This window comes from Dipodomys spectabilis, unplaced genomic scaffold (genome assembly GCF_019054845.1).
Source record: "Dipodomys spectabilis isolate Male_0828 unplaced genomic scaffold, ASM1905484v1 ptg000783l, whole genome shotgun sequence".
NCBI lineage: Eukaryota > Metazoa > Chordata > Mammalia > Rodentia > Heteromyidae > Dipodomys > Dipodomys spectabilis.
In genome coordinates, this window is record NW_024871460.1 from 23,717,364 (window position 1) to 23,789,452 (window position 72,089).

At 42.1% G+C, this 72,089-nt stretch overlaps 1 protein-coding gene across 4 annotated transcripts; it reads right to left on the minus strand.

The window, feature by feature from the left end:
• Positions 1-11,131: 11,131 nt before the first annotated feature.
• On the minus strand, positions 11,132-43,407 carry Plekhf2 (pleckstrin homology and FYVE domain containing 2). 4 transcript variants are annotated; one of them, XM_042672969.1, is made up of 3 exons: positions 42,301-42,592; positions 41,248-41,374; positions 11,132-14,053 (listed from the first exon to the last, which is right to left on the minus strand). In XM_042672969.1, the coding sequence occupies exon 3, from the start codon at positions 14,037-14,039 to the stop codon at positions 13,290-13,292; it is 750 nt and encodes a 249-aa protein (XP_042528903.1). In that variant the 5' UTR covers positions 14,040-14,053; positions 41,248-41,374; positions 42,301-42,592; the 3' UTR covers positions 11,132-13,289. The 4 variants fall into 4 exon arrangements, with proteins under 4 accessions (XP_042528903.1, XP_042528905.1, XP_042528904.1 ...); XM_042672970.1 differs by lacking the exon at positions 42,301-42,592 and adding an exon at positions 43,390-43,407 and having other exon boundaries at positions 11,282-14,053; positions 41,274-41,374; XM_042672968.1 differs by having other exon boundaries at positions 11,282-14,053; positions 41,274-41,374; positions 42,301-42,591.
• Between the last annotated feature and the right edge of the window lie 28,682 nt (positions 43,408-72,089).

Below are 72,089 nucleotides of genomic sequence, written 5' to 3' on the forward strand. Positions count from 1 at the left end.
TGTTCTTGTTCTTCAATCATTATTTTACATCCCAAGTTCAAATTCCACTTCTGTTAATTTTTAAAACGTCTAGTTGGGGGAAGGGAAGCAGAATGTCATTTCTGAAACTTACCTGGCAAAGAAGAAAACAGTATGGTATATGCCAGGCAGCCAGGCCCTGCCTGCGTCCTTTCTGCCTTGTTGGGCTGAGCTGGATTGGAAAGTTAATGCTAGGCCAAATCTTCCTACCAAGCTCTCCACGCTTGTACCTGTGGGCAGAGTGTGGGCGTCAGGCTGTGGGTTTGAGGAAAGAGCAAGTGAAGGCTGGAATGCCCACCATCCCAGGCAGGTTCCTTTGGGATGTTCAGACTGAACACAGAAGGCTGTGGGGACACTGGTAATGGCTTCCCACTTGTCCTGAGACTTGGGGCTGAGTGGATGCTGGCTGGATTATGGCTGGCTGGAATTACCGCCAGTGCATTCTGCCCACATCCCTCCATCACAAACACTGGCCTCTCTGAAGCTGGCTTTGTTTCCCACCATATTGTGTGGTTCTGGCGGCCTTTCTATTTTTCAGGCCCTTAAAGAAGTTCACGAAGTAGAAGGGACAAGAAAAGGCACAGTCAGTCGGACACACTGGTCATACTCTTCTTACCAGTTCAGTGGATCCCAAGGGCTCCTGCATCTTGAATGGATGAGAGAAGAACACGCAGCTGCACCCACCACCTCCGCCTGCTCCTAGCATGCGTGCTTATGGATACATGAAGCTACAGCAGGCTCACTGGTGACCACAGAACAGATGATTAGGATGGCAATGCACTGCCAGCTGCTTGATTTTGAAGCTACTCTAAAATAATAATAATAATAATAATGTCCCTTTAACACAGAGCAAATAAATAAAACGCTATAAGGAAAACTTCCTATTCAAATGTTTTTTTTTTAATTGTGAAAATAATGTACAGAGGGGTTACAATTACATGGGCAAGATAATGAGTTCATTTTGGGGGGGGAGGAGTCTGCTGGTCATGGGGCTTGAACTCTGGGCACTGTCTCTCAACCTTTCAGCTCAAGGCTAGCGCTCTACCACTTGAGCCACAGCACCACTACCAGCTTTTTTCTTATGTGGTGCTGAGGAATCGAACCTAGGGCCTCATGCATGCAAGGCAAGCACTCTACCACTGAGCCACCTTCCCAGCCCTCAAATGTTTTTCTTTCTTGCTATTGCTTCTAACACATTTATATTTCTTTGTTGCTTTGTATGCCACATTCTCGGCCCTCTTTTTGTTTGTTTGTTTGATATGGTCTCCCTAAACAACCCAAGCTTCTGGTCTCAGACTCTTTTTTGTTTTTTTTTGGGTCCGGTGGGGCCTGAACTCTGGGCCTGGGCGCTGTCCCTCAGCTCTTCAGCTCAAGGCTAGCGCTCTACCACTTGAGCCACAGTGCCACTTTGGCTTTTTTCTTTTTGCTTATGTGGTGCTGAGGAATCGAACCCAGGGCCTCATGCATGCAAGGCAAGTGCTCTACCACTGAACCACCTTCCCAGCCCCTGGTCTCAGACTCTTGATCCTCCTGCCTCAGTCTCTTGAGTAGTTGACACTAAAAGTACACACCACTTAGAATTGACTTCAAAGATGACAATCTTACATTGTATTGTTTAATATCACAGTGAGGGGCTGGGAAGGTGGCTCAGTGGTAGAGCGCTTGCCTCGCATGCATGAGGCCCTGGGTTCAATTCCTCAGCACCACATAAACGAAAAAGCCAGAAGTGGCGCTGTGGCTCAAGTGGTAGAGTGCTAGTCTTGAGCTCAAGAGCTGAGGGACAGTGCCCAAGCCCAGAGTTCAAGCCCCATGACCAACAACAACAACAACAAATCACAGTGAAATCCCCCCTTGTATAGCTAATGTATAATAACTACAAATAACCTCCATTAAAGAATTGCAAATGTTCATAACATTCTGTGTGTGTGTGGCAGTACTGGACTCAAACTTAGGGCCTTGTGCTTTCACTTGGCTTTTTCACTCAAGGCTAGCACTCTATTACTTGAGTCACACCTCCACTTCTTTCTGGCTTTTTGCTGGTTAATCAAAGATAAGAGTCTCACAAACTTTCCTGCCTGGGCTGGCTCAGATCTCAGTTAGCCTCCTGAGTAGCTAGGGTTACAGATGTGAGCCACTAGCACCTGGCTCAGTATAACATTCTTTAAAGAGATTGTCCTATTTCTGTGCCCAAGCTAATGAAGTTGTCACTTAATAAGTGGGCAGTGATGACCCAGCTGAGAGCATCCGTGAAGAGACAGCCTTTGGTTTCTTATCCCGCGGGAAGAGCAGTGGTGGGTGGGCTAGATTCACTATGGCTTCTGAAGAGAAGTGGACAGAAAGGAGTGGAAATTCAAAGGCATCTGCAACAATTTGTCCCTGAGGTCTGCTTGAGGGAAAAATATGTACAATAAAGTGGTGGGAGGGGAAGGGAAGGGATTTTTCCTTTACCTTTGTTGTAGACCAATGTACCTCTCGTTTCCAAAGCTCACTTGGAAAAAGGAAAAACCTGCTGGATTTTCTTTCACAGATAGATGTAAATGAAGGAAAAGCCCTTGCCAATGAGAGGTTTGGCCAACTCTGCTAAAGCAAAGTACAGACCCATAAAGTGGCACAGATGTCTTTCCAAAAGGAAATCTCTGCTGGGCTTTTCCTTCTGGCACTTGGAACACAAGTCCGGAACACAAGGCCAGGCAAGTCTCTGCTCCCCTCACCCACCACAGGGATGCTGCCAAGCAGAAACAGGCAAATAAGGACTGGCGTCCTCAGCACTGCATGCTAGGAACTGAGTTATCAACTTACAGCCAAGCTTCCTTCAAGCTTCCTTCAAGCCTGCAGACTCTCAACACTTCTATTTTCCCCCTAAGAGAGTAACTCAAATGGATGCTTTGATCATTTGCAGCAGTAAGCAATTATTGAGCAACTGCAGTCGCTAGGTGAGGGGCAGTGCAGGCATCCGGTGGACCAGGAAGCTCTCTTTAAGGAGTCCCAGTTAGCTTAAGAAACAAGCACGGAGAAAGCAACCCACTTCTGTTGCCAAATAGAAGTATTGTTCCATCAGGGAGGGGTGGGGAAGGGGGCTCTTGGAGCACTCACATCTGAGCTGGATGATCTCCAACTCCAGCCCCAGATAGCAAATGTCAGTTTTCCTTTCAAAGTTCCTTGTCCTAAGAACTGGCAGCAGCTTGGGAAGAGCTATATTCTTGAGATACATAACATCCTAATTAGTGGTTGTTCTCTGAAGCAGCCAAGTAGCAGGCTTCAAAGCCATTTTTCTGATGGCAGACTAGGACACAGGATGACTTTAAATGAGAATAAGTCCTGGCTGAGCTACGTTTTGGCTAGGATCCAAGTATTACCGCTGGTGGTGGTGAGCCTAATTTACTTAGAAAAGTCTTTCTCCTGGTCTCCCCATAGCAAGATCAAACTTTCTTCTGTGGTCCCCAGAGGAAAATTAACAAAGTCATTAACTAAAAGATGTGTGTAAACTTGACCTGGAACTCTATTACTATTTGAATGCAGTAATAGCAAGTTCTTGAATACAAGTCAAAAGTCTTTAGCAGGGTCTATTTTCATCTATTCTAGAGCTGCTTTTTTTTTTAAGTAAACGCTTGCTTTACAGATTGGGATTATAATAGCAGATGATTCTCATTTAGGACAGTAAACTCAATTTCTATCTTAAGGTTTTTGGGCTTTTGTTTCTCTTGGTGCCTCTACTGGGGCTTGAACTCAAGAGCTCTGCACTGTTGCTTGGCCTTTTCACTCAAGGCTGTCTATCACTCTACCACTTGAGCCACAGTTCCACTTCTGTTTGCTGGTTAACCGGAGATAGAAGTCACATAGATTTTTCTGCCTGGGCTGGCTTTGAACAGATCTCAGCCTTGGCCTAAGATCTCAGCCTCCTGATTAGTTAGGGAGCCACCAGCCAAAACCACCCAGTTGGTTTTGAGACAGGAGCTCACTATATAGCCCAAGTTTGCAATTCTCTTGCTCAATCTTCTATAATGATGTGATCATAGCATGCATGACCACTCGGCTATTTTAACCTTTAATTTCCATTCATTCTAGCAGATTTATGAGGCACCAGATGCAAAACTGACTTCCCTTCATCTCTCTCAATCCCTAGCACTCTTCACCACAGCACCATATCACTCAGTGACATCGTATTTGTATGACATGTGGGCTCGCTCACAAGCTTCATAGAGGCAAGAACCATTTTGTCTTGCTACGCTGTTTTGATGGCTGCTATAACTCCAGAAGCTGCTTGACAAGACAGTCCCAGCTTTCCACCTCTCAGGTAAAACACTGAGCTGTGCTTTGCAGTTGATATGAGGTTGCTGACTAGTGACACCACCATTTCCGCATGGGAGAAGCCCATGGTCTTAGTCTAGGATGGGAAATAAGAAACTCACCTCAAAATTGCTTTGAAGCCGGGTGCCAGTGGCCCACGCCTATAATCCTAGCTACTTAGGAGGCTGAGATCTGAGGACCACGGTTCAAAACCAACCCAGGCAGGAAAGTCCCTGAGACTCTTATCTCTAATAAACCACTAGAAAACCAGAAGTGGTGCTGTGGCTCAAGCGGCAAAGTCCTTGCTTTGAGCTGAAGCTTGCCCAAGCCCAGAGTTCAAGCCCCATGACTGAAGGAAAAAAAAAAGTTGCTTTGAATAACACAGTTTCTGGTAAGAATAAAAGAAGACTCTGGTTCCCCTCTGGTATATCCCCTGTTGTCACTGTACTTGATTTTGGTACCCTGCATCTTGTATATACATTTGTCTAATTTGGGGAGGGAAAAGGGAATAACAAAATGCTGAAACAAGAACACAGGATGAGGGGCTGGGATGGTAGCTCAGTGGTAGAGCGCTTGCCTTGCATGCCTGAGGCCCTGGGTTCGATTCCTCAGCACCACATAAGCAAAATGAAAAAAGCCGGAAGTGGTGCTGTGGCTCAAGTGGTAGAGCGCTAGCCTTGAGCTGAAGAGCTGAGGGACAGCGCCCAGGCCCAGAGTTCAGGCCCCACAACCGGACCCAAAAACAAAACAACAACAAGAACACAGGATGACCCATTGCAACAATGATACCCACAAGACAGTATATTGGAAATGAAATTTACAGCTTGGGGGGGTTGGTGAGGGAGGTGGCGAAGACAAGGGATGGTGGGAGAACAACAAGGAAGGGGTAACAATGCTCGACAAGAAATGTTCTCATCACCTCACCCATGTGACTGTGACCCCTCTGTACATCATCTTTGCAATAAAATAAAATTAAAAAAAAAAGATTGGGAGGGCAGTTCAACTTGTGCCACTAATAATATGGAATCTTTTTTGCCCCAGGGAAAGACCTATGAGCTATTTGAGCCTGGGCTTGTTGCCTGAGTTGAAATCAGCCAGTGCTGTCCATTACCTCAGAGACCATCAGTAGTTTCCTCAAATGACTTTGAAGAGCCTCTACCTTAGACTCAACATGAGCTCTGGAACACACATCTGGCTCCAGGGCCTGCCACTTATTAGATGTGTGACCTACCACCCCGCCCTGCCCTGAGGAAAATAGCATTGCACCTACCTCACAGGGCTGACTTAAGAACCCAACTGACTTAATAACTGCACTTAGGACAGAAGCTGACATACAGAGTAACAGACATGGTAGCTATTATTATTGGTGGTGGCAGTACTATTAAATGCAAGCACACCTGTGGATAAAAAAAGAAATTACCAACTATAATTTAAAGGCAGTTCTACTTTCTACCACAGACAGTGAGGCCCAATGGGCCTCCACATGAGCAGATAGCAAAGGAAGGGGCAATTTTAGCAATGCACATAAATCTTGCCATGGAGCACCAGCCTTTCAAGGGAAGGGAAAATCAAATCAAGTCATTCTTAGGTCCACCCATAGCTTCACAGACACCATGAAGAAGAGGAATAACTAGACATTTGGCCTGGTGCAAGGAACTCTATTACAAAGAGTAAAAAAAAATATTTTATTGTCATTCATTTGTTTACAAAGTATTTTGTGCATATCTTAGCCCCTTGAGTAGTTAAGATCCCACAGGGTACATGTAGGGTATTCTTAATTAAATGAATATAGCAGTAGGAATTTGAAAGAAAAACAGTTGCTGGGCATGGTTGTGCATGACTGGACTAAGATCTAAATCAGGGTTTGAAGCCAGTCTGGGCAGAAAAGTCCATGAGAGTACATCTCCAAATAACCAGCAAAAAGCTGGAAGCGTGGCTCAAGTGGAAGTGTTACTGAGCAAGCATTAGACCTGGAGTTCAAACCCCAGAACCAGCAGGATAAAAACAAAACAAAAACAAAAATAAAAACAAAACAAAACCAACCCCAAATCCTACATGCCTATCATATCCAATCATTTAAAAATTTCATTTTAGGGAGAAAAATGACTTTTTTTTGTCTCAAGCACATAGATTTGTATATAATAGTGGCCATTAATTATTCTATCAAAAATATTTTCAGGTATCTAGAAAATTATATTTCAAAGTCATTGCTGCTTCATTATTGTCCATTCCTTTTACTAAAATTTTCTTAAGTCTCAGTAGATTCCATTCATGAGTTCATCCAAACAGATCCTGAATCTCCTCATTAATCCTATTTTATGTCAGTTACATCATTGTCCACTTACCAACTAAAGCTCTAAAAGTAACTTCAACTTGGCTTTTCAGTCATTAGTACCCAGGAACATCTGGAAACCACTGGGGTTATTTTGGGTAGCCTGGCACTTGGCTGCTATAACAAATGGCAAGGGACTTGGTATAAAGCAGTGGTTTTCAAGTCCTCTGAGGAATTAGGACTAGCTGATAAAGGCAGGATCTTGGCTCTCAAGCACTTTCTTTAGACAAAGCAGCTTGAGTTCTACTTTTATCTGTACATGCTTCCAGGTAAATTCATCTTAAAAAAGTAATTTTGATTCCACATCTAAGAGGCACAGGATCCCCTTCCCTCTTCTCATGTTTCCCATCTCCATCTCCCTTCCTTTTTCCTCCCTTCTTCCCTCTACTTCTCTCCCTCCTTCCACCTCTACCCCCACCCTGCCCTTTTCGGTGCTGATCCTGGGGCTTAAACTCAGGGCCTGAGCATTGTCCCTGAGCTTTTTTGCTCAAATAGTGCTCTACCATTTGAGCCACAGCTCCACTAATGGCTTTTTGCTGCTTGACTGAAGTCTCATGGACATCCCTGCCTGAGCTGGCTTCAAAACAGGATCCTCAGATCTCAGCCTCCTGAGTAGCTAGGCTTACAGGCATGAGTCATGGGCTCCTGGCTCACTCCCATCTGACCCACTACATGCACATTTCATTCTCCTGAATAATTTAGTCCTAAAACATTGTGTGGGCCAGAGAATGGGAAGCATCTGTGTAACTGCCGTGAGGGGCCTGGTAGAGGTACAGCCCAAGCAGGCTGAGGGGCAGCGGCAGAGGAGTGGGGGGGGGGAGGGGGGAGGGACATCCAGGTGCAAGAAGTCAGAGCCCAAGGATGAAGTACCTGCACCATAGACTGGGGTGGGGGTGGGGGCAGCCTAGCATGGGTGGAGAGCCTGAGCAGGGAGGAGGACGGGGATCCTCCCACTTGAGCCCCAGAAGAGGAGAGCCCAAACAGAGTAAAGTGTCAGAGGCTGGGAGCCCTGTCCGACTGGGTAATTCTGAGGCAAGGGATGACAAGAAGCCCACACAGTGATATCTCAGAATCTTGTTTATTAAACAACTAATAATCTGATCACAGCGCAAGAAATGCGTTTAACCACCAAGACAAGGTCCTGTTCTTTCCTCTGCTATTATAGGTTAAATGAGCCCAGGGCAAACTCAAAGAGGCTTTAGGAAAATAGACAAAAGGGCACATTCCAAGGGGGAGAAAGAAGACAAAGTCAGGAAGCACTTCCACATGGGTGAGGATCCAGGAGTTGCCCCCTGAAGTATATACAGGGGCCCTGTCTTTTGACAGAAATTAATACAAAAGGTTCAACACTCATAATCGTGTGTCTTTCAGACATAGGGTAAAAAACCAAACCAAACCAAACCAAACCAAAAGAACCCATTCAGCCAATGGTTTTCCATTCATCCTTCATACTTCCAGCACATGGTCAAATCTCCTACAGCCAGCCAGTCCCCCAGGGCTCCAGGTTTCCCAAGGAATTTAAAGTAGAAGTGGTAAGGGCAAGGTGGGGTGAACAGCAGCCCCACAGATAGTGGTCTACTCTACTGAGTGCTGAGCCCATGAGAGTTGTAGAGGACATTCATGTGAGGAAAATGTGGAATGAGGCATCACAGATTGATACCAGTATGGGAGCCCATGTGACAGAATGGGGAGGGGGCACAAGCATGACAGGAGCAACCTAGCATCAAGAGTCAGAAACCAGGTAGCAAGAAAAGGGTATCCATAGGAGAGTGGCAATAGCGGTGATGAGACTGGCTACATGCAGAAGACTGACCAAATCATTTCATAAAGGGAGAAATCCTATAGTGTCCGAATTGGAGACATCAGTATGAAGTCATGGATTTCAACAGAGCTTTAGATATGTGTATACAAGCCGGGCATTGTAATCCTAGTTATTTGGGGAAGGCTGAAAACCGAAAGATTGCAGTTTGGAGTTGATTAGCCCAAATAGAAGTTTTCAATACCACTTCTCAACAAACAGCTAGGCACAGTGGCATGTACCTGCCATCTTACATGGAGGGCTGAGATGTGGAGGGTAGTGATTCCAGACCAACTCCAGCAGAAAACTCTGCAAGTTTCCATCTCAAAGGAGGAAACTGGACATGACACCTGCCTATCATCCAGCTGCCACGGAAACCTAAAATAAGTGCATCACAGTCTAGGTACATACCTTGGCAAAAAAACAGGGTTGGAGGCATGGTTTGGCAGTAGAGCAACAGCCTAGGAATTCATAGCCCTGAGTTCAAACCTCAATTCTACCAAAAATAAATGTGCATGTGTGACACATACTCACACTCCCTAGATTTGTTCAGAAAAGGTAAAAAGAACAGAAAGTTTTTGCCTGAGGCCAGATTGACTGAGGGGTGGGAGTAATAAAAATGTTCTGGCAACAGTGGTGATGGTTTTAGTTGAGTCCTTAAGGGTCAGTGAAATGAACATCTCAAATGGGAGACTTGTGGAGAATATGGAGTTCTGCTCAATAAAGCTGTTAAAGCTGGTCGATAAAGCTGTTAAAATGTCCCACAAGGCTTTACCTAGTGATGGCATAGCTGTCTCTGTGCAAATACTGCCATGTTCACACAAAATCACTCACCTAACAATGCATTTTTCAGAATGTATTTGTCATTAATCAATGTACAAGTGAATATTGAATAAAAACATTCAACTAATGTAGATGACAAATAAAAAAATTTAAGCACTCAGTAGTAGAGTGCTTGCCTTGCATGCATGAGGCCCTGAGTTCCATTCCTAAGCACCACATAAGCAGAAAAAGCCAGAACTGGTGCTATGGCTCAAGTGGTAGAGCGCTAGCCTTTAGCTGAAGAGCTGAGGGACAGCGCTCAGGCCCAGAGTTCAAGTCCCACAACCAACAACAACAAAATTTAAGTATTGACTTTTAAGAGAGAGTCTTTAAGAATAACCCATATAAGGGTACTGATGGCTCACACCTGTAATCCTAATCAGGAGGCTGAGATCTGAAGATCACAGTTCAGAGCCAGCATGGGCAGGAAATCTCTGAGTCTTATCTCCAATAAGCCACTAGAAAACTGGAAGTGGTGCTGTGGCTCAAGCGGTAGAGAACTCACCTTGAGCTGAAGAGCACAGGGACAGCGTGCAAACCCAGAGTTCAAGCCCTAAGATTGACAAAAAAAAAAAAAAAAGAATAACCCATGTAGAGATCTAAATTAAAAACTTTTGAAGACAGGCATTGGTAGCTCACACCTAAAGCCAGCCTGAACAGGAAAATTGATGAAGACTCTTATCTCCAGTTAACCACCAAAAAGCCAAAAGTGGGTCTGTGGCTCAAGTGGTAGAGCACTAGCCTTGCACAAAGTAACTCAGGGACAGCACCCAGGCCCTGAATTCAAACCCCCCCCCCCCACATATGTGGGCACACACATTTTCAAGCTGAGTGCCAAACTCCTTGAAACTACCTTCAATTAACCAAGAAAAACATGGAACTGGAGGCATGGCCTAAGTGTTTCAGCGTGTACAAGTCATGAGTGAAAAGGCCAAGTAAGAACTTGAGGTACTGAGTTTAAGTCTCAGTAAAAAAGCTTTTTTTGTTTGTTTTTTTGGTCGGTTGTGGGGCTTGAACTCTGGGCCTGAGTGCTGTCCCTCAGTTCTTCACTTCAGCTCAAGGTTGGCACTCAAGCCACTTGAGCTACAGCGCCACTTCTGGTTTTCTGGTGGTTTATTGGAGATAAGAGTTTCACGGATTTTCCTGCCAGGGCTGGCTTTGAACCTGGATCCTCAGATTTCAGCCTCTTGAGTAGCTAGGATTACAGGCATGAGCCACTGGTGCCTGGCTTAAAAGTTTTTTGAAACACTCAACACCAATACCATCTTAAGGCTATTTTTTAATGCTATAATAAAATCCCTGAGACTGAGTAGTTTTAAACAAAAAGGTTGTTTTATTGTTTTAGCTCATAATTTTGGAGGCTGACAGCACCCTGTGCAGCTTAACACATGGCAAAAAGCAGGAAGGTAGAAGGCTAGTACATGAGAAACAAAACACAGGGGTAGCCTTGCTTTCTAACAACTTGTCTTACAGGAACGAACATGAGGAAGCATTCCAGGAGGGTTCCACCCTGACCCAAATACCTCCTTTTAGGTTCCCTTTCCTAACACTGTCATACTGGGTGTGAGTTCTGGTGGGGACAAACCTGAAAATACTGTAATATCTAACAAAAGCTTCGTAGCACTAAATGAGCCTAAAATAACATAGCTTTAAAGGAAAGGCGTTTTTCCAGGTGTCATGGCTCATGCCTGTAACCTTAGCACTTAGGAGGCTGAGATCTGAGGACCAAGGTAAAAAGCCAGCCCAGGCAGGAAAGTCTTATCTCCAATAAAATGCCATAAAGCAGAAAGTGGAGCTGTGGTTCAAAATGGTGGAGCACTAGCCTTGGGCATAAAAGCTCAAGGACCTGAGGACCAGCTCATTAAAAAAAAAAAAAAGGCAGTTTAAAATGACCAATAAGCAACATACTTTCCCATTTTCAGAGCAGGCATTCCTAACTGCTGAATAGTAAGGCAAAAATATGGATATTATCTTTATCTTAGCAAATAAGGAACATCCCCAAGTCACAAGACAGAGAAAACAGGAAATTGTAAAATATTTTTATTGTAAAAACAGAATCAATAGAGGCCAACAATGCAAATTTTATCTCAGAACATTTCTCCTCGGTTCCTGATCTAGCTAGGCTCCCTATGTACCAACAAGTTTCCATTAGTATTTCTCCAGATTTATGGTCCTTACAGGGATGGGAAACCTTTTTCTGCCAAAGACCATTTGGATATTATAACATCATTCAAGAGTCATACAAAATTGTCCATATAAGGAGAATGCTACAGGAGCCTACAACAAGAATACAAGAAGTATCTATGGGTCCATCCTGTCATGTACCCAGTGATTTCTTGAGCCTTGCACAGCTAAGCTCTAGACAGTCTCCATCTCTGTGTTGATTAAAGATATATATTTTGCTTGAAACAAAAAAATCCATCTGATATTAAAACCAGTAATGAATTAAAAAGCCCCAAACCTTATTTCTGTTGTGCTTTACTTTCATATTTCCTACAAAGAGATCTATACATCTCAGATGCCTTCAAAATTTAGTCAGTAAAACTGGTGCCTGACTTAAATGGTACAGTAACAAAGAACACTACATCACAAGTTAGTAAGCCAAGCCTCTTATGACATCTGCAGTACATCCAAATTTAAAGATTAAAAAAAAAATTAGAACTTAAACTTTCCAACTGTTGATTTTCCACCTTTAAAAGGCCGTAGTTATTTGCAGCATACAAATGGAAAGAGTAGTGCAAAATGCATCAAGTTTTTATGATAAATACACTTTCAGCCTAAAGGCTGCCTGAAAAGCAGAGTGAGAAATTACCACTTCTCAAAAGCAATCTAGACTGATTTGAAGTTCACAATTTAGAAATATCAATTGCTACTCTATTTCCATATATTGCAAAATGATTTCAGAAAGAGATTAAATATACAATTACTTTACAAAAATATAAATTGGGGCTTTACAAAACTTTATAAAATATAACACCATTTGTAAATGCAAGATAGTTTCACACTGAAATAGACAATACTTCCACAGATATGAAATCTAGTCAAATCTGGTCAATGCCTTGACCATTCTTACACATCATTGCTTCCAAATCTTCAAGCCTAAGCAGATCTGTGCTCTAACACGGTTTTTTTTAAAGACCTTGTTGATTTTCAATGTTTTTTTCCTTTAAACAGACTTCTCATTCTAGAAATATTAAAGCAGATGAATTTCAAATAATGAATTAAGTAAAGGCTAATGTATTTCTATACTATTGACAAATTTATAATGTTTTTCATTTAAAATATCTGACAATTATAATTTGCTGCCTATAAAATAGTTGTGATGTAAAAATACAAATACAACTATTTTATGAAAAAAAATTATTTTATTCATATGAGGATACTTCTAAATTTGGTTATTTGTAGCTGTCAGGTAAGATGTTTTCCTAATTACATCTATTCATAAACACTCATTTTATCACCCTGAAGAGCACCAGTGTATTTTGTAAATAAACCAGAAGGTAGGGGGGCTTCATGTAACAGTGCTAGCAGAATAAGGCACCACTTGGTAACTGAAGAAAAGAAGTTATTTCCAAATCATACTCTGCTATTGGTGTCTTAACCATTACATAAGGATGGTTAGAAAAAAAAAAGCACTAATATTATTCATCACATTATACTCTTGTTCCCATCATTCTGTGCTTTCAGTTTTCCATATAACAGAAAAAAAACCTAATATAGTAGGTGACCAGTTAAATAAATTTCCCCAACATTCCAGAAAGAAAAAAATCTAGATATAAACAAGAAACAAAATTTATCTGCTGTATCCCAGTAAGAGAGTGCAGAGAGGGCAGATGGCAAGGAGAACTACTTTCTATAATATATATGAGAGGGCAGATGGCAGGGAGAGCTACTTTCTATAGTGTATATGAGGCACATAGGTTAGAAATTTCTCAGGCAAATTCACAGCTAGAGCAAAACTGGCAGTTTTACATATCGCCTAAAGCTGATTTCTCAGATAGTCACACCCGATTAAATATTTCAAAATGTGTCTTAGTCACTGCTATCATCATCATCATCATCATCAGATCCGTCATTTAAAGGGGACTTCAATGACTGACTGTAAGAGTCTGATCTAGTAGGCTGGCACGTGGCCAGGTCCCCAGTGGAAAGCAGATCATAGCAGAAGTCACAAATCCGAACAGGCTTAGAGGACTGGCTAGGAAGAAGAAACCTCTTTTCGGAGCAGGGCCCACAAACAACAAAACCACATTTTCGGCAATGGTGACGACGGTTAACAGGTGTGAATTTTGCTTTCTGACAGCGCATACATACAGTGGCTTCAGAGTCAGGAACCCAGACTGCAGCATGTTCATTATTAGGTGTCTTCCCACTTTTGGAGAGTAAGTCAGTAACACATTTGTTTATATGATTCATCCATTCCGACTTCTCAGTGGCAGTGGCAGCATAAACTGCAAATGACTTAGTTGGTGTCTTAATAAGCCATCCATTCCTTAATTCTCCCTCATCTTTGATGGAATCAATAGTAACATTTTCCAGGGGAATAATATGCTGTTTGTTGTATTTTTTCTTCTGGATGACAATATTGCCATATACAAGAATATCATTAAATAAGAAAAACTGCCTTGCTTTAGGTTTCTTTCTGCACAGCTTAGTCAATACTCCTTCTCCAATAAGAACCCTTCCAGGTATAGTTAAGGGCTGACCAGCTGCTCCAAAACAGTTTTCCACTATACTTATACGTCTAGTATTTGCTTCACTGTTTGCCAAACGATCCACCATCTTTTACTAATAGCCTTTAAAAAAAAAAGACAAAAAAGAAAAACCAATTAGTTCATAGAAATTTTGGTAAGGTAATCACATATAAACCTAAATATAATCTAATAAATTATTGCTTTTCACAAAGGTAATACTCCAATATTCTTTTTAAAACAATCACTATACACGGATTAACCTCTCTGTTTATAATAAAAATATTAAGCATCTCCACATAGCAATATACTAGTTAACTATAGTAGCAGTACATAACTACAATACAAGTAAGCAAACTATAAAATATAAACTCGTAGCCGGGCGCTGGTGGCTCACGCCTATAATCCTAGTTACTCAGGAGGCTGAGATGTGAGGATCGCAGTTCAAGGCCAGCCCAGGCAGGAAACTCCATGAGACTCTTATCTCCAATAAACCACTCGAAAACTGGAAGTGGCGTTGTGGCTCAAGCCACTCCCCTTGAGCTGAAGAGCTGAGGGACAGCGCCCAAGCCCAGAGTTCAAGGCCCATGACTGACCAAAATAAATAAATAAATAAACTTGTTATAAGGAATGAAAATGTAGACAACAAAAGGCATCCTAAAAAGAAATTCAGTCCTATGAAATTGCTTTTCTCAATGAGATTCTAACCAAATATTACATAAACTAAGAAAATTACTACCATTTTCCTTGCTTTCAGTCTCTCCCTCCAAACCAAGCCTCAGGCAGTTTGACCCTGCCTTTTCCTAAAATGATTCCCCTTAACCTTTAACAGTTCATTTCGTTTTTTGCTATTTTTTTGAGGAGGTAAACTTAAATAAGGAAAATACAACAAAGTGTTCAAGATATTCAAGTGAAGAAAAGAAGTGAACACCATTATCACATTGCTTCAAATATATACTGTATTTGATCAAGGCTGACAGTACAAGTTTTTAAGACATCCTCATTTTCTGTTATTGATAAAACATTTCAACTAAATTTTAGCATATGCTTAATTAACACATAATCTAACTTCAGAGATATAAAATGCAATAGGCTTATTTTTAGACTTCAATATATTATTAATATATCATAGCTAGTCATAAATGTTAGCATACACAAAAACTAAGATTATAAAACTATATAGCATACCATCAACAATATTATAATTTTTTGTTATTTTATATTCAAGTGTTCAACAAGTATATTTAGGTATCAATCTAGATGCAGGAAAAAAAATGGAAAATACCAATGAGTTCCCTGCTCCAAGTTTAGATTCTGGTTTAGGAAAAAGAAACAGAAAACAAAAGTGAGAACCAAGCAATAATTAATGTCGTAATTTTTCTTCTTGTCTGTTTTTTGAGAGGGTCTTACCATGTAGCCCATATGAGTCTCAAACTCACAATCTTCCTGTGTCAGCCTTCTAAATGCACTACCTCACATGGCTCAAAGCCATGATTTAAAAAAAAAAAAAAGGTACTAAAAGTAATCAACTGAAAAACAGCAGACTAGATAGTCAGAAAAGGTTCTTCTAAAGTTAAGTGTTCTTTCAGCTGACAAGATAAGCAAGTATAGGAGATGGAGGGGGGAAAATATACCAAGCAAAAAGAAAACCTGCAAGCCAGGTGCTGGTGGCTCATGCCTGTAATCCTAGCTACTCAGGAGGCTGAGATCTAGGAATTGTGGTTCAAAGACAGCCATGGCAGGAGATTCTGTAAGACTCTAGAATTAACCACTGGGATACTGGAAGAGGCACTGTGTATCAAAGTGGTAGAGCACTAGGCCTTAAGCAAAAGAGTTCAGGGACAGAGAGCCCAGGCTGAGTTAAAGCTCCCCAACAAAGAATAACTGTAAAGACCCCATGGTTGGGCTGGGAAGGTGGCTCAGTGGTAGAGTGCTTGCCTTGCATGCATGAGGCCCTGGGTTCGATTCCTTAACACCACATAAGCAGAAAAAAAAAGCTGGAAGTGGTGCTATGGCTCAAGTGGCAGAACGCTAGCCTTGAACTGAAGAGCTGAGGGACAGCGCCCAGGCCCAGAGTTCAGGCCCACAACTGGACCCCCCCCCAAAAAAAGATCCCAAGGTTGTCACTTTAAAGAATAAATTATAATTTATTTATCCTCACTTGAATTCTACTGATTCTACTTACTTGCACAGCCTGTACAATGATGCAAATGGCTTTATTACTACTACGAGTTAACAACATCAAAACCATCATAAACATATATAGTGTTTTCCACAGCTATTATATTCTGACTCTTAAAAACCTAGAATAGAGAAGATTTTATGATCCCTCAGGGAAACATCAATATTGGCTAAAGTGTGAGATGCAGGAGAACCTAAGGCAGAGAGATTCAGTAAACAGCAGAATTTACTCACAGAAAAGAGGGCAGTGTGTTAAAACACTTTGCATTTACTGCCGTATTCCCAACCCACAGTAATCTTACACATGCATTATTCCTTCTGTTTTGTGGAATTTAAGGGGTTTAAGTACATTGGCCAAGGCTACCACAATAAACCAAGGCTCAAACTGGATTTTTCTGTGCTGTTACCAGGATATTATGGGACACTAATTGTCCCTTAAAACTTTACTGAGTCTACAAGAACCGGGGGATGGTGGGGGGGGGGGGGGGGGGGGAGAGGAAATGGGGGAACAAAAAAACTTAAGTAAAACCCAAAAACCCTAAAAATACTAAAGAAAGATAGGGGAATTCTGACTTGGGCAAATCATCTAAAATATTAGGTCATGAGATACCTAGTTAGTCTCCTGGTAATGGTTCAAATTCTGCAGTCTATTAGGTCTGAATCTTAGCTTATATATCTTTTCCTTTGTTTAAGATTGATAGAATCTTAAGATTGATAGAAGTTGGCTCAGTGGTAGAGCGCTTGCCTTGCATGCCTGAGGCCCTGGTTCGATTCCTCAGTACCACATAAGCAAAAAGAAAAAGTCAGAGTGGTGCTGTGGCTCAAGTGGCAGAGCGCTAGCCTTGAGCTGAAGAACTGAGGGACAGCACCCAGACCCTGAGTTCAGGCCCCATGACCAGACCCCCCCCCCCAAAATAGATTGATATACTTAGTGAAGTTTAAAGCCAGATATACTAGTTTATACCTGTAATCATAGATACTAATGAGGCAGAGATTGAGAGGATCATTTTTTGAGGCCAGATTGGACAAAACATAAGATCTTTACCAAAAAAGTAATTAATAGAGCCAGGTACTGGTGGCTCATGCTTATAATATTAGCTACTTAGGAGGCTGAAATCTGAGGATTACACTTCAAAGTCCATGAGACTCTTGTCTCCAATTTACTACCAAAAAGCCAGAAACACTGCTGTGGTAGAGCACTTTCAAAGTCTTGAGCACAAAAGCTCGGGGGCAGTGCTTAGGCCCTGAGTTCAAGTGCCAGGACTGGCAAAAAAAGAAAAAGGAAAGGAAGAAGGGGGAGGAACAGAGAGGGGGGGGGGGGGGAAGGAGAGAGGAGAGAAAGGAATAAAAACAAAAACAAAAAACACCTGTCTAGCAAATGTTAGACCCCAAATTTAATCCTAAATACTGCAAAAGAGAGAAAGAAGGGAGTAAAGAATAGGAGCAGAGAGGGAGGGAGAAGTTGGAGCATAATTATTTGGCTAGATCACATACCTTTAGAAGTTACACTGGAATGGACATAAACATAGGCAATACTAAAAGGTTACAAATACTCAATTGTTTCAAGTATGATCACTTTATTTTACTTTTTGCCTGTCCTGGGGCTTGAACTGAGCCTGGGCGCTGTCCCTGAGCTCCTTTTGCTCAAGGCTAGTGCTCTACCATTTTGAGCCACAGTGCCACTTCTGGTTTTCTTGCGGTTAATTGGAGATTAGATTCTCACAGACTTTCTTGCCCAGGTTGGCTTCAAACCACGATCCTCAGATCTCAGCATCCTGAATAGCTAGAATTACAGGCATGAGTCACTGGCTCTCCACTCTTTACCTTATTTTTAACAGTATCAGCAGCCCATTTAGTTGAATTTCATTAATGAGTTATGACCTAAACTTGAAAAACAATGGCTGGGCAGACATTTGGCTTTAAGAAGCCACTTCCACTATCCTTCTTGTTCCTCAAATGTTTTGTCTGACACAAAAAGAACTGAACTAGGCTGGTAGCTCAAGCTTGTAATCCTAGCTATTTGAGAAGCTGAGGTAAAGGAATTGCAATCTGAAGCCAGCCCAGGGCTAAATTCATGAAAGACTCCATTTCAACCAATGGCAGGGTGTGATGGCATGTGCCTCCCATCTCAGCAACTAAGGGAAGCACAAACAGGAAGACTGCAGTCCAAGGAACAAGGCAAGACCCTGTCTAGAAAAGAATCAGCCCAAAATGGGAGGGAAGGAGGAAAGGAAAGAGAAAAAAAGGAAAAGAACTAGAAACTCTGAGGAAGAATACAAATTCTTTCCTGCACACAAACAACTGATGGGGAGAAAATGTATGTTGGATTGGGATTAAAGGGAGGAAATACAATAGGAGAAAGAAGTGTGAAGAATGGAGTAAAGCCATGAAAGGAAATTAAAACACCAATTTTACCTAAGCTATTATTTAAGATACACCAAAGCAATATTCTATGGTAAACTAAAACCTTGACTCCAGACATAAACCTCCAAATACAAATTTACTGCCAGCACATTGAGGTGCCCCAAGCAGTAAGAACTCTCAGCCTTTTGTGAAAGGATTCGAATACAAGAATACCAGATCTCTTCTTTGTTGCCTTGTATGTCCCTCCCCCACAGTATAACCCCTGCTTTCACTGAATTTGATGTTGGTATAATTTGTGGAGGGGAAGGGGAAAAACAAGTTGCAACAATGAGAAGTACAAGTCGTTATGTCAAAAACGAACTTTACAACTTTGGGGGGTGGGGGAGTGGGGAGGATTCGGTGGGGGGCGGGGGAGGATGGGAAGGGATGGGAAGGGGAAACAAAGGAGGAGGCTACAATGCTTGATAAGAAATGTACTCATTATCTTGCCCATGTAATTGTAACCCCTCTGTACAGTATTTTCACAATAAAAAATAAAAATTTAAAAAAAAAAAAAGACTACCAGATCTGGTGAAGTATTCTGTGTATTTTACATAAGGGGGTCCAAAAGGAGGAAAATGAGGACTGTAAAATGTGGTTCAACTTGATTCCTAACTACTTTCATGGAGAAGAAATACCAGAGAATAAGAATTAGAGAGAGGGGCTGGGAAGTGGCGCTGTGGCTCAAGTGGTAGAGCGCTAGCCTTGAGCTGAAGAGCTGAGGGGCAGGACCCAGGCCCAGAGTTCAGGCCCCACGACTAGACCAAAAAAAATTTTTAAAAAAGAATTAAAGAGGCAATAAAATAAAATCATTAGGACAAATTCCAACGAGTAAAATTACTGAATCAAAAGGCATGAATGTTGAAGTCTATGGCTACTTTTACAAAATTTCCATTCTGGAATAACACCAATGACTTCTCATCCTAATTTGTCCCATGTTATTTCCCTTTAACTTCAGTAAATAGGAATTTTTTTTTTTCTTTTTTTGTCGTCTTGGGGCTTGAACTCTGGGCTTGGGCGCTGTCCTTGTGCTCTTCAGCTCAAGTGAGTGCTCTACTGCTTGAGCCACAGCACCACTTCCGGTTTTCTAGGGGGGGCAGGGGTTATTGGAGATAAGAGTCTCACAAACTTTCCTGGAGATAAGAGTCTCACAAACTTTCCTGCCCGGGCTGGCTTTGAACCGTGATCCTCAGATCTCAGCCTCCTGAGTAACTAGGATTACAGGCGTGAGCCACCGGCGCCTGGCTAGGATAATTTTTTATAAAAGACAGTACCTCATAATTTCATTCTTTCTAATCATTGTGTCTTCACTGAATACTTACTGAATACTTCTAGGTGCTAGTGTCATTCTTTTCTTTCCAGAACTTAGAATTTAATACAGATAAAGCAAACAAATAGCTGCTTCCAAAAAAGTGAATTACAATGAAAGAAATAAACAGTGCAAACATGCAGAGGGAAATTCATTTTGATAGAGTAGTTCAAAAAGGTCCTACTCTTTGGTGAGCAAATGTAGTTATTATGTTCAATGTATATTATGTAAAAAATGAACTAACAGCCAGGCACCGGTGGCTCACGCCTGTAATTTTAGCTACTCAGGAGGCTGAGATCTGAGGATCACGGTTCAAAGCCAGCCCAGGCAGGAAAGTCCGTGAGACTCTTATCTCCAATAAACCACAGAAAACCAAAGTGGCGCTGTAGCTCAAGCAGTAGAGCTCTTGACTTAAGCTGAAGAGCGCAGGGACAGCACGCAAGCCCAGAGTTCAAGCCCCATGACCGACCAAAAAAAAAGAGTTAACATTGCCGGGCACTGAAGGTCCACACCTGTAATCCAGTTATTCAGGAGGCTGAAGTCAGGATCGTGGTTCCAAGCCAACTGGGGCAGGAAAGGCCACGAGACTCTTAACTCCAATAAACGACTTGGAAAAAGCCAGAAGTGGCACTGTGGCTTAAAGTGGTAAAAAGCTAGCCTTGAGTAAAAGAAGCTCAGGGACAGCACTCAGGCCCTAAATTCAAGCCACATGATGGGCACACAAAAAAAAAAAAGCCACTGTTTGACAAGAATGTACTCATTACCTATGTAACTATAACCCTTCTGTACACACCTTTACAATAAAATAAAATTGAAAGAAAAAAAAAGAACTATGTAACTTAACCTAGTTGGAAATAGTTAATGAACAATGGTTAATTCTGAGGAGAATGAAACAGAAAAACTGCTTCAAGATATAAGGAAACAAGACCAGCAGGGCATGCTGGCTCACATGTGTTAATACTAACTACTCAGGAAGAGTCATAGTTCAAAGCCAGACTGGGCAAAATGTTTGAGAATCCTCAGCCAATATCTAGTTGCAGTGGCACATGCCAGTTATGAAACATACAGAGACCTAGATAGAGGACTGCAGTTCTAGGCCAGCACAGACAAAAAAAGTTTTCAATATTCTATCTCAGTGGAAGAAGCTGGGTGTGACTGCACATGTCAGCCAGCCCAAATATAGTGGGAAAAATAAGAGGGCTGAGGTCTAGGATGGCCTGGGGAAAAGTGAGACCCTATATTTCAAAATAACCAGTGAAAAAAAGGCCTGGAGATGGACTTATAGAGAATAGAGTGCAAAATAGCAAGTACAAAGCCCAGAATTTAAACCCTAGTACTGTCAAAAGAAGGGAGAAGAGAAAGGGAAGGAAACAAAATCAAAGATTATAAGGAAAGGTAAGGAATTAGGATTTCTGCAGGAAACACTATTCTGGGAGCAAAAATGGACCTACCCATAAGAACCCATACATTAGGGGAAAAAATGTTTTAAAGCATCTTCCAGGAAAAAGACTATCTTCAGCACTAGGACTTTTAACTCAGAGCCTGAATGCTGTCCCTTAACTTTTTTTGTTTAAGGATAGCACTCTACAACCTGAGCCACAGCTCCACTTCCAGTATTTTGGTGGTTAACTGGAGACAAAGAGTCTCATGACCCAGGCACCAGTGGCTCACACCTATAATCCGAGCTACTCAGGAGGCTGAGACCTGAGGACTATGGTTCAAAAACCACTCATAAGAAGCCAAAAGTGGCACTGTGGCTCAAGTGGAAGAGAGCTAGCCTTGAGCAAAAGAAGCTAAGGGACAAGTGTCCAAGCTGAGTTCAAGCCCCAGGACCAGCAGGGGGGCAGGGAGGGACCACAACTGTCTCTTGGACTTTCTTAATTTGGCTGACTTTGAACTGTGATCCTCAGATCTCAGCCTCCTAAACAGGAAGGATTATAGACATGAACCAGTGCCTCTGCTACTTTCTTCCAATGATGGCAAGTGTTATGACCCAGAACCAGGATTCTTGGCTATCAAGCTCCAATGAATATATAAACATCCAGTGAAGTCACGTGGTAACTGGCAGCTAAAGTAAGTTTTGTGCTACTAAGTTTTGTTTTGCTGTTTTTTTTTTTTTTGTTTTTTGTTTTTTTCTGGTCAGTTATAGGGCTTGAACTCAGGGCCTGGTGCTATCCCTGAACTCTTTTGCTCAAGGCTAGCGCTCTACCACTTTGAGCCACAGTGCTACTTAAAGTTTTCTAGTAGTTAACTGGAGAGGAGTCTCATGAGACTTTTTGTTGGGGCTGGTTTTGAAATTCGATCCTCAGATCTCAGCCTCCTGAGTAGTTAGGATTACAGGCATGAGCCACCAATACCCAGCTAAAAAAAAGTGCCTTTCTTTTTTCCCCACAGCTGAGGACTGAACTCAGGGCCTTGTGCTTGCCAGACAAATGCTCTTCCACTGAGCTAAATCCCCAACCCTCTGTTCACTTTTAATAAGTAATTTTTTTTCTTCAGAAGATCTCTTAGAAATGATAATGTCTGCCAAATATCAATATTACAATTATAATTTGTAAAATCTGAAAGCCACAATTAAGATGAATGGGCTGATAAATATCAAAAGTTAAAAAATACTGAAAATTGGATCCTTCCCCAGATAACCTGATTTTATTGAGGTGCAGAACTGTCTGGGTGCTAGAATATTTTTAAAGCTTCCTATGTAATTTTAATGTGTAAATAAGGCTTTTCTATTTTAGCATTTTTAAATTAAAATGAAAGAATAAGCAGCAAAAAACCTTGCTGAAATACTGATAGAACTCAGACTATAACCATAAATTAGTGACTAAATTCACTGTTTTGAGTAGTCAGAGTCAGTGTTTCTTCCCAAAGTGTTTTTTGGGGGGGTTGTTTTTTTGTTTTTTAAACCAGTTCTGGGCACTGTTCCTGAGCTTCTTTTAACCACTTGAGCCAGAGCTCCACTTCTGGCTATTTGTGAGTAGTTTCTTGTAGATAAGAATCTCATAGCCTTTTCTGTCCAGGTCAGCTTCAAACCACAATTCTCAGATCTTAGCTTCCTAAGTAGCTAGGATTACAAGTGTAAGCCACCAGAACCCAGTGCAAAGTGTCATATCTTCTATGGCCTCTAGTCTGGTAGTTTCTCCTAATAAGAAATTATTATTAGCAGGGCAACAGTGGCTCACACTTGTAATCCTAGCTACTCAAGAGGCTGAGATCTGAGGATTGCGGTTCAAAGCCAGCCCAGGCAAGGAAGTCTGTGAAACTCTTACCTCCAATAAACTACAAGAAAACCAGAAATGGCACTGTAGCTCAAGTGGTAGAGTGCTAGCCTTGAGTTAGTAGGAGCTGAGGGACAGCGCTCAGGCCCAGGGTTCAAGCCCCACGATCGACCAAAAAAAAAAAAAATATTATTGTGTTGGGTTTTTTTGGGTCAGTCATGGGGCTTGAATTTTTGTTTTTTTTGGTTGGTCATGGGGCATGAACTCTGGGCTTGGCCGCTGTCTCTGCACTCTTCAGCTCAAGGCAAACACTCTACCACTTGAGCCACAGTGTCACTTCTGGTTTTCTAGTGGTTTACTGGAGATAAAGAGTCTCACCGACTATCTTTCCTGCCAGGGATCACTTTGAACCTTGATTCTCAGATCTCAGCCTCCTGAGTAGCTAGGATTACAGGTATGAGCCTCGGTGCCCAGCAAGTAATTACATTTTCAAAGATGGTTACGGTATTTCTTTTTTTTTTTTTTTACAGTATTTTTTTTTTTTAATGGCTGAGGAAGCTTTATTAAAGTAGAATGCCTAGACTGGGCACCCATCACTCATACCTGAAATCCTAGCTACTTAGGAGGTTTATGTTTCAAATCCAGCCTGGGCAGAAAAGTCTGTGAGATTCTTTTTTTTTTCTATTCTAGTTTTTTTTTTTTAATTTTTATTTTTTGTGAACATACAGTACAGAGGGGTATAGTATTTCTTTTTAAGTAGGTTCCTAAATAGCATATACTTCTGTTGCCACTTTGAATCTAATCTCATTTTTATACTGTTTTCTAAGTACTATTGATAGAAATGTAATTTCTATTTCTTTTCACATTCAACCACTTCAGAAAAAAAACCCTATTATAACCTGATGGAGTAGGCCCCGCTAACCAGGAAAGTGGAGGTAGGAGGAACTAGACAGAATTTTTAAAAAGTTAGTAAGAGCCAGGTCCTAGTGGCTCACACTTGTAATCCTTACTATTCAAGAGCTGAAATCTGAAGATCACAGTGTGAAGCCAGCCTGGGCAGAAAAGTCCCTGTGAGACTCTTATCTCCAATTAACTACTCAAAACCCAGAAGTGGCACTGTGGCTCAAGTGATAGAGCACTAGCCTTGTTTAAGCACAAAGAGGCTCAGGGACAGTGTCCAGGCCCTGAGTTCAAGCCCTACAACCGCAATAAAGTAAAATAAAATAAAAATAAATTATTGAGTCTGAAAAAACAAGCCTGGCTAATGGTACATGTCTGTGGGTCTATCTATTCCAGAAGTGGAGGTAGGAAGATAAGAGACCAGAAGCTGGGGAGGATAAAAGTGCTATAGGGGAACAAGGAGGTTATACTAAAAGCAAAAAGTACTGGAGACACAGCTCAGGTGCTAAATTCTGGGTTCAATCTCAATTGCCAATTTAGAAGAAAACAAAATAAGCCAGGCACCAGTGGCTCATATCTGTTACCCTAGCTATTCAGGAGGCTAAGATCTGAGGATTGTTCAAAAAAACGGCCCAGGCAAGGAAGTCCGAGGGATCCTTCTCTCCAACTAACCACCAAACAGCCTGATGTGGAACTAACCACCAAACAGCCTGATATGGAACTAATTGAAAATAACTAAATAAACAAACAGGAGTCAGCCAGTGCAGGTGACTCTTGCCTGTAATCCTAATTACCAAGGGCTGAGATTAGATATGATCTTGGTTCAAAGCCTGCCCTACCAGAAAAGCTTGAGCAAATTTATCTCCAAAAAAACCCCAGAAAAAGTAAAACTCAGGTGTAGTGTTAGTGGTAGAATGCCAGCTAAGCAAGTGAGCAAGCAAGCAAACAAACAAGCAAGCAAGCAGGCAGGCAGGCAGGCAGACAGACAAGCAGGGAAGCAAGCCCAGCAAACACAAGGCCCTGAGTTCAAACTCTGGTAATGTAAAAAAAAAAAAAAAAAAAAAGACAATAAAGGAAGTCAGAATGGCAGATAATAGAGAACAAGGCAGCTTCTCAATGTGCTTTCACAACTCTGAGATTAACTTGCTACAAAGTCACAAATAGTGAAACATGAAAAGGCTGATATTTTTTTTGCCAGTCCTGGGCCTTCAACTTAAGGCCTGGGCACTGTCTCTGAGCTTCTTTTGCTAGTGTTCTACCACTTGAGCCACAGCACCACTTGTGGCATTTTCTGTTTATGTGGTACTAAGGAATTGATCCCAGGGCTTCAGGCATGCTAGGCAAGCACTCTACCAAACTGAATTTTTATCTACACAAATATATCCTGGAGAAATTAAAAGGGGGGGGAGGGTACCACATAGTTTCCCTGAAAAATGCATATATAAACTGGGTGCCACAGTGGCTTATGTCTATAATCCTGGGTAGTCAGGAGGATGAGATCAGAGGTTCAAGGTTTTGAAACCAGCCAGGAAAGGAAAGGCCATGACACTCTTCTCTCCAATTAGCTGGAAGTGGCTACCTGGAGTGAAAAAGCTAAGGGAGAGTGTCCTGAGTTGAGAACAGCTTCAGCTCGAGAGGGGGAGGGGAAAAAAGGGGGAGAAAAGAGGAGAGGAGAGAGGAACAAAACTTCATTAGTTCCAATGTATAGTCCTTGACTTCCTTTAATCTTCTTTTCCAGCAAAAATTTGACAGCACTAACTCGGCAAAACTTAATAACTGTGAGAAAAACCTATCTTTTTATAAAGGTAGCTTTTACATATTAGTTTAAAATAAGCAAAGATGTCAAGTTATTGCCTTCACAACTGCTTGTAGGAATTGCATTTAAATCTACACAAATATATCCTTGTAAAAGCTCTGTACTAGTCTTGTGGTAACATTTTTTTTTTTGGGGGGTCTGGTCGTGGGGCCTGAACTCTGGGCCTGGGCACTGTCCCTCAGCTCTTCAGCTCAAGGCTAGCACTCTACCACTTGAGCCACAGCATCACTTCTGGCTTTTTCTGCTTATGTGGTGCTGAGGAATCGAACCCAGGGCCTCAGGCATGCAAGGCAAGCGCTCTACCACTGAGCCACCTTCCCAGCCCTTGTGGTAACATTTTTTCCAAAGTAATGTGTTCTTCAGTGTTTACCACCTGTTAAAAATATGTTATTCAGCCCCAGGAAGACAAAAAAGAAAATGTAATGCTAGAAGACACAAAAGCTTTTTTAAAAGACAAAGAATTCTATTTACAACTGAGAAGATACCCAACTGCCAAGACTTTGTCCCAGTTCTTCCTACTGAAAATCAATACTTCTTATCTCATCCTTACAGGTGAGCTTGAAACAAAAACTCATTTAAATTTATTCCTAACATATACCTCTGATATCTGATGAGTGAGCTTCAGTATTCAAATTCAACAATGCAGGCACAGTGTGTGTGTGGGGGGAAATCCAATAAACTATGAACCACAAGACCTGCATTCTAATCTTGACTCTGACACTAGGTGACTCTGACACTAGATAAGTGATTTTATACAATTACCTAACAGCTCTTAAAAAAAAAAAAGTAGGTGATATGGCTCACACCTATAAATTCAAGCAACTCAGGATGCTAAGATCTGGAGAAATTCAAGATAAGCCCACAGAAAAGTTCACTAGACTCCCACTTCCAAAATAATCTAAAGAAAGCAAGGCTGAAGTGCACTGTGGCTCAAGTGGTAGAGCGCTAGCCTTGAGCTGAAGAGCTGAGGGACAGCGCCCAGGCCCAGAGTTCAAGCCCCATGACTGACCAAAAAAAAAAAATCTTGGGGGTGGGGAGGGTGGGATATGGGAAGGGACAGGAAGGGGAAACAAAGGAGGAAGCAACAATGCTTGATAAGAAATGTACTCATTATCTGGCCCATGTAACTGTAACTCCTCTGTATGGTATTTTCATAATAAAAAATTTTTTTAAAAAAGCAAGGCTGGAGGTTTCGCCCAAGAGTTAAGAATGCTGGCCTAGCCGGGCGCTGTTGGCTCACACCTGTAATCGTAGCTAGTCAGGAGGCTGAGATCTGAGGATCGCAGTTCAAAGCCAGCCAGGGCAGGAACATCCATGGGACTCTTATCTCCAATAAAGCACTAGAAAACTGGAAGTGGCGCTGTGGCTCAAGCAGTAGAGCGCTCACCTTGAGCTGAAGAGTGCAAGAACAGTGCTCAGGCTCAGAGTTCAAGTCTCACAACCAACCAAAAAAAAAAGAGTGCCAGCCTAGCAAGCTCAAAGCCCTGAGTTCAAACCCCAGTGCTGCCTTAAAAAAAAAAAAGTCAGGTATGGTGGCTCAAATCTGTAATCACAGCTACTTGGGAGATGAAGATCAGAAGATAGTTCAAGACCAACTCCTGGGGGCTGGGAAGGTGGCTCAGTGGTGAGTGCTTGCCTTGCATGCATGAGGCCCTGGGTTCGATTCCTCAGCACCACATAAGCAGAAAAAGCTGGAAGTGGCACTGTGGCTCAAGTGGTAGAGCACTAACGTTGAGCTGAAGAGCTGAGGGACAGTGCCCAGGCCGAGTTCATGCCCACAACCCACCAAAAAAAAAAAAAAAGACCAACCCCTGGCAAAAGGTTCTTCAGACTTCATCTCAAACAATGACAACGTTATAATAGCACACACCTGTCATCCTCAGCAATACTGGAAGCATTAGTAGGAGGATAGAAACCCAGGTTAATACAGGCATAAATCAAGACCAAGAAATGTTGGATGCTGATGACTTACACTCGAAATCCTAACTACTTGGGAGGTTGAAATCTGAGGATCACAGTTCAAATCCAGCCCAGGCAGGAAAAGTCCATGAAACTCTCATCTTTAATTAACAACAAAATGTCACAAGTGGAAGTGTTGCTCAAGTAGTATAGAGTTTGCCTTAAGCTGTCAGGGACAGTGCTTGGGCCCCAACTTCAGCCCCAGCACTGACACGAAAAAAGAAAAGGGACTATAGATTGCTGAAATGGTAGAGCACCTATCCGGTATACTAGGGCACTCAGTTCGCATGTGCACCGTGCACGCGCGCATGCGCGCGCGCGCACACACACACACACACATACACACACACATACACACACTAGGAGCCTTGAATAAAATATAATCAGAAGGGTTCTTCTGTCTTTAATAGTAAGTGGACAGGGAGCTAGTGGCTCACACCTGTAGTCCTAGCTACTCAGGAGGCTGAGATTGGAGAACTGGGTTCAAACCCAGTAGGAAAGTACGTGAGACTCTCATCTCCGATTAACCACCAGAAAACTGGAAGTGGCATTGTGGCAAGTGGTAAAACGCTTGCCTTGAGCTGAAGAGCTCAGGGACAGTGCCCAGGTCCAGAGTTCAAAAGCCCCATAACCAACAAACAATAAGAAAAAGTGCTTGGACCCTATTTCTGATATGCTGCAAGTCTTATTTGCCTATTATTTCTAATCAAACTTTTGGCTGTCTTAACATCAATAAACATTTTAAAATCTGTGTTACTGCTGAGTTGAAACTTCACAAAAAATATCAAAAGAAAGGGAAAGAGCTACAGTAAAAAAAAAATAAGAGAAAAACATGAGGGATGTGTAGCTCAGAGGTAGGAAGCCCTGTCTTAAGTCTCCAGTGGGGATGCCCACCAAAATTAATTTTTTTTTTTTTTTATTGGTTGTGGGGCTTGAACTCTGGGCCTGGGTGCTGTCCCTCAGCTCTTCAGCCCAACACTAGCAATCTACTACTTGAGCCACAGTGCCACTTCTGGCTTTTTCTGTTTATGTGGTGCTGAGGAATCAAACCCAGGGCCTCATGCATGCGAGGCAAGCACTCTACCACTGAGCCACCTTCCCAGACCACCCAAAAGAACTTTTAAAAACAACAAACTACAAAAGATATATCCTCCTTGGAAAAATATATGTTATCTTTCAGGGCAAATCACAACTCTTGATCCAAAGGGAGTAATAGTTCTCAGCCAAATAATACTTAGTATTGGAATACAACTCAGTTTATTCTGAATATCATGTTCTAATGTGGAAAAGATTACATAAACTTTACATTCACACAGCAAAAAATACATCAGTATCAATGCATTTATCAAATACATTTGTGGGGACTATAAGTAGGTAGGGTTATGGGGATGCAATATCTTCTATATAGATTTAGATGTTATCGCACAACATTTTTTCTTTTTTCTTTTTGGTGGGTTGTGGGGCTTGAATTCTGGGCCTGGGCACTGTCCCTTAGTTCTTCAGCTCAAGGCTAGTGCTCCCACTTGAGCCACAGCGCCACTTCTGGTTTTCTGGTGGTTTATTGGAGATAAAGAGTTTCATGGACTTTCTTGTCCGGGCTAGCTTTGAACCCTGATCTAGGATCACCGTAGCTAGGATTATAGGCATGAGCCACCAGTGCCCAGTTATCTCACAACATTCTTAGCCTTAGTGTTGATAGAAGCTTTAGAGCTGCTCAGCTAAGCTTAACAATACAGTCCAAAAATTTAACTGAATACAATCTAGACCTTAGATACAGAGGTAAGGGACTAAAGATAGTCCCAAGTAATTTGGGCTCTCTACCTGCAATGTTACAATCCTCCACAATGACCAAGTTCTCATCCCCAATAGGTTTACAGAATCAACATAGACACAGATGTGGGGTCTTCAGACAACTTCAATTCATTCTTTAGATCCATGTACTTACTCTCAATACATCTAAATATTCTGAGTGCCTACCCTTTCCATTTGCAAAAGACAAAAACAATCCTTACTTTTAATAGCTGTATAACCTAATTACTAACAAAATAAGGTAAGAGTCTACATAAATTCTTAGTGTGACAAAGCAATGAAGGAATTGTTGAAATTTTAGCAAAGTTTGGAATGTTAAATTTTACTAAAAGACAAAATTTCTCTGTTCCTTTCCACCAGAGCAAACTATAAATACCTTTAAGGTCCACCTGAGTGAAATATTTCTAGAATTGTTATTTTTTGGTCGGTCATAGGGCTTGAACTCTGGGCTTGGGCTCTATCCCTGCACTCTTCAGCTCAAGGTGAGCGCCCTACCGCTTGAGCCACAGCGCCACTTCCAGTTTTCTCGTGGTTTATTGAAGATAAGAGTCTCATGGTCTTTCCTGCCCGGGCTGGCTTTGAACCTTGATCCTCAGATCTCAGCCTCCTGAGTAGCTAGGATTACAGGTGTGAGCCACCGGCACCTGGCTTGGAATATTTATTTATTTTTTTTTTGTCGGTCGAGGGGCTTGAACTCTGGGCCTGGGCGCTGTCCCTCAGCTCTTCAGCTCAAGGCGAGCGTTCTACCACTTGAGCTACAGCGCCACTTCCGATTTTCTGGTGGTTTATTGGAGATAGGAGTCTCACGGTCTCTCCTGCCCGGGCTGGCTTTGAACCGCGATCCTCAGATCTCAGCCTCCTGAGTAGCTAGGATTACAGGCGTGAGCCACCAGCACCCGGCTAGAATATTTATTTTTAAAGGCAGCACAGTAGAATGAAAGGGGCATAAAGGGGGCTACCTGTGAAGCCATAGGAAAACTGCTTTACTAGTACACAACTTTTTATTTTTGGCAAAAACAGATGCAATTTTGCTTAACAAAATTAACATTATTTAAATGAAAGTAAAATGTAAATGTGTCAACCACATGTGTGTTGATTAAATGTATTTACTTTTTCCTTCCATGACCGATTTTAAAATAGTCAATGTTTCAGTACCAGGAATATTTGGCAGTTTGGAGAGATTTTTTTTTTTTTTTTTGGGTCCAGTGTTGGCGCCTGAACTCTGGGCCTGGGCGCTGTCCCTCAGCTCTTCAGCTCAAGGCTAGTGCTCTACCACTTGAGCCACAGTGCCACTTCCGGCTTTTTTCTTTTTGCTTATGTGGTGCTGGGGAATCGAACCCAGGGCCTCATGCATGCAAGGCAAGCACTCTACCACTGAGCCACCTTCCCAGCCCGAGATTTTTTTTTAAAATAAACTTTCTACAAGTGATTCAAAGTGTCATTTCTTCTCAATTCAGCTTTTATTAAGTGTGAATATAAAGCATGAAAGTTTGTTCCTTTTTTAAATAATGAGAACCCATTTTCCTTTACCACTACCAATTTCTAAAGACTTTCACAGTCAAGTCCTAAGCTTCTGCAGTCTATATATATGTCTAGCTTTACCTGTGTTTGCTTTGCTATAGTCTACTAAACTACTGTTATCAATGTTTTAGGCTTCCTTCCCTATTTTTAAAATCAACAATATTCTCTCTCTCTCGCTCTCCAGTCTCTTAAGAGGCACTCAGCTCAATAGACTCACAGGTACTGTTTTAATCTTTAAATTCTTACACCATTTTGTGTTACTTACATTCTATTATGTTTCATAAAAATCTAAATTCCTACTTACTTCAAACAGGTTTGGAGGCTCTTGTAAACTGTTATTTCCTACAACCATATGTTCCCAAAAGCACCTGCATAAATGCTTGCATACACATATTATACACATATTAGCGAAGTACACTGAGCTGAATATGATCTGCAGTCAGAAGTGACAAGCAGCTTTTCAATCTGGATTTACTAAAGATCAACGACTTCATTTTTATTAACTGCAAATTCTCACAGAAAATAGGAACCACACCCTGTCCTGTACATTTAAATATATGTAAATAATGTCTTCTAAGTACTGGGCATGGAAGATCCTGCTTTTAAAAATATCTGTATCAAGACCACATATATATAAATGATTTCTTCCTCCCTCTCCAAAAAGAACATCTGTTCAGTAAATAAAAAATGATGATATATGCAATTTCCATAATCAAAACTGAGAGAAAAATTACATCATTTCAAAAACTGTATATAGTCATTGGTATAGTACTAACAGCTGTAAAGAGCACTGTATAACATTTGAAAAATAAATTGGTAAAGCTCAATTGAAAATTGGCTATTCTATCACATTTCTACCAAATTTTCTTTAGTACCACTAAGAATAGCTCACCACGTTTAAAGTTTTGTGCTGGGTAAGGAAAAAGAATGAACCATACACTGAGAATTGAGATAAACCATAAGGTTTAAGACAAAACACATAAAGTACTATTAATAAAAACAAAGCAGTGAGGAAGCAAAAAAGGGCATGACAATGTAGTATTTTAATATCTGAAAGAACACATGAACTTTCAATAGGAAAAAAAGTAAAAACATAGTTTTTAAATAAAAAAATAAACTATAAAATAGTTACAGGGTACAGATGCAGCAGATGTAGGAAGCTATTTAGAGTAAGGGAAAAAGAGGAAGAAAGACGAGCTACCTGTTGAGGTTTCTTTTCTTGTTGATGCCTGAAATGGCTTTCTTCCATTTTTGGGAGAAGTGGCCTGCTTTGATCTGGATTTTTGTTAGAAAATTTGAAACAAGAAAGGACAAACTGAGAAAAAAGAAACTGAAAGCAGGATCTAGTTGTAAAGTTAGTTGTAGGGAAAGGTGATGAAGAGTCTAAAGATGGCAATGGAAATAGAAAGAATAGATTCAGGGGGCTGGGAAGGTGGCTCAGTGGTAGAGCGCTTGCCTTGCATGCATGAGGCCCTGGGTTCGATTCCTCAGCACCACATAACCAGAAAAAAAAAGCCAGAAGTGGCGCTGTGGCTCAAGTGGTACAGTGCTAGCCTTGAGCTGAAGAGCTGAGGGACAGTGCCCAGGCCCAGAGTTCAGGCCCATGACCGGACCAACCCCTCCCCCCCCAAAAAAGAAAAAAAGACAAGACAGCTATATTCTTGAGCTAATATAGAAGTATGCATCACTCCTCTGGGCTGGGAAGGTGGCTCAGTGGTAAAGTGCTTGCCTTGCATGCTTGAGGCCCTGGGTTCGATTCCTCAGCACCACATAAGCAGGGAAAAAAAACACGGAAGTGATGCTGTGGCTCAAGTGGTAGAGCGCTAGCCTTGAGCTGAGGAGCTGAGGGACAGCGCCCAGGCCCAGAGTTCAGGCCCCACGACCGGACCCCCCCAAAAAAATAAAATAAAATAGAAGTATGTATCACTCAGGTGTGTTCTGAATAAGAATGAGAATAATGGAAGTAACTGTCAAAAGAAAAAATAATACTACAATATACAATTAAATCTGTGTTCTCAGCCTAAACAGCAAAGGAGAAACAAATCAAAATTGTTTAATAAAGAATGAAAAGGGGGCAGGGAAGATGGCTCAGTGGTAGAGCGCTTGCCTTGCATGCCTGAGGCCCTGGGTTCGATTCCTCAGCACCACATAAGCAAAAAGAAAAAAGCCAGAAGTAGCGCTGTGGCTCAAGTGGTAGAGTGCTAGTCTTGACCTGAAGAGCTGAGGGACAGCACCCAGGCCCAGAGTTCAGGCCCCACGACCAGACCCCCCCAAAAAAAAAGAAAAGGAGGGAGAAAGGCAGTCCCAGGGCCAAAGGGTTGCACTGAGGTATAATTTTAATTGATAGAGGAAATTATTACTTAAAATAGAATTTATGCACATGTGAAATACCACAGTGAAACACCTTAGTACGTCTAATAAAAATTCTTAAAGAATGACTGGAGAGGCTCTGTTGAAGGGTGGGTATTAGCAGAAGAGACACGGCAAAGACAGTCAAAGATATAGATGAAAATAAAACTAGTGAAAACTTTTAAAAAGGATGAAGGAGAGGTTAAGGGAGACTAAAAGAGGAAGTGAAATTAATGGGTATACTGTGTACATATACGGAAATGTCACAATGAGTTAACTCCCCCTTGTACAATTAATGTATGCTAAAAAAAAAAAAAAACACCTTTTTTAAAAAAGAGCAATGAAGGTCTCAAGGCCAAAGAACTGTACTATGATGTAATTTGTACCAAGTGGAATACCTAGGACCAAATCTTTACTATTGTTTATTAAGTAGTTGTACAAAGGTTTTTGTAAGTCAGGTTATGAGTACAATACTTCTTGGTCAATGTCACTCCTTCCTCATTACCCCATTTTCCCCCTCCCATCCTTACCCTCAAGTAACATAGTTCTTTTTTTTTTCCCCTCTGGTCGAGTCTTGCACTTAAGCCTGGGTGCTATCCCTCAGCTCTTCAGCTCAAGACTAGCACTCTACCACTTAAGCCACAGACCCACTTCTGGTTTTCTGGTGGTTTATTGGGAGTCTCATGGACTTTCCTGCCCAGGCTAGCTTGAACCTTGATCTTCAGATCTCAGCTTCGTGTGTAGCTAGGATTACAGGCATGAGCCACCAGTGCCCGGCCATATACTTCATTTTTTACATAATGTACTTTGAATATAATGACTACATTTGATTAACCTCTTCCCTTCCCTTTTTTTTTTTTTTTTTTTTTTGGGAGGGGGTCCGGTCATGGGCCTGAACTCTGGGCCTGGGCGCTGTCCCTCAGCTCTTCAGCTCAAGGCTAGCGCTCTATCACTTGAGTCTCTTAAGGTATGGTACTAGGATGACTGGATCAAGAAGTATGGTACATATTTTATACACAATGGAATATTCTTTAGAAAGAGTATTATGTCATTGGCAGGGAAATAGATGGACCTAGAACAACTAAGTCAAGCTCAGAGGGACAAATGGTTCATGTTTTCTCTGGTGGAATCTAGATCTCTAAAGTACAACTACGCAGAGCTCTATGCATTTATAGACAAACTGACTAAAGGAGGGTATACTGAGGGGTGGAATCCAAAGGCATAGTTCCTCTAAACAACTAATGTGTTTATCAAAACAAATACCAGGAAGTGGAACCATGTTTTGGGGAGTGGGCAGAGGGGGGCCGAGCACAAGAATGGAGGGGAGGGGCCTGGAAGATGGCTCAGTGGTAGAGCGCTTGCCTTGCATGCCTGAGGCCCTGGGTTCGATTCCTCAGCACCACATAAGCAAAAAAAAAGAAAAAAGCCAGAAGTGGCGCTGTGGCTCAAGTGGTAGAATGCTAGCCTTGAGCTGAAGAGCTGAGGGACAGCGCCCAGGCCCAGAGTTCAGGCCCTACGACCGGACCACAAAAAAAAAAAAAAAAAAAAAAAAATTAATACACAGAAGCAGTATATAGAAAAACCAGAGAGTACATGAAGAAGCAAAATTAAGGCAAAGACACCAGTCAAAAAAGTATTACATGAAATGGAGATGTGGCTTGAGTGATAAAACTGTCAGCCCTGAGTAAAGAAGCTGAAGAGCATATGGTATGGGCACACACACAAAAAAGTATTACAATAGTCTCTAAATAATGTCATATTTTATATAATACATCTTGCCAAGCACTGTGGCTCACACCACTTACTGAGTAGCTAGGATTACAGGCATGAGCCACCGCACTCAGCCCTAAGATATTTCTTTTTTTTTTTTGGGTCCGGTCGTGGGGCCTGAACTCTGGGCCTGAGCACTGTCCCTCAGCTCTTCAGCTCAAGGCTAGCGCTCTACCACTTGAGCCACAGCGCCACTTCTGGCTTTTTTCTTTTTGCTTATGTGGTGCTGAGGAATCGAACCCAGGGCCTCAGGCATGCAAGGCAAGCTCTCTACCACTGAGCCAACTTCCCAGCCTCTAAGATATTTCTTTAAAAAAAAATAAAATAACAAGGTCTGGAGGACTGATTCCATCAGTACAGTACCTGCCTGACAAGCACAAAGGCCTGAGTTCAAACCACAGTACAACTATTAAAAAAAAAAAAAAAAAGCCTGGACTACAATAACAGAAAAGGAAAACAGAAGATTTATGAGGAAAAGCAGGTAAGAGAAACTAGTTGATATGTAGAGAAAATATGTTCCAAAGATTAAGCATAAACTAGTGGGCAGATGCTTTGTTGCAGGATGGTGAAGAAATCAGGTTCTCTACAAGACAACCATGTCAGACAAAGATGTAGAGTACCAAGAGGAACAGGCAGTTCTAGGACAGAGATTTATTTGGTAATCATCTGCCTAGAGATGCTTGTTGATATGTGGAAGACAAAGGGAAGATGATTGAAATTTAAAGTAACACCTCTTTTTTTTTTGGGGGGGGGGGGGTCCGGTCATGGGGCCTGAACTCTGGGCCTGAGCGCTGTCCCTCAGCTCTTCAGCTCAAGGCTAGCACTCTACCACTTGAGCCACAGCACCACTTCCGGCTTTTTTCTTATGTGGTGCTGAGGAATCGAACCCAGGGCCTCGAGCATGCAAGGCAAGTGCTCTACCACTGAGCCACCTTCCCAGCCCCAGTAACACCTCTTTTAAAAAGCAGGAGATAGCAATGAAATCTCCTACATATAAGCTAAATCAAACTAAGTAAAACTGCAGGAGAAATCAGCCAGAGAGCCAGGGGCTTACACCTGTAATCCTAATTACTCCAAAAGCTAAGATTTGACATGAATTTTGTTCAAAGCCAGCCATACCAGAAAAGTCCGAGAGAATTCATCTCCAAAAAGAACCAGAAAAAGTAAAGCTTGAGGTATGGCTCAAGTGGTAGGGTACCCAGCTAAGCAAGTGAGCGAGCAAGCAAGCCAGCAAGCGGGCAATCAGGCAAGCAAGGAAGCAAGCACAAGGTTCCAGTTGAAACTCTAGTATAATGTCAAAAAAAAATGAAGAGGCTGGGAAGGTGGCTCAGTGGTAAAGTGCTTGCCTTGCATGCATGAGGCATTCAGTTCAATTCCTCAGCACCACATAAGCAGAAAAAGCTGGAAGTGGGGCTGAGGCTCAAGTGGTAGAGCGCTAGTCTACAGCTGAAGAGCTGAGGGACAGCACCCAGGCTCAGAGTTCAGGCCCCACAACCGACAAAAAAAAAAAAAAAAAGAAAAGAAAAGCTAGGCACTGGTGGCTCACGCTGTAATCCTTGCTACTCAAGAGGCTGAGATCTGAGGATAGTAGTTCAAAGCTCAGGCAGGAAAATCTGTGAAGACTTAATTCCAATTGACCACTAAAATGATTATAGACACAAAAGATAACTTTTTTTTTTTTTTTTTTTTTTTTTTTGTCGGTCGTGGGGCTTGAACTCTGGGGGTGGGCACTGTCCCTCAGCTCTTCAGCTCAAGGCCAGCGCTCTACCACTTGAGCTACAGCGCCACTTCCGGTTTTCTGGTGGTTTATTGGAGATAGGAGTCTCACAGTCTCTCCTGCCCGGGCTGGCTTTGAACCGTGATCCTCAGATCTCAGCCTCCTGAGTAGCTAGGATTACAGGCGTGAGCCACCAGCGCCCGGCAAAAGATAACTTTTTAAAGCATACAAAATAAATCTGAAAATTACCTGAAAATGAGTAATATATAGAAATATATAGGCATGAGCCACAGGCTCATATAGCTTCTCAGGAGGCTCAGATCTAAGGAACACGGTTCAAAGCCAGCCCACACAGGAAACTCTGTGAGACTCTTATCTTCAATAAACCATTAGAAAAGCAGTAGTGCGGGGCTAGGAAGGTGGCTCAGTGGTAGAGCGCTTGTCTTGCATGCATGAGGCCCTGGGTTCGATTCCTCAGCACCACATAAGAAAAAAGCCCGAAGTGGTGCTGTGGCTCAGTGGATAGAGCGGTAGCCTTGAGCTGAAGAGCTGAGGGACAGTGCCCAAGCTCAGAATCAAGCCCCAGGACTGACAATAAAAAGAAAAAAAAGAAAATGTTGACATTCAGTTATAAACAAAGTAACAATAGCAAAATAAAAAGTGATACTTTATTCACCCAAGATGTAGAGAAAAAGGACACTGCTATTCCTGGTGGAATATACTGGAACAACTTTTCTAAATGCCACCTTGACAAATAGTACTTTTAAAAGTTTACACAACAATTCAATTCTATTTTCAAGAACATACTCCAAAAAGAATTAGATCTGTGTACAAAGCTGTTCATGTGAAGGCTGGCAAGGTGGCTCAGTGGTAGAGCGCTTGCCTTTCATACATGAAGACCTGGGTTCGATTCCTCAGCACCACATAAGCAAAAAGAAAAAAGCCAGAAGTGGCACTGTGACTCAAGTGGTAGAATGCTAGCCTTGAGCTGAAGAGCTGAGGGACAGCGCCCAGGCCCAGAGTTTAGGCCCCACGACCAGACCAAAAAAAAAAAAGCTGTTCACATGGATTTTATTGTAGTTCTGTCTACAATATTAAAAAACCAAAACAGTATAAAGCTAATTAAATAAATCATGGTATACTTACAGATTTTTCAGTCAGCTTTTGAAAGAAAGTTGATAAATATTTAATGTCAAATAAAAATCTTATCCAAAAGATAAGGTGATACGACAAAGGAAACAAGACTTGAGAAACAAAGGACCTCCACTCATCTGATCAAATCATTACTAAATGACTTCATGCTGTTGACCACATATATGGTATATATGTGCAATCAGAGGGAAACTAGGAGGACACAGAAACAGAGGGAAACAGGAAAACATACAACAGCAGGACCAGCTGCACTGGTCATTGATCAAAACAAACTAAGCAACTCAATGGCAGCGATGGGAGGAAGGGAATGAGCAGGAAAGAGGGAACAGCTGACACTAAGCAAAAGGAAAGAAATGTACATATCACCCGATGTGGAAGAAATAACTGTATTGTCAAAGCTCATAGAACTCATAAACTTTACAGACCATGATAAAGACAATTTGCCCCATGAAGATTAGAATGTGTTTCTGACTTTACCTAAGTATCATGTATAGCATAAACCTGTTTTTATATAGATTTACACCAAAAAGGAAAATGCATACGAAAATGCCACAATGAAGCCCATTCTTTCGTGTATTTAATATACACTAAAAAAAGGAAAAAAAAGGAAAAATCTGAATGTGATAATACAGACCTGTAATTCCAGCAGACTGACCTTATGACAAAAACAAAATCACAAATAGGGCTCAAATAGTATAGCAACTGCCTAGTTCTGGACTTGGTCTTGCTGTGTACCTAAGGCTGGCCTCAAACTCTGAGTGTCACAATTACAGAGGTAGACTACCATATTCAGTTTAATGATATTTTGACATTTTTTATTTTTAAATGAACACATGATCAAAAAAGGCTTTTGGTTTTTGACAGTACTCAGGGCCTTAGCACAGGTTCTACCCTTTGAGCCACTCCACCAGCCCCTTTTTGACTAGGTTATTTTTGAGTCTCACTTTATGGCTGGTCAGGCCTAGCTTTTGACCCTCTTCTTTGTGCTTCTCCATGCCAACGGTACATTCAGCTACTGGCTGAGATGGCGTCCTATAAATTTTTCTTTGCCTGGGCTGGCTTCAAACCATAAGCTTCCAATCCCCATTGCCTAAGCAGCTAGGATTACAGGTTTGAGTCAGCATACCTGTCTAGAAAGCTTTTAAATTTAGGAACAAAATGGAAAAAAAAAAGTATTAAAAAAAAACTATTGAAAAGCACAGAGGTAAAAAGTAAAATACAAAGCCAGGTTATGAGAATCAAACACTTATAATTCCAAAACTCAGAAGGCAACCGAGTTTTTGAATTGGAGGCTAGACTGGGCTATAGAGTGAAACCTTATCTGTACATACATGCATAACAGTTAATAAAAACATGAAACATACAAAAACAGGTTTAAATGAAACAGGTGTAAAAATAAGATAGTTTCATTCCAAAAGCCAACAAAAAAGATGAACCAGGGACAGAGGTAGAAAAAGTAAATGCTGCCAGGTGCCAGTGGCTCACACCTATAATCCTAGCTACTCAGCAGATTGAGATCTGAAGATTGTGGTTCAAAGCCAGCCCAGGAAGGAAAGTCCATGAGACTCTTATCTCCAATAAGCTACTCAAAAAAACTAGAAGTGGCGCTGTGGCTCAAATTGTAGAGCACTAGCCTTGACTAAAAGAAACGCAGGGATAACAACCAGGCCTAGTTCAGCCCCAGGACCTGCACAAAAAAATAAAAAATAAATGCTCATCTTTACAAGAATTAACCAGTTATATCCAGCAAAGGTTAAGGAAAGAGGAAGAGCAACAGCCTGAGAGGACTGAGAGGCCAGTGAGGGCAAAGAGCTGCTTCACAAGGTATGATGGAAAAAAATAGAGAGCTGGCCTGTGCTTTACCACCTGGTCACATAAGACTGGAATGATTCCAAGTATTAACAAGGTTAAGGAATAGAGTCACACATGTAAGTAGGCTGATACAGAGGGAAGGGGAAAAATCAGAGTCAGTGAACCCTACTTAAAATTCTGTTCAGAAATGAATGTAACCTGCTACTTAATCTATTATGCACTTCACTTTGCTAAGCTACAACTTTTCTACTATCACTAAGGTACCTGGGCAACAACTTGTACATATTGAACCTCAAAATGAAAGAAATAAAAAGAAGGATTAAATGAAAATCATACACTCTTAAAAAAAAGTAGGGGTGGTGGTGGAAAAAACTGTGTCCTGGACTCAAACAAAGTGATTCTTTTATCTCTTTTTAAACAGTTGTACAAAGGGATTTCAATTCAACAAGTCAATTTAAGTGTACAATGCACCTTGATCAGTGTCACCCCTTGAATCATCTGTAATCCCAGGCCAAAATTCATTGAGTTATATAAAGGCAAATTCTAAAGAGTGACCAATCAATCTGTCAATTTAATGCAACTCATAGCATGTACTAGGGAAAATACCACAAAGACAAATGAGTCATCACTCCCATGAAAATTTAATTGGTAAACTCATGAAGCATCTTTAAAAAGAATAAACATGTGTACTCATCCACTTACACTGTTTTCCTGAGCATCTGCTATGTTCTCAGCTTACTAGGGATGGACAGGCAAACCAGACCACATGTGATGATGCCTGCCGCTAAGGATGGGCCATTACAGATCCATGCAATATTTACTGGGATACTATGGAAGAAGTTAGCCGATTTCAGGAGAGAAAGGGAAAGGGCAGGCTTTAGTGATCATTTTTAAGAGTAAAAACTTCAGTAAAAGAACCTCTTTAAGTCAACACTCTGGGAAAAAAGGGTTTATACTACAAAATCATATTCCAATCAGAAGCAGTAACAAGAACAGACAAGGTGGCCAAAGACTGGCACAGAAACTAAGTATCCTACAATGACACACTAGAGGAAAAATGAGAGGGTTTCAGTCCTAGGGCCCCACTTAAATACCTAGATTTCTGATATCAGTTAAGACAACTCATTTCTAAATTTAGTCCTCAAAAAATTGTGTGTGTGTACATATGTACACACATATGACAAACAACAAAAAAAGATTCTGAAGAACTAAGGAAATTAGCAATCATTAAATTCAAGCAGAATTTTTAGCTATTGAAAATTAAAGAGAAATTCCCCAAGACATGTTTTCGGGTTTACTGTATTTACAGTCAAGAAGAGTCCTTCGGTTCATTTAACAAAACTTTAAAGCTGTCTTTATAAAAGTATCTTTTTCTTCACTTACTGGGGTAATTCATGCAGAATGCTTACTTTTGATGGCTTAGTCCGCACACTTCTCTTTTTTGAGGCGATTACATGTGCTTTTCCCAGTAAGTAATTTAATACTATTCACCTCTCGGTGCTGTCATGACCTAAAGAGATTAAAAATAGAAGCCTTTGTTAATGCCGAATTGACCTGAGGACCCCATAAGCTTCCCGGGGTACAGAAAACGGTAAGCGCTCAAAACAGGGTACACGAGAACCAAAGGGAGGGGGAGAAGCCCACAAGTGTCAAGCTCGCTCGGCCTTCTCCTTCGGAGACCACCACACGCCTGTTAAACTGCTCAGCGTCTGCGTCTCTCTTCAATGCGAGTCTCTGCAGCGACGTGGAAACACATACTGAAGAGGGCACTTGGTGATTTTAAAGCGTACTTTTCGGGTCTGATGGCTGAGAAGTGGGGCTTTTGTTTTGGGGTAACCTTCCCGGCGCACGCAATGTACCGCTGCGGGGCCGAGGCGCGCGGCGGCCGCGAGCTCGGGCTTCGCTACAGTGTCAGACGAAAAACTTGGCCAAAGTCAAACCAACCAACCACCCCTAACAGCCGCCGTCCCTGCCAACGCCTGCGGGGCCGCGCTCCCCTCCCGCGACCGCGTCCCTCCGGACGCGCACAGCCTGCAAACTTTTCGCACACAGAACGCGGGGGCTCCGCAGTCCTCAGACCCGCAACTTCCCCCGGGCCCCGGCGCCCCGGGCTCGACCCGGCCCGGCCCGCCTCGGCGCGCCCCCGCCGCAGCCCCGCGGGCCGGCGTCTCCCGGCCGACCCCCGGCCCTGACGGCCGCGCGTGACGGGACGGCGGCGGCGTGCGGCCCCAGCCTCCGGGGAGCGGCCCGGGAGCGCCCCGGTTCTCACAGCCCCCAACATGGCGTCCGCCGCCGCCGCCGCCCGCGACCAAGACGCCTCCCCGCGCGGCGGGACCGCCTCGGGCCCGCGGGAGGCAGCGCTCCGCCCGCAAACTTTTCCTTCTCTCGTCCCAGGCTGCCGGTCCTCGGCGGGTCCCCGACCCCGACCTCACCTACCCGAGCTGGGCGCGGGCAGCGGCGGCGGCGGCGAACGTCCGACTCTTCCTCGTAGCCGACTCCGGGCGCAGACTCTTGGCTCGCTCCCAGCCCCGGCCTTTCCGGGCGTGTGCGGCCCGCAGCCCCGCGCAGTCCGCACCACCTAGACGCGGCAGGCGGGCGAGCAGCCGGCGGGTGAGCAGCCGGCGGGCGCCGAAGCTCGCAGGTGACTCCCCCGCCCCTCCCGAGAAACCCCACAACGGCCGTCTGGGCGGGCTTCGCCTGCGCGCGCACAAGCGCGCCCCCGCCCACACGCTAGGCGCGGGTGCGCGCGCACGAGGACACCCGCCCTCCTCGCCACTCGCCTTTCTTCCTGGTTTCCTCGCCCCGCCCTCTCGTCCCGCGCGACGCGCCCGGGGGCGGGGCCTCCCTGGAGGCCACACCCACCGGGGGGCCGTCCGAGGCGGAGTCTTTCCCCTCCGCCGCGCTGCCGAGTCGCGTGCCGAGCGATTTAGAGGCGCGCGTGGTCGCCAGGCCTGACTTTTCTGGTCAGGAGAAGCCTCTGGAAAGTACTGTTAAGCTGTGTAAGAAGTTCTCATGGAGGTTGCAAGAATGAAAGGAAACCCCCCCCTTTCCTCCCACCCCCCTGCAGGCCTCCGCTGGGAATTCAGAGCGGAAAAGCCAGACTGGACTTGGATGCCCAGAGGCGTCGGTGCAGACAATGGCTTGCTGGTCCCCACCAGTGCGGCCACGCCTCCCATTTACTCTCCCCGAAGCTTCCAGAAACGCGGGGTGCTGGGGAAATTCGCGGTCACTACGCCCACCCATCCACAGGCTCCCCATGAGTGCATGCTTCAGGACGGATCTTTCCAGAACTCTCCTCAGCTCCCCACTTGCCTAGAATCTTTGTTAAATTTGTCCTCCCCGGTTTGCCTCCCAGCGCCTGTGAGCCGAGCGCAGGTGCTGAGCGCAGGTGTGGTACCTGTGTGTGATAGCAAAGGTATTTGGGATCCTGAGGAATGGGGCGGGGTGGAAATAGTGTTTAGTAAGTCCTGTATCTCCTTTGTTTTATTACTGGAGGGGTGTGTGTGTGGTGTGTATTTCACTCACCTTGGCTGTTAAATTGGAGCCACCACCAAACAAGCACACATAGATGGGCAGGTCTGAGCTCAGCTCTTTTTCCATCTGCTCTTCTATTTGGAATTCTTCAGACTTTCCGCTTCCCATCTTCTCCTTTCCAGTGTCTCTGAAACCAAGGTTTTCATTAACTAGAACAAACTTAACAAAGATGAACCATTTTTTTAAAATAAGCAAAGGATCACCATCACTGTCTCTATACATGTATTGGAGCTCTAGCTAGACAGATGCAGGTGTTGCCAGGGCTTTTCATTTAGCCTCATTACTCTCACATGCATGGAAATATTTATCAGCGAAAAGGGGCTGGGCTAAATGCTAAGATCCCTTTAAATCTGAAAATTGGGAATTGCTATGGTCTGATTGGTCCTCTAAGGTCTAGTCTACAATAATAGGCACTGAACATTCTTAATCACTCATCCCATCAGTAAAAACATCACCCTTCCTCCACCAACACACTTATTTACTTTACAATACACACTACTAGCAAGCCAAAGACTTAAGTTCAAATACCAGACTACCAAAAATCAAAAGTACATAGGTGGTGAGCCAGAATGACTACTCAAAATCTTGTCTTTGCCTCCAACTATCTGTATCCTTGGACACAATCAAATACTACGTTCTTCTTTCGTAAAATAGGATTAGTAAATATTATGTTCCTCACAGAATCATTAAGATGAAATGAATTAATATTTGTAAAGCACATTCTTGGTGTAAGGTAAGGGCTGTATACCTGTGAAATAAAGCATATATATTATATAATATGTTTATATGTATATTTACAATTTAATCATTATTTATTAAAACATACAAAAATCAGTAGTAGTATATGTATAGGGAGATATGTTTTTTTTCTTTTGTTTTTGGGTCCGGTCATGGGGCCTGAACTCTGGGCCTGGGCGCTGTCCCTCAGCTCTTTAGCTCAAGGCTAGCGCTCTACCACTTGAGCCACAGCTCCACTTCCAGCTTTTTTCGTTCTGCTTATGTGGTGCTGAGGAATCGAACTCAGGACCTCAGGCATGCAAGGCAAGCACTCTACCACTGAGCCACCTTCCCAGCCCCGAGATATGTTTTTTTCTTTGTACTGTACATACCCTGTGCCCTCCCTGAGTTGTATACTCCCCAATGCGTACTTATTTATCGAGTTATGCAGACAGGTATGGAAATCTCTAGTCATTTAGGTTTCTATGGGAAATGGCAAATCCCTGGATTTTAACTCCTCCTTCTTAGTCCCCAGCACTTGTTGGTCTCATAGTCTTAACTGTATAAATAGCACTGCCATCCACTTGTGGAGTTATCCTCCTTGCCTTCAATCTCTTTGCTTCCAAAATAGAATAGGATTTATAGCCAGGTGCTGGTGGTTCACATCTATATCCTGAGGATGAGATCTGAAGATCATGGTTCAAAGTATGTGAGTCTTACATCTCCAGTTAACCACAAAACTCTGGGAGTTGCTCAAGTGGTAGAGCACTTAGCCTCGAGCAAAAAAAGCTCAGGCCCTGAGTTCAAGCCCCAGGACCTGCACCCCTTTCCCCCAACCTTCCCAAGGCTTCTATTATGTGTGTGTATGTATGTGTGTGCTCAAATGCTATGGGGTCTACCTATCAGATCCTGCCACTCATCTCAACACTCCAAATTAAGAGAGAAGTTATGGTAATGGTCAGAAAGGAGATGTATTATGTAGCAGCCAGGACACAGGGCAGGTGGAGGAAAAGTAAGCACTTAACTCATCTTCAGTTATCTTTGAATTGCAGACTGGAGCTTTTGGTTTAAGTAGAAGAACTAGGGAAAGGAGTAGAGAGATACGTACAATTATTCAACTTCTTGGTTAAAGTATGGCTTGGTTGATCATTACTGAGAGTTTCCTTAGAAATTATTGGTATCATCCTTTGAAGAGAATGATCTAGTGGATAAGCAAGTCATCTTGCTCTTGGGTAGGGTGAGGGTGGTGCTCTATCCAGAGGAAAACTCTGCTGTTCCTTTCCTGGAGGTGTTTTCCTCTACTCCTCCGCAAAAATTGTTATCTGTCAAGAGTCCTGTCCTTCCTGTATTCCCAGGTGGCTATAAGTTGAACAATTTAGAACAAAGATCACAGATTCAAATAGAGGCTGGAATGCCAAGATTTTATCCTGCTCTTAGTTAATTTAAGAGCTCAAATAAGGAGTCAATGTTTTTTGGCAAAAGCAAACTTTTGTTGTTGTTGTTTTTGTCGGTCGTGGGGCTTGAACTCTGGGCCTGGGCGCTGTCCCTCAGCTCTTCAGCTCAAGGTGAGCGCTCTACCACTTGAGCTACAGCGCCACTTCTGGTTTTCTGGTGGTTTATTGGAGATAGGAGTCTCACGGTCTCTCCTGCCCGGGGCTGGCTTTGAACCACTATCCTCAGATCTCAGCCTCCTGAGTAGCTAGGATTACAGGCGTGAGCCACCAGCGCCCGGCTTTTGGTTTGTTTTTGTCTGTCCTGGAGCTTAAACTCAGGGCCTGAGCACTGTCCTTGACCCTTTTTGTGCTCAAGGCTAGCACTCTCTCACTTGAGCCACAGCACCCCTTCTGGCTTTTTCTAAGTAGTTTATTGGAGATAGGAGTCTCACAGGGGCTGGGAAGGTGGCTCAGTGGTAGAGCGCTTGCCTTGCATGCATGAGGCCCTGGGTTCCATTCCTCAGCACCACATAAGCAGAAGAAGAAAAAAGCCAGAAGTGGCCGCTGTGGCTCAAGTGGTAGAGTGCTAATCTTGAGCTGAAGAGCTGAGGGACAGCACGCAGGCCCAGAGTTCAGGCCCCACGACCGGACCGCCCCCCCCCCCCAAAAAAAAAAGAGTCTCACAGACTTTTCTGCCCGGGCCAATATCGAACCCTAATGCTCAGATTTCAACCTCCTAAGTAGCTAGGAGCACATGCATGAGTCACCGACAGGAAAAGCAGTTTTTAAGTAGCTATAACAGCAACCGGAAAACATATCATCTGTGAGGAACAGGCCCAGGCCCCAATCAGGTTCCAAATCTCCTAGTACCATGATCTTGGATTTTCCAGCCCCCAGAAATGTGAGAAATCAATTTCTACTACTTACTTTCTTTCTTTCTTTCTTTTTTTTTTTTGTCATGGGGCTTGAACTCTGGGCCTGGGTGCTGTCCCTATGGTCTTCAGCTCAAGTCAAGCGCTCTACCTCTTGAGTCACAACACTACTTTCGGTTTTCTAGTGGTTTATTGGAGATCAGAGTCTCACAGACTTTTCTGCCGGGGCTGGCTTTGAACTGCAATCTTCAGATCTCAGCCTACTGAGTAGCTAGGATTACAGGCATGAGCCACGGTGCCCAGCAATTTCTACTCTTTCTAAATGACCCAGTCTCAAGTATTTTGTTACAGCAGTCCTGGTGTACCACCAATTTTGAATAGGAGCTTATATTTTAGAAAGCTAGTTCCCTAGGTTTCTGGGAAAATGTTAGACAAACACAAAAGCTAAATACATTTTTTAAAAGGGAAGGAGGTGGGATCTGGTGGCTCACACTTGTAATCCTAGCTACTCTGGAGAATGAGATATGAGAATTATGGTTCAATTCCAGCTAGGACAGGAAAGTTTATATGACTCCTGTCTCTAATTAACCACCAAAAAAATCTAGAAGTAAACCAGAAATTGGTGGCTTATGCCTATAATTCTAGCAACTCTAGAAGCTGAGTTCTGAGCTTATGGTTAGAAGCAAGCCAGGGCAGAAAAGTCCCATTGAGACTCTTATCTCCAGTTAACCACACAAAAACCAGAAGTAGAGCTGTGGGTCAAAATGATAGAGTGCTATCCTTGAGCATAAAGAACTCAGGGAAAGGGCTGGGAAGGTGGCTCAGTGGTAGAGAGCTTGCCTTGCATGCATGAGGCCCTGGGTTCGATTCCTCAGCACCACATAAGCAGAAAGAAAAAAAAGAGCTGGAAGTGGCACTGTAGAGCGCTAGCCTTGAGCTGAACAGCTGTGGGACAGCGCCCAGGCCCAGAGTTCAGGCCCACGACCGGACCCCAAAACAAAACTCAGGGACAGTGCTTAGGGCCTGAGTTCAAGTTCTGGTATTAGCACTTGAGCACGTACACACACACACACACACACACACACACAAAGAGTGGACGTATATTCTAAAAAAGAAGCAAAGGCAGTGGAAATTTAAAAAGCAAAAGGAGTATGACAACTAAAACTCAGTAGCATGCCAATGCTGGATCCTGGACTGGACTGGAAAATGTTATAAAGGGCATTATTGGCTGGGAATGTGGCTTAGTGGCAGAATGCTTGCCTAGCATGCAGAAAGCCCTAGGTTGATTCCTTAGTACCACATAAACAGAAAAGGCTAGAAATGGTGCTGTGGCTCAAGTGGTAGAGTGCTAGCCTAGAGCAAAATTTCTCAGTGACAGTGCCCAGACCCTGAGTTCAAGCCCTACAATTGACCATAATAATAACAATAATAATAACAAATGAAGCAAAATGTTAGTAAGTGAATCTGGGTAAAGTATAAATGAATGTTCTTTGAACTATTCCAATTTTGCAATGTAGCTATAAGTTTGGAATTATTTCTTCACAGAAAAAAAGTGAGAGAGGGACTAGCAAATCTAGGTACAATGTATGCTTATGCACACTCAGGGTACTAGGTTCAGTCTGCAATAGCAAATTAGAAAAGAAAAAAACATTGAATATTGCAAGTTATATAGGAACAGTTGTCATAGTTAACTTCAAAATAGACCTAGACTAACAGTTATGTGATCGTAAAACAATACATACTATACTTCTTTGTAGTTTCCCAGTGAAAATGATTTTTTTCTTCTTACACAGGAAATACAGTTCCTATGAGAAAAAGCTATCTTTCTCAGCATTTAATATGTCATTTGTAGCTCTACTGTGCACTGTGACCTACAAACTTCTTTGGTACAAGCATAATTGCTGCAGATCATGGGCTGCAAGAAGTGGAAACTGATATTCTAGTCCTTAGGAAAATTGATTATGTGGCCAGGCACAGTAGCACATGGGAGGTTAAAATGGGGAGGATTATAAGGTTAACAAGACCAATAAACCAGGCATAGTAGTGATTCAAGCTTGTAATCTCAGCTAGACATGAGACATAGGTAGGAGAATCACAGTTCAGGCTGGCCCAGCAAAAATACATGTTACTATCCAAAAAATAACTAAAGCAAAAAAAAAAAAAAGTTGGAGTATAGCTGCCTAGTAAGCCTGAGGTCATGAGTTAACAGAGAGGGGTTGGACAGACAGACAGACAGACAGACACACACACACACACACACACACACACACACACACAGAGAAATGTTGACCTAAAAATAATCAAAATTATAACCCCCAGGGCTAGGGATACAGTTCAATGGTAAAGTGTGTGTGTATGCTTAACATATACCCTAAGTTTATACTCCAGGACCCCTAAAAAAAGCAAGCAGGCATGGGTGGCTCACAATCCTAGCCATTCAGCCATTCAGTAAGCTGAGATATGAAAATAGTGGTTTGAAGCAAGCCTGGGCAGGAAAGTCATTGAGATTGTTTATCTCCAACAATTGCCCAAAGTGGAGCTGAGGCTCAAATAGTAGAGTGCTATACTTGAACAATAAAGCTCAGGGTGCTGGAAAGGTGGCTCAGTGGTAGAGTGCTTGCCTTGCATGTATGAGGCCCTGGGTTCGATTCCTTAGCACCACATAAGCAGAAAAGGCCAGAAGTGGTGCTGTGGCTCAAGTGGTAGAGCGCTAGCCTTGAGCTGAAGAGCTGAGGGACAGTACCCAGGCCCAGAGTTCAGGCCCCAGGACCAACAACAACAAAAAAACCCACAAAAACAAAATAAAGCTCAGGGTCAGCACCCAAGCCTTGACTTCAAGCCCCAGGACTAGCACATGTGCGCACGTACACATATGCATGGCGTGCGCAATAAAAAGTTGTAACAAAATTCTAAATTCTACTTTTTACTCTGAAACTGGAAAACCTCTGGCAAAGAAATAAAGAGGCCATTATATAAACTCTCAGAAAAATCATTTGGGAGTTTGGTTTCTACTAAAGTAAAAAGATCAGTGGTTGCAATGTCTTTCAGGAAGGAAGACTGAACAGGTGGAGCACAGGCACTTTTAGAATTGTATAATACTATCGTGGTGGATATAACCCATTATAATTTGCCCAAACCCTCTTGGAGGTGTGTCTGGGTGGTATAGCATTTGCCTTGCCTAAGGTTTAATCAGCCAGTACACCATAAAAAGAGTGTGCTCTCTTGTAAACTAGGGCCTAGAGCTCCTCTACCCTGTAGCTATCAGTTCCACTGTTCCAATAGATGGGCCACTGTAGCTTGTGGGAGCTTGCGGTGAGGTGGCAGGGCGTAGGGGACTCCAGTTTATACTCAGTATGAATGTGAACCTAAAACTGCTCTAAAAAAATGAAATCTATCTGAAAAGAAAAAAAAAGACAAACGATATTGCATATGTCTCTTTGAGACACTGTTTTTTAAACATGGGAGTTCTTTGCGAAGCTCTTTGGCAGGCATTTAAATACATTTTGAAAGATTTGTTGTAAATCATATTGCTCAGACTACTGAGCAATTTTTTTTAAAAAATCATCTGTCAAACTCACCTTAGAATAAAAAAATGATGCAGCTTTGAACAGAGATATTCATAGTTAAATCATATTTTTCTAGGCAAAAATTTTATTTTAATCTACAGATTTTAGCATATAAGCCTAACATACATCAAGAGATATCTGAACTTTTCCCAAGAATAGATATAAATTAATCCAAAATTTGCCCTACTCCAAACTAAGTACATATATTTCTCACACAGGTATCATTGGATGCTATGAAAGCAGATTTGTGCATATCAGAAACATATACACTGAAATAAATCCCAGGTAGATTAGTGAGTGATTTTTTAAAAAGACATACAAAATACATCTTCCTGTTAATTTTTTTTATCTTCGGAAGGATTATGTGTGATTGTTTTATCTTCTCTGTTAATCTATTTCCTCTCCCCCCTCCTTCTTCTTTTTGTTGGTCATGGGGTTTGAACTCAGAGCCTGGGTTCTATCCCTGAGTTCTTTTGCTCAAGGCTAGCACACTACCACTTTGAGCCACAGCTCTACTTCTGGCTTTCTGATGGTGAATTGGAGATAAGAGTCTCACATACTTTCCTGCCTGAGCAGGCTTTGAACCACAATCCTCAGATCTCAGCCTCCTAAGTGGCTAGGATTACAGGCATGAGCCACCAGTGCCCAGCTTGTTAATCTATTTTCTATTATAAATACATACATATATAAATACATATATATGCATATACATATAAAGACATACTTATAATAAAATATATACATATATTTTATAAAACATAAGGCACAAACCACTTGTAATCCTAGTTACTCAAGTGGCTGAGAACCAGAGGATCATGGTTGGAGGCCAGACAGGGCAGAAATGTTAATGAGACTCCATTTCCAATTAATTAGCAAAAAGCCAGGTTAGTCTTGGGCACCTGTGGCTCACATCTGTAATCCTAGCTACTCAGAAAGCTGAGATTTGAGTATCATAGTTGGAAACCAGCCAGGAAGGAAAGTTCATGAGACTCTTATCTCCAATAAACCACTCAGAAAAAGCTGGACGTGGCTGAAGTGATAAAGTGCTAGCGTTGAAGCTCAGGGACTGCTCCAAGATGCTGAGTTCAAGCCCCAGGACTGGCAAAAAATAAAAAGGCCAGGCTTTAGATGTGACTCAGTGGTACACCACCATATGAGTGAGCAACAGGCGGAGTTCAATTCCCAGTAATAAAAAAATATTCACGCACAGACACCATGGCTGCTTGTTTCTATTGAAAATGTCTAAATTATTTGCACATTACCTCCTTTGCCAGGAGAGAGAAATTATACAGCAAATGCCCCAGCATTAATTTGTATAAATGACTATTAATCTCAATAATCAGTTATTGAATAAGTTTACTTCTTATGAAAGTAGTTCAAAATAACTATACAACCAGCAAAGTTAGAACACTGTTTTCAAAAGTTGGTGCAAAGGCTGGCAATGTGACTTAGTGGTAGAGTGTATGCCTATTATGTGTGAAACCCTGGTTTCCTCAGTACCACATAAACAGAAAAAGCTGGAAATGGCACTGTGGCTCAAATGGTAGAGTGCTAACTTTGAGCAAAAGAAGCTCAGGGACAGTGCCCAAGTCTTGAGTTCAAGCCTCAAGACTGGCAAAAAAATAAAAAATAAAAAACTTGGTGCCATAATAAAATTCAACAGAAACTTTAAATCAAAATATTGCCATCAGAATTTATTTAGAAATAATATATCTGTGTAATACTGGCATAAACAAATCATTTGTATTCCTGTACAAAGAAGACATAAAACATGATTTCACATAAAATCCATTGTCAGGTAAAATAAAAAATTTTAATCTTTGGAATCAGACATGGGTTCAAATTCTGATTCTGCAAATTCCTAGGTGTATAACAAACCCTGTAGAAGTGGCTTACTAGCTTTTTACATAAATTTCTATATATGTAAAAGTTGCAAAATAAGGGAAATAATTTCTACCTTCCCAGGATAAAAAGATCAGGGATAGAGTACTTTAGGAATACAGCATACCACCCAGGAAATAATAGATGCTCAGTAAACAGAAGATATGATGGTTGTAATAGTAAATGTTGTTGCTGTTGAAAATATGAAAAGACTATAAAATTTTACCATTTTTTGTGAAAATGTAGGAAATGGTATATTAAATCTTGACGCATGATTCATAGATTCATGGACAATCCTTACAGAGGTCTTTTTTCTATGTTTGTGCCTTTTCAATGACTTTTCATGAACAATTGTTTTCACTTTTTAATTGTCAAATGTTCCAAACACAGCAAAAGTACAATGAGTTAAATAACAGGCCTCTACATTATCTAGATATCTATCTTTTACAAACACACACACACACACACAACTTTTTTTGTCAGATGTATAGCTTGAGGCCTGGGTGCTGTCCCTGAGCTCTTCAACTCAAGGCTAGCACTCTACCATTTGAGCCACAGTGACACTTCCTGTTTTCTGGTGGTTTATTGGAGTCTCACGGACTTTCCTTCCCCAGCTGGCTTTGAACTACTTTGAACCATGAGCCTTACATCTCAGCCTCTTGAGTAGCTAGGATTATAGGCATGAGCCACCAGTGCCTGGCTCAAAGCTTTTACCTGCAAAGATTATCAGATACTAATGTCCCAAAGAGATTTCCATAGTTGTCTGGTGATAATTGATGATTAAAATTATTCAAAGCCAGAAGCTGCTGGCTCATGCTTGTAATCCTGGCTTTCTCAGAAGGTTGAGATCTGGAGGACCCAGTTTTAAAACCAATCTGGGCAGAAAAGTATGTCTCTCTCCAATTAATGAGGAAAAAAAAACTGGATTTGGAGGTATGGCTCCAGCTACGAGTAGAAAAGCTGGGTGAAGCTTGACGCCGGTGGCTCACACCTGTAATCCTAGCTACTCAGGAGGCTGAGATCTGAGAATCACAGTTCAAAAGCCAGCCAGGGCAGGAAAATCCGTGAGACTCTTATCTCCAATAAACCACTAGAAAACCGGAAGTGGTGCTGTGGCTCAAGCTGAGGGACAGCGCCCAGGCCCAGAGTTTAAGCCCCATGCCCAACTTCAACAAAATAATAATAAATAAAAACAATTCAAAAATATCAAATTGAGATAACTTAACAATGCACTTCACTATGTTTCCTCACATACCTATCTTTTTGGATAGCTTACAGTTTTCCTTTAGAGAATGATGGTAGTTTGCTTCCTGTGTCCATTTACTATACTTTTGATAAAACAGTATTCCAAGTTTCCATTGCATAAATATTTCTAACCCTTTCTCAACAAAACAGTTTGAGTAGCATTAACTCTCCCTTGGCACCAAGGATGAACTGGCTTATACCCAGAGGGGTCCCATATACTCTTGGACACAGCCTGGTTCCATCAGAAGTTTAGTCAACAACTGAGGGAAGAGATGTTCTCTCTCCTGCTGACAGGAACAGCAATGATAAGCCCAGAACTGTTGTATCTGTCTTGGGACCAGCAGGAAATCTGCCTTAGGACTCAGCTCAAATAGTGGAAGGCAGAGCAGAGAGAGGAAAAGGCACTGAACAGGGGCTGGGAAGGTGGCTCAGTGGTAGAGTGCTTGCCTTGCATACCTGAGGCCCTGGGCTCGATTCCTTAGCACCACATAAGCAAAAAGAAAAAAGCCGGAAGTGGCGCTGTGGCTCAAGTGGTAGAGCGCTTGCCTTGAGCTGAAGCGCTGAGGGACAGCGCCCAGGCCCAGAGTGCAGTCCCCACGACCAGATTAAAAGAAAAAGAAAAAGGGGCTGGGAAGGTGACGACCAGATTAAAAGAAAAAGAAAAAGGGGCTGGGAAGGTGGCTCAGTGGTAGAGCGCTTGCCTTGCATGCTCGAGGCCCTGGGTTCGATTCCTTAGCACCACATAAGCAAAAAGAAAAAAGCCGGAAGTGGCGCTGTGGCTCAAGTGGTAGAGTGCTAGCCTTGAGCTGAAGAGCTGAGGGACAGCGCCCAGGCCCAGAGTTCAGGCCCAACGACCGGACCCCAAAAGAAAAAAAAAAAGAGAAAAAGTAAAGGCACTGAACACATCTGCCATCAAGCCTTTCTAGAGCACAAAACATCTCTGGACTTTTTAAGGTGATGCAATGAATTCCCCTTATTGTTTAAGCTAGCATAAGTTAAATTTTCTATTGACTTCAACAAAAAGACTTCTAATTACCAGTGCCAGCTCTCTGATGCAGCCACACTGAGTCACTTTCAGTTCTCCAAAACACATATAATTTCACTTCAAAATAGGATTAAACTGAACCCAAAATGTATTGAGAGCTGCACACTTGTGGCTCATGCCTGTAATCCTACTGACCTAGGAGGTTGAGACCTAAGGATTGAGGCTCAAAGCTAGCCTATGCAGGAAAGTCCATGAGACTCTTATCTCTAATTAACCACCAAAAAGCTGGAAATGGAGCTGTGGCTCAAGTGGTAAAGCACTAGTTGTGAGCAAAAAGCTCAGAGCTAGCACTCAGGCCCTGGTTTCAAGGCCCAGTACTGGCACCTCCCCCCCAAAAAATTATTTTGTTTAGTCACCATGCAGAAATAGGCAAAGAGCATGACAGAGACCTTCATGATCACAATGGAGCACCACCTGCAGCACAGAGGAATAAGGTCTAAATCTGAGCACGTTGCAGATTTCTAGTTATGGAAGAATGCCATTCCTTCAGCACTGACTTCTAGCCATTTGTCTCTAAAGCATATGCTTGGACAATGACTCTCATCTTCTGAGGTCCAAACAGCCTGGGAACAGGTGAAGACCCTGGTTGGAGGCCTGACAGCTCAGTCTGTACACAGAAAAACCCTTGTTGAGTGAGTTAGGTTCTAACTTCCTGGTGCAGATGGAAGAATAGGGAAGTGTGTAGGAAGTGGCGCTGTAGCTTAAGTGGTAGAGCGCTCGCCTTGAGCTGAAGAGCTGAGGGACAGCGCCCAGGCCCAGAGTTCAAGCCCCACGACCGTCAAAAAAAAAAAAAAAGAATAGGGAAGTGTGTTCCTCTAACAATGGACAAAACTCCACTCTGACCAATGCTCCCATCAACTGGAGGGAGTTTCAAAGGCAGAAATAGAGGGAAAAATGGAGAAGCAGTTTTCAGAGGAGCAAAACTCTCTGCTATTATAAATAATTCTCTCTCTTTTTCTCATCACGTATGAACAACTTAGAGAAACCTCCATGAACATTAATATGACAACGTTTAAAGGTTCTGAGGGATGCCTTCCAGAAATAGTGTGTGAATGAAACATGTGCTTCATCATCTTCTCAGCCATAGAAATCCATCTTGTACAGAACTCAAGGGAAAAAGGGTGAAAAGGTGCAGCAGTGGAGCTCACTGGACACTGATGAGAGGGAACTATATAACTTGAGGGTGGATTGGGAGAGAATGAGGGAACAGAAGACACTGGACAAAAGGACCCATGTAATTGTAATCCCAGTTATCACTTCTATAATAATAATAATAAGTAAATCAATAATTAAAAAAAAAGGCCGGGCTCTGGTGGCTCATGCCTATAATCCTAGCTAGTCAGGAGGCTGAGATGTGAGGATCATGGTTCAAAGCCAGCCCGGGCAGGAAAGTCTGTGAGACTGATCTCTAATAAACCACTAGAAAACTAGAAGTGGTGCTATAGCTCAAGCGGTAGAGCTCTCACCTTGAGCTGAAGAATGCAGGGACAGCGCCCAAGCCCAGAGAAGCAAGAAAGAAAGAAAGAAAGAAAGAAAGAAAGAAAGAAAGAAAGAAAGAAAGAAAGAAAGAAAGAAAGAAAGAAAGAAAGAAAGAAAGAAAGAAAGAAAGAAAGAAAGAAAGAAAGAAAGAAAGAAAGAAAGAAAGAAAGAAAGAAAGAAAGAAAGCTGGGTACCAGTGGCTCAAGCCTGTAATCCTAGCTACTCAGGAGGCTGAGATCTGAGGATCGCAGTGCAAAGCCACCCTGGGAAGGAAAGTCTGTGAGACTCTTATCTCCAATAACTACCAGAAAACTGGAAGTGTCGCACTGTGGCTCAAGTGGGAGAGTGCTAGCCTTGAGCTGAGGCACCGTGCCCAAGCCCAGAGTTCAAGCCTTATGACCGACCCTTCCCCCCGAAAGAAATCCATCTTTTCTTAGGTCACTGTAATCGCCTCCCTCTTTTTTTCCTGAGATCTTCAGATTTCAGCTTCTTGAGTAACTAGGATTACAGGCGTGAGTCACTGGTACCCAGCTTCAGGTCAAACTTTTTTTTTTTTTTTTTGTGCTGTTCCTGGCGCTTAAACTCAGGGTCTGGGCACTGTCCCTGACCACCTTCTGCTCAAGGCTAGCACTCTACCACTTGAGCCACAGTGTCACTTCTGGCTTTTCCTGTTTATGTGGTAGTGAGGAATTGAACCTGGAGCTTCATGCGTGCTAGGTAAGTACTCTTATCACTAAGCTATATTCCCAGCCCCTGGGATAAACTTTTTAAAGACATCAGTAGCATTGATACATGGGTGAAGCAGATCTATTAAATCTACATTTTTTTTTGAAGAGTTGGCAATTTGGTCAGATGCACACACAATTTGATAGGCTCTTTAAAGGGTATCCCTAGATACACTTTTGCTCACTGGGAATCACAGAAGAGCATTTACACTAATTTGTCATTTCAGATCTAAGTTGAAGTACAACATCAAGATTGGCTTTACACATTCTCCATGAAATAGTAAAGAAAATTATATTTGCCTTTTGAGTGGTTAGTGTTGGTCTTTTGATCTCATAGAGAAAAAAAAGAATAAAAGCCAGGTGTCAGGCCTGCATTCCTAGCTACTCAGGAGGCTGAATTCTGAGAAATGCAGTTTGAAGCTATCCCAGGAAGGAAAATCTTTTATCTCTAATTAACCACTCACATAAACAAAAAGTGGAAACAAAACTGTGTTTCAAGGAGCAGAGTGCTGGCCTTGAACAAAAAAGCTCAGGAAAAGTACCCAGACCCTAAATTCAAGTCCCAGGACCAGCACCAAAAAAAAAAAAAAAATTCTAAGAGATAGAGTCCAGGCCCTAAGTTCACACCCCAGTACCAGCACTAAATAAATAAATATTTAAAACGTATATATCTCCTTCCTCTCCATTTCACCATTACCCATCTCTGATTTGTTATGTTTGCCAGTGGCCAGATCTGACATGTGGGACCCTGGAGTTGGGCTTGTGGCCTAGAACTACCCTAGAACTCCATGGTACCCCAGACTTAAGTGCTGAGAGAGAGGCTGTACTAGGAAAGGGAGCAAGAATGTAGGGTCACCCCTAATCCAGAGAGAGCTGAGCTCTAAGCTCATGATAGAATCAAGTGCAGAATCCAGGGATTTCTGGAGAGCCAGAAATTGTAACCAGGTCCCATCTGACTACAGGTGAATCTCTGGGTCACTTTCTTGAATTCTGAGGCTTTCCCTCATTGGTTGTGTTTTCCTTGCCTGCTTCCCTGTGGCTATCTACACTGAAACCTTAACATAAAGAAGGAGGGACAAAAGAGCAAACTTGTATCTACTGTTTGGAAGGGAGAAGTGAAGCCAAGAATAAAACTAGACATAGTGGCTTCAAAGAGGGAAGGGCTCTAAGCAATTGGCTTGCACAAGAGAAGAAAGGAGAAGCAGAGTCCTTACTCAGCCTCCTCTAGAGGTGTGGCTCCCAGTGGTTCCAAGTAGACCGAGGGAGAGGAGAAAGTGAAGGGCGGGGGTCCATCAGTGTAAGAGCAGCAGGAGCCTAGGGTTTACCAGTAACTTTCTTGCCTCTCCCTGTCCGGTACAGTTACCTATGTTTACCAAAAGCCCAAAGCCAGTGGCATTTTCTGATACTGCAGATGTAGGTGTACTTCACAGGAACTCTGAAATACTTCTAGTCCCATGTGATTAGTTATCCTATTATATGAGTTGGTTGTTGGCAGATCTGTCACACCATATACAAAAGCTGAGCTATTTCAAGTGACTGTGCTTCTGAGTCATCTTGCCAGTTTTCTGTATTTATTTTCTACCACTGTTTCTGTAATCTCATTTTTCCCCCTACTCACTGTATACAGGTGATAATTATGTTCTTTCCTTCGCCTACATTCTTTTTTTTTGTTTTGTTTTGTTTTGTCTTGTGCCAGTTCTGGGGCTTGACTCAGGCCTAGGCTTTCTATCCCTTGGCTTCTTCTGCTCTAGTGCTCTATTACTTGAGCCACAGCTCCACTTCAGGCTTTTTGATGGCTGAGTGGAAATAAGAGTCTCATGAACTTTCCTGCTTGGCTTCTGATCTCAATCTCCTGAATAGCTAGAATTATAGGCAGTTCTGGGCTTCCCTTAGCTTTTTTGCTCAAGGCTAGAGCACTACCATTTAATCCATAGCTCCATTTCAAGATTTTGCTGGTTAGTTAGAAATCAGAGTCTATTGGATTTCTCTGGACAGACTGATTTTGAACAGCAATTCTCAAATCTCAGATTCCTGAGTAGCTAGAATTACAGGCATGAGCCTGGCAGAAGAGGCAAAATGAGTGTTTCAGCCCATCCTCCCCATCTACAGACATATTCTTTAGGTTTAACTAGAGGAAGGATTGGGGGCAAGAGGAGAGGTATACATAATTATTAACCAGTCCCAGTCTCCGGTCTGGTCTGGTTGCTTATTATCTCAAGATTGGTAAGACTAAGCCTTGTTACAATAAGAGACCTGGAGGCCTGGCAGGGGGCAGCTCCAGTCACAGGATGTTTATCTGTCAGTGCTACTCTTCCTTCCTAAATTCCAGGTGGCTAAATAACTGCAGGACAGAATGGCTCAGATCAAGGGATGCAGATATAAAAAGGAGGCTGGAATACCTACCTTCCTCCCCCTACTTTTGGGTAGCCTTTTTGGACATTTGTAGGCCCAAGCAAAGACAATGTTTTTTCAGAAAAGAAAAGCAAAAAACAGCTTCTAAGTAAAGGGCCTGTTATACTAGAATCCACTAGGTACTTTTTTTTTCTGAAGTAAATATTTCCATTTCTTAGATGGACCTAGAACAAATCATGTTAAGTGAGGTAAGCCAAGTTCAGAGAGATAAACAGTGCATGTTTTCTCTCTTATGGAGAACTAGATCTAAAATACTGGAACATAATAAATTATACAGGTCTCTAGGCATTCATAAACAGTGAGACCAAAGGAGGATGCTCTTAGGAAAGGAACAGAAAGGCATGATGCCTATGTGTGATCATACAAAATAACATTTATCGAAATGAACTCCAGGAAATGAAAACAAGAGCTTTTTGGGTTTTGCTGTTTTTGTTTTCTTTCCCTTTTGTTCTTTATGTTTGTGTCTTTGGGAATGTAAGGGGAGGCACAGAAGTAGAGGGACAGAGGTGAACAAATGCAGCAGTGGTATCCACTGGACACTTGGTTGAAAATGAACTCTATAACTTGTGGGTAGGGATGAGAGGGAAACATTGGGAGACAGCCAGGGCAGGGGTGACATTGTCCAAAAACAAATGTACTCTTCACCTAACTTATGTAACTATAACCCCTCTGTACATCACTTTCATAATAAAAACCTTAACAGTTAACAAAACCTTTCCATTTTGAGGACCTCCACAATGAAAGCCTCTTCTTGGTAAGTATTCCTGTTACCAGAAATTTAAAGCAACTGAGTTGACCTTGGGTTTTTTGCATCTGGCAAGAGAATTCATGGAAGACATGAACATAGTAGAAGTGACAGGAAAATTTGCTAGAAATATGGCAGACAAAGAGAACCAGTGACATAGATATGCGAGAATAAAGATGGGAGTTTAGCCAGTCTCAGCCATCTTGTGCCACCTATGGGGTTACAATTGAGCCTTGTGCTCAATAGGGAGAATTGGAATCCTTGAAGATAGCTGCTTTTTTTTTTTTAAATTACTGTTCCCTATAAGGTTATTTCCACATTTTTTTTTGCCCTTATTTAACAGGTATTTTACTTCCTCATTCTTTTGCCCTCATTTGTAGTCAGCAGATTTGGTTTATCAGTGTACCTTGACCTCTGCAAGGTCTATGGGACCCAATCCTTGGCGTCCCCCACCCCCAACCCCACCCCCTTGGTGGCCTTTCTACTAACTCTTTTTATTCCTACTCCCTAGATAATTACTTTCTTTTCAGATATTGCCACAGAACATCAAGCCTAGAGTCAGGTCCCCAGATTCACAGCCCTGATTCTGCCATTTATTTGCTACCTCTGTGACCTCAGGCACACACTGAGCTTCTCGAAGCCTTGGTTTATCAAAGAGATCTTTTTTTTTCTTTTCTTTCTTTTTTTTATAGCACAGATGCCAGAACAAGGTAAAAATTGGTATCAGAGGTCTTGCTGCTATCTGGCTGCCACAATCTAGACTCTAAAGGGACAACACCTTTAGGTGTTTAGGTCCCTAGGAAGGGGAGTCTTGGACTTTGCTCTATCACTGCGGCTGGAGTCCATCCAAATGGATCAGTTTGCAACCATACCAACCCAGTTGCTAAGTATTTTAAATCTCAAGTTGTTGGAACTTTGTATGCTAAACGCAAAGCATACTGGGTCTTAATGGTGTTGGCATAGTAGAAAGGGAGAGAAAAGACTGTTATGTTCATTTCCTGTAGCTTCCAGAGCAGATGGTCATAATCTGAAGGGTTCAAAAACAACACTAGTTTATTCTTTCACAGCTTGGGAAGCTAGAAAGCCCGCGCTCCCTCCGAAGGCTCTAGGAGAGAGCATTTTCTTTTCCAGGGTTTGGTAGCTCTAGGAGCGCCTTAGCTTGTGGCTATATCACTCTCATCTCTATCTTCACTATCATTAGTGCATATGAATTGCACCAAAGGAGTGTCATTGTGATACTTCCACACACGAATACAATGTCCCTGGATCTTTTTCTTATTGCCCCTTACATCCTCCCTCTTTTTGCTTGTACTACAGGTTGAATTCAGGGCCTGGCACTTGTAAGGTAGGTGGGTCTACTATTTGAATCCTAGTTGCAGTTTTCTTTTGCACTGGTTATTTTAGGCAGGTCTCACCTTATACCCAGCTGGCCTGTGTGCAGTCCAGCTTGTGCTTCCTTACGTCACCAGGGATGACAGGGCAGATGCCACAACACTCAGCATTTTTGCTTCCCCCACAATTGGGATGAAGAAGTAAGTGCCCAGCCATTAGTTGAAATAGTCTCACGAACTTCTCTCTCCTCTCAGCTGTCCTGGACCCATAATCCACGGTCCTCCAGTCACCCCATCATAGCTAGGATTACAAGCCTGAGACACCATGCCCAGCCTTCCCTTAACTACTTAAAAAAAGCCAGGAAGCAGTGGCTCATGCCTCTAATCCTAGTTTCTAAGGAAGTTGAGATGTGAGGATCATGGTTTAAAGCCAGCCAGGGCAGGAAAGTCCCATCTCCAATTAACCACCCAAAAGCCAAAAGTAGAGCCATGGCTCAAGTGGTAGAGTGCTAGCCTTGAGCAAAAAAGCTCAGGGGCATTGTTTTGCTATTATTAAAGTGCTGCAGTAGAAAACTGAAAGTGGACCCTAGACTGTCACCACACTAACATCAACTCAAAATGGATTGAAGACCTCAACATCAAACCTGAATCTCTGAAACTACTGCAGGACAGAATAGGAGAGACATTTGAACTTAACGGCACAGGCAGGAACTTCCTGAACAGAGTCCCAGGGTCACAACAAATTGGAGAGAGACTGGACAAATGGGACTACCTTAAAATAAAAAGTTTCTAGGGGCTGGGAAGGTGGCTCAGTGGTAGAGCACTTGCCTTGCATGCATGAGGCCCTGGGTTCGATTCCTTAGCACCACATAAGCAAAAAAGAAAAAAGCCAGAAGTGGTGCTGTGGCTCAAGTGGTAGAGCGCTAGCCTTGAGCTGAAGAGCTGAGGGACAGCACCCAGGCCCAGAGTTCAGGCCCCATGACTGGACCAAAAAAAAAAAGAAAGCAAACTAATTGGGAAAAAAATATTTGCCAGCAAAATATCAGACAAAGGTCTAATACCCATTATATACAGGGAACTCAAGAAACTAACCCCTCACAAATCTAACAAAACAATCATGAAATGGGCAAGGGAACTAAAGAGAGACTTCTCAGAAGAAGAGATAAAAATGGCAAAGAAACACATGAGGAAATGTTCATCATCCCTGGCTATAAAGGAAATGCAAAGAAAAACAACACTGAGATGCTCATTGATTGGAAGGATCAACATCGTGAAAATGGCAATACTCCCCAAGGCTATCTATAAATTCAATGTGATACCTATCAATATTCCAACCTCATTCTTCAAGGAAATAGAAGAAACAATCCAAAAATTCATATGGAACAATAAAAGACCCAGAATAGGAAAAACGATCTTTTTTTTTTTTTTAATGTCTGTCTTGGGGTTTGAACTCTGGGCTTGGGCGCTGTCCCTATGCTCTTCAGCTCAAGGTGAGCACTCTACTGCTTGAGCCACAACACCACTTCCAGTTTTCTAGTGGTTTATTGGAGATAAGAGTCTCACGGACTTTCCTGCCCAGGCTGGCTTTGAACCATGATCCTCATATCTCAGCCTCCTGAGTAGCTGGGATTACAGGCATGAGCCACAGGTGCCCGGCTAAAAAGATCCTTAACAGAAAGAACAGTGTTGGAGGAATATCAATACCGAATTTCAAACTCTTAGTAATCAAAACAAGCCTTAGTAATTAAAAGAGCTTGGTACTGGCACAAGAACAGACCTCAGGACCAATGGAATAGAATTGAAAACCCAGAAATGAGTCCACAGACCTATAGCCACCTAATATTTGATAAGGGAGCTAAAAAAAAACAGAATGGAAGAAAGGTAGCCTCTTTAGTAAATGGTGCTGGCAAAATTGGTTAATCACCTGTAGAAAACTAACGCTAGATCCTTATATATCACCCTGCACCAGAATCAACTCCAAATGGTTAAAAGACCTCCGAGTCAAAGCAGACATTCTGAAAACATCTTCGTGTTCCCTGTGCTCAGTGGCCCTCCAAAGGCCCAGGGAGTGGGGCTGAGGGGCTGCTGGGGTCTGGGATGGAATAGGAGAAACCCTAGGTCTACTTGGCACAGGCCAAAATTTTCTTAATAGAGAACCAGAAACACAATAAATCAAAGAAAGGTTGGACAAATGGGACTACATGAAGTTTCAGAGCTTCTGCATGGCAAAAGACAAAGCTAGCAAGATCAATAGAAAGCCCATGGATTGGGAGAAGATTTTCATTAGCCATACTACACACAAGGGTCTCATATCTAAACTATACTTGTAACTCAAAAATTAAATCCCCCAACAACAAATCCTCAAAGAAACAACTGCCTGATAAATAAGTGGGCTAAAGACTTAAAGAGAAACTTCTCTGAAGAGGAAATAAGAATGGCCAATAGACATATGAAGAAATGCTCAACCTCTCTAGCCATAAAAGAAATGCAAATCAAAACAACATTGCGATTAGAATGGCTAGAATCAAGGACTCTAACAACAGATGCTGGAGGGGATGTGGCCAGAAGGGAATCCTAATGCACTGTTGGTAGGAGTCCACCAAGATAGGGATACAAGTGATTTTTTTCTTTCTTGCTATTGTTTCTAACACATTTATAAGGTACCATATGATTTTTCTGTTTCTTTGTATGTTCCTCCCCCACAGTATAAGCCCTGTTTTCACTGTTTTTGATGTTGGTCTTATTTGGGAGGGGAAGGGAAAAAACAAAATGCTTAAATAGAGATACAGGTTGACCCATTGTAACAATGAGATGTAAAAGACTCTATGTTGAAAAATGAACTTTACAATTTAGGCGAGGTGGGGGGAATGTAGTTGTGGAGGTGGGAGGGAAGGGATAGTAGGGGAAAAACAAAGGAAGAGGCAACAATGTTTGATAGGAAATGTACTCATTACCTTACTCATGTAACTGTAACCCCTCTGTAAAGTATTTTACAATAAAAAACTTATTTTTAAAAAAAACCAACAAAACAACACTGAGATACCACCTTACCCCAGTCAGAATGGCCCACATCCTAAATTCAACCAACGGCAAATGCTGGAGGAGATGCGGAGAAAGACGAACCCTACTACATTGCTGGTGGGAATGTATACTAATACAACACTCTGGAAAGCAGTCTGGAGGTACCTCAGAAAGCTAAATATAGACCTCCCCTATGACTCAGCCATACCACTCCTAGGCATCTACCCTGAACAACAGGAACCAGTATTAAAGACACATGCACCTCCATGTTCATTGCAGCACTGTTCACAATAGCTAAAATTTGGAAACAAGCCAGATGTCCCACTACTGATGAGTGGATCCAAAAATTGTATCTATATACAATGGAATACTATGCAGTGTTTAGAAAGGACAAAATAATGGCATTCACAGAGAAATGGATGGAACTAGAGCAGATTATTTTGAGCGAAGTAATCTAAGAACAAAGAGACAAACGGCACATGGTCTCCCTGATATGTGGGTGCTAAAGCCAAAATGCAAGACGATATGACAAAGTAAAGAGGACTCAAGAAACAAAGGACAGCCACCCACTTTGTTGTATCATTGCTAAATGACTCCATGTTCTTGACCATATATTGGGTAGATATATGCACACAGTGGAAGGAAGCCAGAAGGAGGAACAGAATAAGTAGGAAATGGAACAACATACAACAAAGGGGCCCGTCAGCTGCACTGGACATGGAAGAAAAAGAACTAAGCAAACCAAAGACAGCGATGGGAAGGGAGGAATGAGGCAAAGAGGGAACAGCCTACACTAAGCAAAAGGAAAGAAATGTAATCATTACCTGATATGGAAGAAATAATTTGTATTGTCAAAGTTCATAGAATTCACAAACTTTATAGACCATGATAATGACAATTTGCCTTGTGAAGGTTAAAATGTGTTTGTGACTTTAAGTATCACTATTTTACAATACTGTGAAATTTATGTAATCACCTAATCTCAATTAAAAAAAAAAGTGAGAGAAGGGATAAGTTAGGAGTAGTGGGTGACAATATTGTCAGACACCTTGTACTCATATACTGTTTTGTAGAATGGGAACTTCTTTGTACAACTACTTAAAGATATAATAATTAAAAATGTAAAAAATAGTGCTGCAATAAACATGGGTGTTTACTGCAGCACTATTATAGATGTATCTATTGTGCCAACTTACATTCCTTCACAGATATGCCCAGGTATGGCATGACAGGACTATATATTTTTAGTGTTTCTGATGATTCCATATACTGATTTCCATAGCAGCTATACTAATTTGCATTCCCATCAACAGTGTAGGAAATTTCCTTCACCACATCCCATCCTTACCATCTGCTGTTTGCACATTGGGGCATTTAATAAATATTGTGGCTCCTAAGTGTCTCCTTAGTGCTTAATGACTTGCAGACTATAATTCTATAACATTAAGTGAAGAAAATGGAGAGTCAGGGTTACCCAGACACGTTCTTTACCATTGCTCTATTGCTCCAGTTCTAGAGTACAGTCAAGCATCTATTTCCTCTTCTTTTCCAGCTGCTAGAAGCCACCATATTCCTTTGCTCATTGCTCCCCATCATTCCACCCCTCATTCCATCATTATGTCTCCCTTCTCTGACTCTGGTCTTACCACTTCAGTAGTGATTATATCAGCCCACACAGATAATCCAGGATCATTTTTCCATCTCAAGACTCTTCACTTAATCACTTCTGTAAAGCCCCCTTCCCATGCCATACAATATAATCTGGCTCTAGGGTTTAGGAGATTAACATATTTTGGGGGCGGTGATTCTGTGGACCATGGTAGGCAATGTGGTTTTCACTTTAAGAGCAGTGGGAATCAGTAGAGAATCTTAAGGAAAGGACTCTGACCAGCAGAACACAGACAGCCTAAGAAGGAATCCTACTAGTCTGCAGAGAGAAAAGACTGAGCTGTGTGCTGGATGATTAGAAAGTTAACATAGATACCAACATAAATACCAAATATTTTTATATTTGTGGACTATAGACTATAGTTCAAAGATGTAGGAGAAGTGACAAGATGCTTTTCTTCTTTTATATTCTGACTTGGACTTTCCAAGACCCCTTTGGTTACTGCTATAGATGGGTAAATGGACAAGACGGATCCTGGATGCTTGTTCTGGTCAAGGTGACAGGGCCCCTGATGAGCAGACCAGGTATACAGATGTCTGTCAAAATGCTACTGAGGCAGGCAGGTTTCCACAGCTTACCACTGTACAAAAACCTAATAGAGGAAGTGGCGCTGTAGCTCAAGTGGTAGAGCGCTCGCTTTGAGCTGAAGAGCTGAGGGACAGTGCCCAGGCCCAGAGTTCAAGCCCCATGACCGACAAAAAAAAAAAAAAATCTCATGGATTTGGGGCTGGGAAGGTAGCTCAGCGGTAGAGTGCATGCCTTGCAAGCATGAGGCCCTGGGTTCGATTCCTCAGCACCACATAAACAGAAAAAAAAAAAAAAAAGCTGGAAGTGGCGCTGTGGCTCCAGTGGTAGAGCGCTAGCCTTGAGCTGAAGAGCTGAGGGCCAGCGCCCAGGCCCAGAGTTCAGGCCCCATGACCGGCAAAAAAAAAAAAACCTAATAGAAAAAGAACCCACTCAGAATAGGAAGTGGCTAAACAGTGATGGAAAGAAACATTGTGAAACTATTATAAATACATGATTGTAGACCATGTTTATTCCTTAAGAAGCTTTTATTTATTTGTTTATTTATTTAGGCCAGTCCTAGGATTTGATCTCAGGGCCTGGGGACTGTCCATGAGCTTCTTTTGCTCAAAGCTAGCACTCTACCACTTGAGCCACAGTGCCACTTCCATCCTTTTCTGTTTATATGGTACTGAGGAATTGAACCCAGAGCTTCATGCATGCTAAGCAAGCACTCTACCACTAAGCCACATTCCCAGCCCCTTGAGAAGCTTTATTAACACAAAGTGAAAAGGGTGTACAGGATTGTTCACACAGCTTACACTGAAAGATCTGTAAGTTAATAGACTTGATTACAATTAGGCGTTTTCACTGATGTTTGTGAAACTCATTCAAATGTAACCCTGCTTCTGACTCCAGCTTCCTGTCTCTGATCTTGCACAGCTGCTCAGAAGTACCCAGAATGCTCTGCAACAGCTCCTTTGAACTTACTTCTTCCCGCTCCTGTCGTCGCCACTGTTTTCTAATCCTACTTTTGGCTTCCATTATCGTTTCCTACCTTAATGCTACCTTGACCTGTTAGAATAAAATTCCTGACTTTACCAGCAGCTCAGGTAAGTCTTGGTTCACCGCTCCTAACTGTGAGGAAAAACGTTGGCCTTCCTGTCCCTGCCTCTCAGGATCAGCCAAGCCAAAACAGGGCACTTAGCTTTATTTCCAAGCAGAAGCTTGGAGAGGTGGAATAGAAACTCCCTTCTAGAGATGGACAATATATGATAGGTCAGCAGAATTCCCTTCCTGAGGGGATTCATAAGAATGGACTTTACTACCACCTGGGAACTTAGATGAGGTAGCTCAAAGACAATGAAGAAATACCTACAAGGACACTCTGATGAACAATTTCAAATTATTTGGAAATGTAATATTCCAGAAATTAAAGAGACAGATTATGTGGGGGCAATAGCTCAATGGCAGAGTGCTTGGCTAGCATGTGCAAGGCTCTAGTTTCCATCTCAAACACTGAAGAAAAAAAAAAGCCAAGGGCAAAGTCAGACTCACCTGCAACCCTGATCTTCCCTCTTTTTCAGACATCCTCTCCCTTCCTGACTCCATTACTAAATTCATCCTCTCAGAGAGAAATTCAGATTGGCCCAGTTTACCCTTCCTAGCCAAGATTCACAAGTGCTTACCAGCCAATACAAGGCTATATACCATCTGGTCTCACATTCTCTGCTCCTAACAACCATCAGTGCAGCCCAGTTTTACTGGGGTATCTGCCATTTCTTCTGCTAGTAGCCACAGCTTGGTTTTTCTTAGAATTTTCTCTGCACATTTGATAGCCATTAGATTGACTTATTCCCACTTCCACGAGATATCTCAGGGTTAGCAAAATCAGAAAATCAAAGCCATGTGGATATTCTAATCAGCTCAGGAATAAAGATGTGATCAATGCTTGGCAAATCAGAGTTAATGAAACTTAATCAGGTACAATCTGGTATAACATTGAGGGGGAAAGCACTCTCTGCTTAGTAGTTACTGAAAGGAAGGGCTGAAGCCTACAGTGGCTAACCAATCAGACCCACGATCCCTGAGGGATCTCTAGAGAGAAAAGGATTACAAAGGGAATATTGCTTTCCCATTCCAAACTCACCCTCTATTGTACCTTAGCAAAAATTCAGCTCGGTCTTTTAAGTATTTCCTCTTACGATCTGTTATGATATTAAACTTTGTCAGAAGAGGGCACTGGAGAGACGCTGCAGAAGAAGGATTTTTGCTTCCTGGTTCCAGGAACCCATGAGTGGACCACTTCACCAGTGTCTAGCTCTTGCAACATCAATGGCTTGTCTGGCTTGACTCCTTCAGGGCAGCAGATTATCCAGGTACTTCCCCTTGTTCCTTCAAAGAGACACTTCCTCATAAACAGTTTTCCCAGCATTGTAGAGGATGAATTTCTAGTAAGTTCTAGGAGATGTTTTCAGCAAGTTCTATTGTGACTTTATGAGAGCAATTTTTGTCAATCAAAAGAACTGTGTCCTGATCAACAAAATCTAGATTTCAACCCCATGCTGGAGGGCTGGGGGGTGGCAGTTTCTCCCTCAGGGCTGGGACTCAGTCATAGATGTTCTTTATTTCTGCCATTCCTACATTCTTTAGAATTCTCCTTATTTCAGGCGTGGACCATAATCTCCAAAGACACAATCCTGAATGCCATAATAGCAAGTGGGAATCCTAAAAGTTCAAAATACACAAAGTCTATAATACCAAAATGTTAACATTCCAAAAAGTATAATTCTAGAGAAAAAGGAATTTTAAAAATTATTTTAAAACATGTATATATATTTCAAGAGGATTGAGAAACATATAAAAACATAACAAAGCACTTCATAGACCACTTTATGCACTAAAATAACGGACAGATTTTTGCAAGTCACACTAATGACAGTTACACCATTATAAAAGTCATAAGCAGATACACTTTTCATAAGTAGTTCAAAAGCAAAATGTGTAAATACATATCATTGGGGTTGGTAATTTCGTGTACCTACTTCATAAGTGTGGTCAACTGCAATACTAACCTACACTTCTTGGTGATATCCATCTAAAACTTATGGTAGCCAGTGAGGCTCATTGTTGTAATCCTAGCTACTTAGGAGGCTGAGATCAGAAGGAAAGTCAAAATCAGCTTCAGTAGAAAAGTGTGTGAGACTCCATCTCCAAAGTAACTACCTCTCAAGTGGTAGAGAGCCATCTTAGTAAGCAAGTCAAACAGCCCTGAGTTCAAATACCACTACTGGCAAAACTAAACTAAAAAAAATGCAGTCTCCTCTTTACATACAGTTATTGAAAGAACCAAGACCTTAAGAAATTTTATCTTTTCCCAAAGAAGATGTACAAGAAGGACATCTCCTCAGATAATGAGGAAATTTCAACATTTTTATGTACATACGGAATGCTTGTACACAGCATTGTAATAATGCATTTTCAGTGTCAAATTTGCAAAAAAAAAAAGCATCAAATGATTTAGAATTCTCTGAACTCTACATATCCAGTATATGAAAGGATGCAAAGGCAAAATACATAGCACAATGAATTGTAAAAAATAGTGCTGCCAATTTCACAGTATGGAAAAAAAAAACTTTTAAAAAAAAGGGAAGGGAAGACTAAAAAAGATCAACATAAGAAAAAGTATGTGACAGGGATGGAATGGTCATTTGCATGGAGGTTGTCCTTAAGAACTGGTAGCTTTCACAATTATTAACTATGTTTTTTGGGGGGTTTTGGGCCTGGGCGCTGTCCCTGAGCCTCTCTATGCTCAAGACTAGCACTCTATCACAATGCCACTTCCGGCCTTTTCTGTTTATGTGGTACTGAAGAATCAAACCCAGAGCTTCAAGCATGCTAGGCAAGCACTCTATCACTAAGCCACATTCCCAGCCCTCATTAACTATGTTTTAAGTCTCATGTCATGAATAGCTACTAATTTTTTTTTATCTTGTAGAGCATGGTTTTCCTCAGAAAATATGTTGAAATTCAATTTGTACATGAAGTTTCTCTGAGAATTTTTTATGACTCTCTATACAATGACATGAGCATTCCTTACGAACTTTTCAGATCTGTGTGACATGCTTCTGTAGTGTATTCATATATAGACTCAAATATGACATTACTTGTGATTGAACATTTTTGTGTGTCTTCTTATTCTACTATGGACAATTATTTTTGAATAGCTCAGTGACTCTTGCTGGCTTCTTCAAGCAATTCAGCCTTAATTCATTAAAAATTCCTGGAATTTGATCAGCTGGAAGGAATGCCAATGAAGAACACAGATGAATTTATCTATGCCAATCCTGTGGCTTGAACCTTGGGTTTGGGCATTGTCCCTGGGCATTTTTACTCAAGGCTAGTCTTCTACCACTTGAGCCACAGCTCCATTTCTGGCATTTTGTTGGGTAATTAGAGATAAGAGTCTCATGAACTTTCCTGATTATATTGGTTTCAAACAGTGATCTTCAGATCTCAGCCTCTGAAATAGTTTGGATTACAGACATGAGCCACTGGCACTTGGCACTGATGTATCTACTCATATTCTATTTTCTACCCAATCACTTTTTCTTGAGACAATATCTCACTTTTTTATTCCAGGCTGGCCTTGAACTCATGATTCTTCTACTGTGTTCATCTCAAGTGCTGCAATTATAGGCATATACTATTTCTTCCTACTCTTCGTAACCAATTTATGTAGCTTTATCATTTTCTAGTAGGAATTGCAATTTGGGGGACTTGAGCTTTTAGAATGTCAACATAAAGCATTTTAATCTTTGGGATTATGATTTTCTAGATTTCAGACTTTAGGGACTTTGGTTGAGGGAATTAAGGCATTTTGGATTGTGTGTTTGGAGATTATGATCAGCACCACTTTCCTTTTTACTACCTAATACTTGGTTAATTCCAATCCCTTGTTGAAGGTCAAACTTTTGTTTTGTTTTTTGTCAGCCATGGGGCTTGAACTCTGGGCCTGGGCACTGTCCCTGAGCAATTCAGCTCAAGGCAAGCACTCTACCAGTTGAGCCACAGTGCCACTTCCTGTTTTCTTGGTGGTTAACTGGAGATAAGTCTCATACTTTCCTGTCTGAGCTGACATTGAATTGCAATCCTCAGATCTCAGCCTCCTGAGTAGCCAGGATTACAGGCATGAGCCGCTGGCACCCGGCTTCAAAATTCTTTAGATTAATATATTTTTTTCTGTTCAACTGATCATGTTGATACAGCAACTTAGGATGACACAGAAAATGAGACGAGTTCCTGGATGGAAAGGGTTTGAGGTTTGATAGGTTAACAACTGTTTCTAACTAAGCATGGCAACATACACCTTTAATCCTGGTATTTGAGAAGCTGTAGGAGGGAAATCACAAGTTCAAAGACAGCCTGGGCTATAGATTAATAAAAAAGAAAAAAGCTGCCTTTCCCTGTAGACTTTCTAAGTTACAGGAACCTTTGTTTATTTGTTTGTTTTTTGCTTAAGCCATTCTGAGTTAGATTTTCTGCTTCTGACAAATTAAAGAATCCTGATCACATAAACCATAAAAGGTAAGTGAACAACTAAGGGAACAACAAATGTTTATAGTCATTCTCTTAAGAAGACAGTATGAAAAGTATGCACATATCTATCATAAGAAAGAATATAAACATTATAGCCAGCTTCAATTAAATGATTATGGTATGATTTATCATATGAAGGCATATTAGGAATAATGAGTAGTAGTCTCAGTTCATTGAAATAGCATGAATAATTTTCCAACAGTTCAGTGTTCTTGCCCAGATGTGAATATCCTATCATACAGATGTTAGGAGAAAAGGAGTAATGGCCACTTCTATAAAGTGCCTCCCAAATCTAAGATTTGACTACTAGGTGTGTAGGAATTCCTTAGTTTGAATCCTATTAGATGGTCCCAGCTCAGAGAAACCAAGACTACAGCCATTGTCCATTATATGAGTCACTTGGGAACTTTGGGTACTGCCAGATGTAAAGAAAATGGAATAAGGCACC

Coding starts and splice junctions, on each gene's coding strand:
- Plekhf2 (XM_042672971.1), bottom strand. CDS start 14,039: ATGGTGGATCGTTTGGCAAACAGTGAAGCAAATACTAGACGTATAAGT.